Genomic DNA, 72,089 nt, shown 5'->3' with positions numbered 1-72,089 from the left:
CTGTTTGCTTGAGCTGTTTCCATGTCTTCAAGTAATGCACCCTGGTGTCAGGTTACACTGGTCTTTGGTCTACTGGTGGTCATAACAAGCACTCTGCTAATCATAACCATCTTGGTATTAGATTGTGGGCTTGATCACTGGTCCTCTTAGCCAACCCTGTAACCAGTATACTGTAGCCTTAAAAAAGAGAATATCTTCAAAGTGATCCTTTACAGTGAGACCATCTCTCTGTTTCTTGTGATGTCCCTCTCTGGAGTGTAAAAACGCATAATTCAAATTCCTGGTAACCAAAAGATTCGTGTGTCAACTGTGGTAGCTTCCATGTTGGCTGGAGATAGCATCACCCTGGACACAGATACTCAACCCAAAGAAACAAACTTAATCTGGTAGAAATCTTTCGACATTAGACATTCAAACCAAATCAGAAGGGAGGAGGAAGCAGTAGCTGCCAAGTCTGGAACTGCAACATGAACAGGAATATCAAAGAGGGACAGCCACCGTCATCATCATCCTCAACATGAACATTTTTACCTTGGACATTCCCTATATGGGATTACACATAGACAAACAGCAACAGTAACGAGTGATACTGTACCAGAACCACGAAATTTTATATCATTACAAACAGGAACACTGAACGCAGCTGCTATAACTGGCAAAACTGTGGCCTGAGCAATAGCATGGGCTAAGATGGCTTGCATAGCCTTGTATGACAACTAATAATTTGTAACATCAGTGACAGGACTAAGTAAAAGATCCACGTTTATATGGGTCTGGTTAGCTAGACCTAGGATAGGGATACATGTCTCCTCAATATGTCTGCAGTACTGTAATAGGATATAACCTCCTCTTGGAAAGAAACAGGGTACAGTACAGTAAGACTAAGACTACACAAAAAATGAAGACTACAAAGCCATGTACAATAATAGCTAAGAGAATACGAACATAGTAGAGGTAGGATAAATTACCAGGTAATGTGAATACGTTGCACATACCTGTAATTAGAAACAACTGTGAGGAGATAACATAGCCAACTCTACCAGTTAAACTCATTTTGTGACAATGATACACAATGATACAAGGACAAACTGGATACCGAGAAATTATTTTAAAGACATTCATAACAATAAAAAAATGGTAGCACAGCAGAATGTGTTGTATTTTGTAAATTTCACTTACCAACTAGACTTGTAACTATTACTTCAACTAGGGTCATCCCAACTCATTGATGGTTTACTTGTTTTATCACACAATGGCATGTATCTGGGACGGAACTAGAATCAGCTACAAGTGACCAGAAGCGTTACCAACATGTTTTCCCATGCTATATTCATGCTTCTTAAATGACTGCTGCATTAACACACTTAAAAACACCTAGAAGTTCTCTCCCATTTCTCGCTCTAAGCCTTACCATAGACCCAAAATATGAGGGCACACAAGTTATAATACGAAATATATATAGAATTTAGGCAAAAGGCCAAGCACTCAGACCTAAGAGGTCATTCAGCGCTGAAAGGGAAATTGAGATTAGAAAGGTCTGAAAGGCGTAATGGGGAAAACCTCATACTGTAGTTGCATTATGAAACAACTGTTAGGAGAGGGTGGATAGTAAGATGGAAGAAAGAGAAATGAATGGAGGAGATGCAGTAAAAGGAATGAAATGGGTTGCAGCTAGGGGCTGAAGGGATGTTGCAAATTACCGTAAGTAATGCCTACAGTGCACCGCATGAGGTACACTGATGGCACTACCCCCTATGGGGACACACAAGTTGCACAACTTTTTCAAAATCAAGCAAGTTGCCATATACACATACAGAGAACCAGTACTCTTACTTTCCTTTCTAAATCTGGCACTTACTTTGTGAAAGAGTATGTTCAAAATGTCTTGATCAGCAAGCTTTATTATCTTCTTATACCGATCAAAAACTGCCATGTTTGCTGGAATCCAGCCACCATTGGGGAAAGTGCTCAGTCTTGTCAGGTTCAAGTGCATGATGCCTGCATTAAGTCCAGAAGTACCATAAAATGGAACCTGTAAATACAACAGACTGTAGTAGATATCATGGAGGGAATACACTCTAGCCATGGTAAATGTACATGAGAAAGTCGCACAAAACAAAGATATTGTTTATTAACCATATTTTGGCTAAACAACATAGAAAAGAATGTACAGGCTATCACTGAAGTACAGGCAAGGTAATCTGAGAAATCTACCAAGATAATGAAAAATTTACTCTCTTTTGTTAATGTTTTTCAATTCATCCCCAAGGGGCTGGTACTAAACATGGCAGAAGTTGTGTGGGACATCATGTTCAGTGCCAGCCCCTTGAGGATGAAAGTAACATGACCAAAACACAGTAAATGTCTCATTATCTCAGTTTCTCAAATTAACTCACCCTTTCTGCATTTAATAGGCTACAACCTTTTCTGTACTCTCCTGTCAAAAAATTATACTAGCCTAATGCGACATCTTTGTGCAGCCTTCTTTACATTTACCCTAACCAGGTCTACCTTGACCTAGCCTAACCTCAGCCGCCATGCCCTGACCTTCCACACCCTAGCACCCTCCCATCAAGTCGTGATCCCTCTGTCTACACAGGATACTACTCATTTTGGCTTCCCCAACCCCAACAGAAAATAGTTTCTAGTTAGGCTGCCCACTGTTAGAAATGTGGGGACCACAGTTTGTAATGGAATATGGAAATACTTCAAAGTAAACCAAAACAAACTTTACATAAAAACAGACCTACTACACTATTTCACGCTGAATTAAATCTAAGTCTATTGCTTTTAAATCTTACCACTTACCAGGCAATTTTCTGTACACCAAACTGCACAACTTCCATGTAATTTTCTGTACACCAAACTGCACAACTTCCATGCAAACTCCCATGTTGGCTTATGTTCAGCTTAATAAACAGCATAAGTTTCAGGAGTATAGTCCCACATTATGACATCTGGCTTAATTGGTAATAAAACACTCAATGTACTTCATCGCTGCACTCCTAGTGTCAAACTACAGGGTAACTCCCCGCACGGACCATTTGCCTACCTAGGACTCAATTCCTACACTGTTGTCTTGCTGATGAAGGAGGTCCATGGTGTTATGTACTGTCGGTTAATTATTATTAACCCCATATCTACCCAACATGGTTGGCGACCCTTTGGGAAGGCAGGGTTTTGGGTGGGGGAAATCGTCGGGAGAAAAAACGGACTGCTAATACTTAGTTCTACCATGAACTCTACTAACCTCACCTAACCTACCAGGCAGTGTTCTGCTGAAGGAAACCAGTTTTTACCAAAGTTCCCTAACATAACACTGCGCTTGCGCGATAACATTCCAGGACGGCCAGCGTACAAAAACACCCAAAACCTATGCTCTGATGTTAATTACAGTAGTCCGACATAAAAAGGCGGTAAATTGTTAATAAGCAACCATAATACTGTTGGAAAAGTCAATTTCCAAGGTAATACCCGATGGAGCAACCTCATAGTTCTGCCCTTCAAGTAAATCCACCTATATCGGTGATGCTTGCCCAAACTTGAAAATTCTATTTCCCCTTATTTCATAAGCGATGTACGTACGTGGAACAGCTACAAGCTGCAAAGTATAATATGATTTTCCTGCACTGACGTTTAACGGCCTGCTAGATTCAGCAGAACTGCAGTACATATAGCTTCAGAATCCTTGTTTATTGTACGCCCTTCTTACACTGACCTGAGTCTAAACGAAAAAATGAATTGAAAACCAACCACTTTTCAGATTTGGACAGTTTGGAATATACGTCGGTAAAGTATAATCATGATCAATTTTATCACTTTTACTAATGCGGCAGTGAAAACAAAGATGTTTCATTGTAATAAATACACTGCATAACCCTAAGTGTGATTACGGGTAAAAAAAAAGAAAGCTGCATCTGTTCCCTTTGGTGAAGGATGGCTCAGAAGGGTAAGTCTGATTTCTCAGGAAATCTTTAGGGATGCTGTTGCTAGCCCTACAATCCTTTTCTTGACCTCAGCAGACGCTGATGTCTATATCCAGATGGGAGTAAGCCACAAACATGCGTATCGAGAAGGCACCACTCGTCTACAGCACCCACTGCCCTGGGTGACTTTATCTTCCACAGGGTCTCCACATCCCTATGCTAAACATACATATACATATGAAATGAACAGCGTGTGTGCAAGATAGAGAATGGCGTAGTGTGCATAGGAGGTTGAAAAGCTTCTGATGAGCCTTCTGTGTAGGTGCATGTAGTTAGAGACTGAAATTTTCAGGGTAAGGGTTTTAATCTGCAAACTTATCTGGTCAAGTTGGTAACATTTTGGCTAGACTAAACCCGCAAAGTAATATTAAGAGCTTATTGCTTTATAAGCAGTGTGATGGGACGTAGTCACGTAGTTTCATAGTCAATGTAAATGTGCTCCTCTAGATAAAAGATCCGAAGTAAAGGGCATTTTAATTAGAATACAGGACATAATCAGTATAGCATCACTCCATCAAAATCAGTATAGCATCACTCCATCAAAGTTAGTTTTGAACTGATTATTCCTAAAATTTCCCATCTCAGGGAATATAGATTAATTTTCTCTTGAATTATTATTTTTAAAGTAAATATAAGAATTGCAAGTCATACCTCCACATTAATTAACCAATAATTATAGACTAATCTTCTGGGATTCCTGATGACACTCACCTTATTCCTCTTGGTGCCGTAGTGGTATAAGCAAGGCGCCATCGCTGCGACTTGTCTGTCGTTGAATCTGTCGAACTCATTCCAAAGGTCATCCGGCGGCCTCGCGAAGATGAGATCGGTGTCGATATAGATGGCGGCATCCAGCTCGGGGAACATCTCCGGAAGGAAGAGCCTCTCGGTTGCGCAGACGCGGAACATGTTGCGCATATCCAGTCTCTCGGGAGGGTACCAGATGTAGCGGTACTCCATCGAGATCTTCCGCTGGTAGTCCTCTGGCCAATGCGACGGGATCTCGGCAAATTTATGGTATAATTTCTTCGGAGTCGGCTATGACTAGGAACCTGTTGACGAATGATCTTCGTGGAAATGCCTGGTTTAGGTTTTTAAAGGAAAACAGAAGAAAAAAAAACACGGATGGGAGAAATCTTACCTAAGTTTTTTCGTAGTGAGGGCTACAGCAGATTTGAGCATTACAGCAGCTTGTCTCAGTTGTCGGGAAATATCAGCTGCAAGCTTCCCACCTTGGCCTTCACCAGCTTCCCCTATGACATGGGATTTATTGGATGATATCTAGACTTATAATAAAAGGATGTAAATGAGAAAATCTCTCTTTCTCTTTTAAAACATAGAATATCAACAAGGCCGTTTTACCCATGAGGCAGACCAGGAGCTTGCTCGGTGTCTATTCAATAGGCAAAACAAATACTATTGAATTGAATTGAATATAGAATTTAGGCCAATTTATTGAAGTAAATTTAGGTATAACATGATTAGGACTCATGAAAATCGTCATAAAATAGCTGTATTCGTACCAAACAATATTCTTTTAATTCTTGGAAAATATTGATACAGCTGCTAGATTATAATCTGCAATAGGGAGAAAATAGTTACTTTAAAATTCGTCAAGCATTTTTATTTTCATCAAGTAAAAGAGAAAAAGAGTATAGAAGCTTTATTTAAGTGACCAGCAGTGACTGATAAGTCACAGAGCAATACGAATAACATAGCTCAAAAGCTTCCTCCTTACCTTCACACAATATAAGGAAAAGACGATTTCCTGCTCTGCTTTTTCTGGCTTGCACCTGCAAGATTGTGTACAAACATTAGCGTATAAATTGTTAGACCGAAGCTCTTACTGTCAGTCTTCAGCGAGATATGTCAACTTAAAAAAATATTTATTTGTGCACGTAATTTATCCCTAAAACTGACTGACATGTTAAAAGTGCACTTTTTTTAAGTCCAGAAGATAAACCACCAATGAGTAACAACTATTAGTCATAGAAATACTGTTTAGGCAAAGTGCATATATATATATATATATAAATATATATATAATATATATATATATATATATATATATATATATGTATATATGTATGTAATATATAATAATATGTATATATATATATACATATTATATATATATATATATATACTGTATATATATATATATATATATATATATATATATATATATATATATATATATACTGTATAGCTTTCTTAGAACGAAGTCGACCACCATAGACGTTGCAACCCATTACGCCTAAAAGTACCATACAGTCCTAACACAGGATTTTTTTTTCTTTTTATATGCATTTGACAAGATTAATTTACCATCAGATTGGTCAAGACAACACTAAAATGACTGCTGTTTCACCCTACGGAAATATTTAATTAAAACCTGTTTTTTTAAAGACTTGCCGTTAATCCTATTGGCATCGGTTTGCTCTCGACCACCAGCGACTTCGGTTTCTTGTCCAGCATCATCTAATGTGGCGTTTTCTTCAGCATATCGGAAGTTGTGCTTTGCGAAGAGGAAAATGACCCCGGTGTAGAAAACGACACTGAGAAGCACCACTGGACGACTTCTTGCGTGACCCCTCCACTGAAAGTAGCAAGGATACATTTAAATCGAGTTGGGAGTGCCCCCTCTCTCTCTCTCTCTCTCTCTCTCTCTCTCTCTCTCTCTCTATATATATATATATATATATATATATATATATATATATATATATATATATATATATATATATATATATATACATACACACACACACACATATATATATATATATATATGTATATATATATATATATATATATATATATATATATATATTGCTAAAAGGACCTAATTCAAACTGGATGGTATCTAATTGAGTATTTATTCAGAAAACTTGTAATTTTTTCTGAATAAATACTCCATTAGATACCATCCATTTTGAACGAGGTCCTTTTAGTAGTTCTACTAATGCATAGAAAAACTGTGTATGTGATAAAGTTTATATATATATAATATATATATATAAACTTTTATCACATACACAGTTTTTCAAATGCATTAGTAGAACTACTAAAAGGACCTCATTCAAAATGGATGGTATCTAATGGAGTATTTATTCAGAAAAAAAATTACAAGTTTTCTGAATAAATACTCAATTATATATTATATATATATATATATATATATATATATATATATATATATATATATATATATGATGTATGTGTGTATATATACATATATACATACAAACATATACACATATATAAACTCTAAGCTGCTTCTCATAATAAGGGTTGGCTCCAGCTAATAACAAATAGAACGATCACTACAACATTTAAACGCTAACTACTGAATCAAACTAGATTTGTAATAAACCTTCCGCAACATCAATTTCATCATACAATTACATAAAAGGCTCATCAGCAGTGTCAAACTCCCCACACATTCCAATAGTAGTATTATCTTCCAGATAATACTACTATGCTACGGAAGAAACAGACTTACCGTCCTCAAGTGTGAGCCGAAATTCATCTTGATGCAATTAATAAATAGTTCCTTCTTGTGGTGATAACCTCGGAGAGTTTAAATTATTTCATAAATAACACCAAGTTTCGGTTTCTTCGGCTACTTTCCATGTTTTCGGTGCTTTCGTTATATTATAGGTCACTATGGCCAAAGGGTTTTTTCCACGTGAATTTTATCGAAACCACTATTGCCGTTAGATTGCCGAAACACAACGGGCTATGCGTTAAAACAACACAACTTACTGCCGGACCGTTATACACTGAGCTGTGAGGACCGGTTAAGGGTTAGTGGCTTCTCCAAATCCCGATCCTTCGCGGTGAAAATAAGTAGCCAGATGAACTCCTTATTCGCTATATTTTCAACAAATGGCGCCATATCAAGCAAGCCATCACTGTGGCAAACTTAATTGCCCTGCGTTTGTATTACTCATTTTAACTAAATATAACAAAGGAAATATTTATCAAACGAACACGTATTTTAGAAAATTACTGTTATGAATATTTTTGTTTTGTTCATGCATGTTATCAGACAAACTGCCAAGGGGTGGACTATTTTCTTGGAAAGGTAGATGAATGATCGAAAGAAGTTTCAAGCTATTTCTCTGCTTCGATGAAACAGAGTAAGTTAAGTAATTTTTCTCCCCACCTATCTCTCTCTCTCTTAAAAGGCAACCAAATTAAAACTCAGTGAACCTGGCCGCTTATATCGCGCCAAACCTCGCCTATATTCCGCCTTGGTAACACTGCCCTGACAATAACCTACACTCCATTCTTTCTTTCCGTAACAGGTTTGTCATTTTGTGTCACACACTCTGGTTGACAAAGCAGCTCATGGGTGTACATTTGTGCAAGATGAAAACCCTTATTGTAATGGAAAATAACCTACTGCAAACTGATTCGGAATCTGTAGGTCAGTGACCTCAGACTGCCCTAGTACCCCATTTTCTTCACAGATGCTCGTGAAACTGGTGCTCATTTTCCGAGCTCATTTTAATTACGTGTCATTGATCATGATTATGTTTGTACCCGATGAATACGATAATTGGTTTTGTAATGAAGTGTACATTTTTGAACGAGCAGACACTATGGTCTATTTTAATGCTAAGAAATTCTACTAAGCCGATAAATCTCTTGAGAGTTCATTCTATAACGCTAAAAGGTAAAGGATCTTACTCAGCGGAAATGGATATTCCACGAGAATATGTCTTGGTTCTCTTCGACAGAGAGAGAGAAAAAAAATACCAAAGTCAAGGTACAGCGGAGGGGTTATGTGTCCGACAGACAGACAGGTAATCTAACGGGACCACCTACGTCATCAACATATCCACCATCCGCAACTCTGCTGAAGTTGCCACATACTTCCAGGAGGCTTTAATTTTGATTTTCCGCGGTAGTTTTGATCGCGATTAAACCGAAGAAAACCATTCAAAGAAATTATAACAATCTTAGTTGTTTAGAAAGTTTTACTGTTTATTCGGAAGAACAGGATGAGTAAAAGACGAGATATTTTTGGATGCCTTAAGTAAGAAATATTTGCGGGATGTGGTCATGAAAAAGATGATGATAAAAGCAACAAAAACGATCTGATTGTATAAGCATGCAAGTCATGATAGCGCCGTTGGTTAATATCTGGCAAGTCATTAGGCGGATGTTCGATAAAATTTCTCTCTCTGAGACCAAAAAAATTGCTAGAGCCGATTAGAGCGAGATATTAAGCAACAGTCTATAGGACTAAGTACAATTAATACCATTTAACTTGATATACAATGCTATGCTCTGGACAGGCAATTGCCATTTTGGTTGACCAAAAATACATTTTAAAAATAAACCATTATATATTTCGCCCTTTGAACCATTCTCTTTTTTTTGTTTTACTTTAAAAATTTTTTTTGAAATAATTATGTCCATTTGAGTTTGCTATCAAGCCGATGAAATTGCAATTTCCACCATCACTACTTGAACTGACGTTTGATCTCTATGAAAAAATACACAGCAAATTTGTCAAAAGTAATGTAAAAAGATAACAAAACTTATTTTTTAAATTCGATTTTCAAGAGCAAGAGCCCGTGTTGGCATAAGGCCAGCTGAAGCTAGTAAAAGAAGGAATATCCTGAATCAGTAATGAAAAGCAATTAATTTCTCAACAGACTTAAAAACTTTCATGGCAAAAGGAATTTATAGTAAATGCCTTTTCCCTTTTATAGCCATTGTTTGCTGGGATGAAATTACTAGCCCTGCACCTTGCAACCCAGATTGTGAAGCTGCTGCAGTCAACCAACTGGCAGCTAATGATCTGCTCACATACACACATTATATAATATACACACACACACACACACACATATATATATATATATATATATATATATATATATATATATATATATATATATATATAATGTGTATACAAACATTATTATTATTCAGATGAACCTCCCATTCATACGGAACATACATACATACACATATGTAATATATATGCATTAAAGATATGCAGTCCGGAATTCTTAGACTCTGAGTTTTTAAAAATTTTTGACGTCGGAATTATGTTAAAATACCCAAAGATTTTAATCGATACATCAGAGAAACATTTTTTATTCCTATAACAATAGGGAGCCTTTTGTGAGAGAGAATATTTTGACACTGCCATATAGTGCAAATCTGTTTCATTCAAAAATTACTGAAAATTTTCAAGATAGATGTTGTTTACAAGAATTCAGGGACACTTCAGAGTATTATTGTTCGTAAAACAAATTAGTGGCTGCATTTACACGATTCCTTGTGCTGGGTGTAGTAATAAATACCTATCAAACTGGCAATGAACTAGATTACCGTCTAAACAGCATCGTTATGCAGTTCGAACAGGTCAATTGACAAATTAATGATTTATACATATGAATAATTTTAACCATTGTATAGAATGGAAAAATTTATCTGAGATCATTTTGTAAACACATTGTTAAAAAGGAATATAATTGAATCTGCCTTTATTAAGCATTTTAACAATCAACTTTTGAATCTGAGTTCAGGTCTTTTTAAATTAGATAATTACATTGTTCATAAAATTGTAGGAAAGTATAATGTCACCTTTTAGCGACAGCTTGTTCTAACTGCAGTTTCAGTTCTTAAGCATTTTTAAAGTATTTTTACTTATTGTTTGGTAGTGACAATTTATTTTCTTCAAACTAGTGATTACATACTGTAATGATGTTTTGCTTGTTTATGTCTCTATTTATTTATTTTGCTTTGTACCCCGAAGAAGTGTACACGCAGTACACTGAAAAAGCTAATTACCTGGTCTTTAATTTTCACCTTTCATGTAGTTGTCTATATATATATATGTATGTACATATATATATATATATATATATATATATATATATATATATATATATATATATATATATATATATATATATATATTTTATAAATATTTACGCTGTTCGCCCTCAAACATTTAGGATAGAAATATCAGCCTGACTGAGACAGGGAAATTGCTTTGTCCCACGCCAGTACGTCTTCAGTTCAAACCTTAACGTCCGTTGGAGAACAGGATAGGTAAGTTAGGCTTACCCTATAAGGAAAATTTCCCTATCAGCCTTAAGAATAGGTGGTCTGAGGTCCCTTTTTTCCTTCCTACCTGTCTCTTGGCGAATGTTTTTACCACAATAACGTGGACGCCTGGGGTGACTTTTTGACCTAGGCTCGGTCAGAAGCAGAGAACCAAGCTTTCGGAGATAACACCCAGTTGGACCTCTTCCCCTTTCTTTGTCTATTATTCTATTAGTGAAGTGAAGAAACAATTGCAGAACTCCCGTCGGTCGTTGATGCGCATAACGTTCGTCCTAAGGTAAAGTCGCTTTTTGTTCAAAACTTCGCCCATTCTTTTATCCTTTGTTTCTGTATTTCAAATTTCCTTTGTTCCCCCCTTCAGCCACCATACGGTATATGTGTTCACGAAGTCTAGATTAAGTCAAATTATTGCGTTGTTAGCTTCAACCCCGTTATTCCAGTAAACTACCTAGATTTGGGTAAGCAAAAATCAGGTTAAATCTCGATGCTTTGTATGCCTCGCGTCCGAATGTTTGGAAGAACCGTTGCGTTTTAAAATCAAATTCATCTCAAATATTCTTTGTTAAGGTTAATAACCCTTAACTGGCGACCTTGGCTAATTAACGTCTGTCTTTGAGGTTAACTTTTTTCAAGTGACGGGTTACGTGTAATCTTGGTTTGCAGGGCCGTAAAAATTACGTAAATTGAATAATACATGATCACCAAGACTCTCACACGTAACATTGGCGACCTGCGTAGAATCTAAAGTACATTTTAGAGAAAGAATCTGAGAAAAGGAAATTAAAATTACATTAATTCCAAAAAATAAAAAGTCAGATATCGAACTCCATTTCATTCTTCCAAACAAAGGAGCGAGGCATAATAATAAGCAGTAAAGAGGATAGTTATAATAACAAGTGTAGCGAGAATTAGCGTAGGAAAGGTGCGTTGAGCAGAGTCATAATTTGTAACAGTTAAGACAAGGGCATTTTACCGTGTTCGGACCGTGAGAGAAGTCGTTCAATGTAACGTATCTTAAGGCGCCAAAAAGCGGAGCCTGTTTCATGTACAAAGTAATTTAGAAATCGCGTCGGCAATTCCGATCGTTATTGTTTGCATATAGCGGGAATCATTAAAAAAAACCGTGTCAGTGAAGTGGCGAACGAACGGAAGTAGTAATTGTATCATAAAATACATTTTCAGTAAAGTAAATTTGGTCCGTTCCAAATCACGCAAACCTATTCCATTGTTTGCCGAGGATGTTTCACCGCGAGAGAACGATAACAAAAGACACAAAGTTGTTTGGTAATTTAGTTTTCCATCCGTAACGTAAAACGCTATGCATGATTGGTATATTTAAAGTAAAATCTGGATACCTGCATTTGTTTCGTTCGTTGTTTGAATTTGTGCTAAAAAGAAAATACCCGCCGCGCGGTTGTTTTGAAATTGTTTGAACTAGAGTAACCGCCATTTGATGTTGTCGCGCCGCGAGGTTGTCTTTGAAATTTAGGCCTAACGGGATTTGGCCGCCATCTCAACGACCTTGTTATTGTGACCAGACTCTGCCCGAGCCACTCTTGGGTCATATATTTTTTTTCGTGGCGAACCCACCTCCTAATATCTTAGCTAGAAAAACCAAAAGATAATTTAGGGTGGAAAGTTAGGCCTTAGTTAGGAGTAATAACAAGTTCTATACGAATACCTACTATAAAATCATATAAAAGAAAATTTAAAAATTTTACGATAAACTTTTGTGACGTCGGCCCGGAAAATTAAGATAATAAAGTAATCCCTAAGGAAGCCAAGACACGCATCTATATCATTTATTAAGATCCATGCCATTGTGCATGTATAAAATCTTGTTTACATGTTCTCAAGCAGCAAGAAATTCGCTGATTGAAAATCTCTCTCTCTCTCTCTCTCTCTCTCTCTCTCTGTCATTCAAGTAAGCATTCCTAACCTAAGTGTACGTGACCCTCTTCAAAAGAAAAAGAACGGGCCGACACTAGGCTAATTAATTGAATACTTTAACCAAATAAAAGAAACACCTCTGTCCCACAATAGATGAGGACAAGTTAAAGTACTTCGATACAGTGATAAACTATCGGGTCACGCAGTGAGGCCTGCTATCCAGACCGAAGCAAACAGTAGTTTTCACCCTCTGAAAAAAAAGGGGCCAGCACTGGGGCGGTACTGGGACCAGCCACTCACGAGGATCTTTAAGAAAAAAAAAAAAAAAAAAAAAAAACCAAATTCAGCCGGTTTATTCCACAGTGCCAATAATTTGCAGCACTCATCACTGGAATAAGCTTACTTCTCTATCTCTCTCTCTCTCTCTCTCTCTTTACCTTCTTCCCTTTCTCTCTCATTCGATTGTTGCACTCTGCAGGTGTAGAGTGCCTTTCCTCCATATAGCCTAGTTGGACTCAGTGGAGGGTCCCTAGGAACACATTGGCACCATAAGTGCCACCAAGCAAGAATCAGAAAAATAAATAAAACAAAAACCAAAGGGAACACAGAAGAGAAAGTTTCTTCTGAACCTAACCTGCACCAGTGCCTAGGGATACTGAGTGCCACCAGTGTGACCTGTACACGGCACACCCAAAACTACAGTGCCACCTTTTGAAAGGGTGCCACGTCATTGAAGAGACACTTCCCTCGCTGCCCAAGTCGCCCACGACCCGGTTAGACGCCCTTCCCCACAGAACCATGGCAGCAGGCATTATAAAACCTTCCTGGGGCTGGGGACGGCGGCAGGTCTCACCGCCCGAACTTACTACCTGGGTTAAGGAGCAAGTGGACGACTTGGCCAAGCGGGAGAAGGAAGAAAGATCTCGAGCAGAGGAAGTATGAAGCCGAGCAAAGGCAGTATGAAGAGGAAAGAGAAGAAGAAGGAGACAGCATGCGAGTTAGCCTGCAAGGAAACTGAGTTAGCCCTAAAGGAGAAGGAGCTCGAGCTTTGAGAGAGCGAAAATGGAGAATGCCCGGGCTATGGCTAGCCATCAAGCCTCCAGTCCTACACCTGCTGCATCAAACGCTCCAATTTCGAGCCATCAATTCTCTAGTCCCCAAAGTGGACTGAGGATTGAGCCAGAAGCATGGCTGGAGGAGATCGAGGCTCTTTTCGATAACTACAGCACCACGGAGACGGAGAGCCTTAATACTCAGCCAAGCATATGGAGAGGAGGAAAAGCAAGGCAGCGCCGCTCACTGGAGAAGAGCAGAGAGGCAACATGGGCGGAAGTTCGAGAGTCATTACCAAGGCCCTCTGAGATAACCCCAGAAAAATGGAGACAACGGGTTCGAGGTCTTGCCAAGGAAGTCGGCTGGTCTTGGACAGAATGGGCATGTCACAAAACCCAGTCCGGCACGCTGGTTCGACTCCTTGGCCTGCGACGGCGTTTGAGGATCTCTTCAATCGGACCATGCTAAGAAGACCTTTCCCAATGTGTGCCCAGGGCCCCTTGCGGTATATCTTAACGATAAACAGCCCTCCACACTTATGGAAGCTTGTCGCATGGCTGATTAAGGAAACCTTCAATCAGTCATAGCACCTCTCAAGCGAAATCATCCCTCCCGCCTACCTCTCTAACTCCACTCCGCCCCAGAATGGACTGCCCTAGCAAGACCCTGTGCAACTATTGCAAGAAGGGGGCCATGCTGAAGCTGAGTGCCCGATACAAACTCGGCACTAATAAAGCAGCTAACCCTACCAGCCAGGACTCCGCCCCGATTCATCCACTCAGCCTCTCCTCCAGCAGTTACTGCAGGCCACCGAGCCCATCCAAAGGCCCTGCAGATCCTGTGGGGCTGCTAGCCACTACAATGCTGGATCTCCGGCCTGTCCACATCATGTCCCCACCCACCAAATTTGTCAACCTAATCAGCACTTCATTTTTCTGCTGCTGGTCGCACCGGATCCTTTACCCGAGAGACTGGAAACCCAGTTTATCTCGGTGGCCCCTCTTCAGAGCACTAGCCTGCCCCGTGACCCTTCGGTCACAGTAGACACTGCGGCAGAGCATTAGCCTGATCACTAGGGCCCAAGTGCCAGCCGGTGCCATGGTTGACAGAAGAAACCAGTGAAATGAAGTGGATAGAGGGCCACACCATCACCCGTGCCCTACTGTCCAACTCCAGGTTATGACACCAGGGCACGAGCCCCACCGCCTCGGCGTGGTAGGTGGAATTCGGCCCGGTGGCCTTCTTGTTGGGTCGGGATCTTCTGAAGCCCGTCACCAACGCCCTCCGCAGCCACGTTACCTCCTCACGGAGGCCCCATCTAAAACTCTCAAAATGACAAACCTCCACCTTCCGCCCACCAAAGTGGTCCGCGGAAGGGGCGCCACTCCAACCTATTTCAGGCCTAGCCCTCCAATCGCAAGGGCTGGCCCACCAAGAGGTCCTCCCTCCGCGAAGAGATTCAGGAGGAGCAGTACCGCTGCAGGGCGTGCAAGCGGGCAGACCACTCCACAAATTGGGAGGGCTGCCCAAGCAAGCAACGCCCAGCGGACGCCCCGAACAAAACTCTGGGAGAGGCTATGATCTCCTGCTGGGGCATAGGGATCTCTGCCGCAGCCAAACCCAAGTCGCCCGAGAGGTATTGCACCTCCGGACCCCTTATCGGCATGCCTGACCCTCAACTGCTGCCAGTGTACTTGCGAGCACTGAGCAGTGCCAGACTCCGTCCGCCACGGACGTTGAGCTACAATGGAAAAAGCCCCTATGCCGGGTCTAAATCATGAGGTGAATCCTCCTCCGAGATTTAAGATTCCCCATGCAGTTGATCATCGCGACTGGAAGCCTCCAGCACAAAACTTCTTCTTTGCAAGATTCTTCTTTGCAAAATTTGAATCAGGGATGAACCCCTGGAGGATCGTAAATGGTGCCCCTCCCTTGGAAGACCAGGAACTGGCATCCTCGGACGCAGAAGTCGAGATCGCTCTCGCTCCGGTTGTCGCAGCAGCCGGAGTAGGAGTCCTCCCGCAGCTTTTTGCAGTTGCCCTGACTGCGCCCGCTAGCCTTCTGGGCCTGTCCCCGGAGTCGGTGCTCTCCTCACCTGCTAGGCCAGCTACTGATAGGCCTTGGAAACCGAAGAAGAAGAAGAAGGGCGGAAGAGAGCCCAGTAGTTGCGGCTATAAGCTCATCCTGGCACTAGTGCCCTCTCGGCACAGTGCCCTAACATCTAAGAGTGATCCTGGCCCCTGCCCAGAGAAGGTAGCCAGTGTGATCTCTTCCTTCTATTTGTACCTAGCCTAGGCCACCTTGAAGTACAGTACATCAATTTAGTAGCCTTGTTCTTTCCACTTACCACCGAGCCGCAGTAATCATGTAAGTAGCCTAACTAATTTCAGTAATCTTAACTATTGTGAAACGAGCCACGATTTCGTGACACGCATGGCCTAAGACCTCAGTGAGGCACTCCATTTATCATATGAGGCAACCTCATGAATTAACTAGTAAATTTTAATTGTATTAAACATAAACCATGTTGTAATTTAGTTAGAATATTAACTCTTATGTTGGTGCTACGGTCGGGTTAGGATAAGGTTAGGCTAGGGAATATCATAGAACGTACCACCAGGGCTACAGGTCTAAAACACATCATGATTGTAGGAGGTAGCCTATAATAACGTGAGCACCTTCTAGTACTATTAGAATTAGGTTAAGTAGTAATTATAGCTCATATCCTCTCTAGGTTAGGTAGTTCTGTAGCTAGGTAGGCTAACCAGGACTAATCTGCTCAGGGAAGGAGAGTAACCCACGAGAGGCGAAACAGCTTGCTTAGTATAGACCTTCACGCCTGAGAAGGGAGTGAAGGCCCTCTTAAAGGGGGAGCTTTTATAAATATTTACGCTGTTAGCCTCGAACATTTAGGGATAGAAATATCAGCCCTGACTGAGACAGGAAATTGCTTTGTCCCACGCTAGTGCGTCTTCAGTTCAAACCTTAACGTCCGTTGGAGAACGGATAGGTAAGTTAGGCCTTTACCCTATAGGAAAATTTCCTATCAGCCTTAAGAATAGGTGGTCCTAAGGTCCCTTTTTCCTTCCTACCTGTCTCTTGGCTTTAATGTTTTTACAAGAACGTGGACGCCTGGGGTGACTTTTGACCTAGGCTCGGTCAGAGAACTTCAGAGAGAACCAAGCTTTGGAGAGATAACACGTCCAGTTGGACCTCTTCCCCCTTTCTTTGTCTATTATTCTATTAGTGAAGTGAAGAAACAATTGCAAGAACTCCCGCCGGTCGCTGATCGCACAACGTTTCGCCCCAAGGTAAAGTCGCTTTTTGTTCAAAAACTTCGCCCATTCTTTATCCTTTGTTTCTGTATTTCAAATTTCCTTTGTTCCCTTCAGCCACCACTTACGGTATATGTGTTCAAAGTCTAGATTAAGTCAAATTATTATGTTGTTAGCTTCAACCCCGTTATTCCAGTAAACTACCTAGGATTTAGGGTAAGCAAAATCAGGTTAAATCTCGATGCTTTTGTATGCCTCGCGTCCAATGTTTGGAAGAACCGTTGCGTTTAAAATCAAATTCATCTCAAATATTCTTTGTTAAGGTTAATAACCCTTAACTGGCGACCTTGGCTAATTAACGTCTGTCTTTGAGGTTAACTTTTGGCTTCAAGTGACAGGTTACGTAATCTTGGTTTGCAGGGCCGTAAAAATTACGTAAATTGAATAATACATGATCAACCAAGACTACACGTAACAATATATATATATATATATATATATATATATATATATATATATATATATATATATATATATATATATATATATAATATACATATACAGTATATATCCCACAGTTATCCCTACGTTAAAAGAAGTCGGTTGCCCTGATGTGCCTTCTATCAAAGGCATCGTCCTCCACGGAGCCTCTTTACTCCATATCTTCCTTCAGTTTATCTCGCCATCTAATTCTCTGTCTCCCTCTCGATCTTCTTCCTCTAACAGGTTCTTCCCAAGCCCTCTTCCCTCCCTCCTCATCATCCATCACATACATATATATATATTATATATATTAGTGTCACGAGGGAAGTGGCCATATACTATTTATATTTTATATCGCGTTTCATTTCCCGTGATAGAAGTTACACACACATGCACTCACACACGGGGTAATAATTACGATAATTATATTCATATACAAATTTATTTGTCAAAGAATGATCCTTAATTATGTATATATGAGATTATATATTATATACTCTTTATAACAATCTGTTTCATACCTAAAACTTATACTGAGAAAATATCCTTTAGGTTAAAAATTAGAATCGTCCCGCATGGAGGATTCTTATGACAATCCAGTGCTCAGTCTTCCTTTACTAAAGTCATCCTTAAAAATTCCCCATCTTCTGTTAAACTTCCGTTTTCTTTCATGTAACTGATGAGGTCATCGGGTGATGGTGTGGCACTCATATTTTTCGAACGGCAGCCCGGCACGAAGAGCAAATTAAACAGATTTTTGTAATTATGGACCTTCATCGTTGCTTGGTCGTAGTTCGAATCCTTCAGGAACTCCAGGAAAGCCTTACTCCATTCCTCCATGTCGGGAGACGGAGACGAATCGCTCATATTTCTGTGAGAATGGAGAAATTTTTAAGGTCTGATTTAACGTTTAAACGTGAGTTTTCAGTGAGCGCATCATCTATCATTCTCGCAAAATGCATCAGTCAAACATAATGGATATTACTGCTGGTAAATAGAGACTTCATAACAGCGTTTCATCTTTCATCAAAACTGAGAAATGTGAGTAAGGCGTGTTTTATGATAAACTTGTCATCATGCCACATATCTAAAAAAATGTAACATTACCGTTTACAAACCAATCTACTATATAAATAGACAATGCGTTTTGAATGTCTGTTATCGTTTATGTTTTTCGTGAGGAATATGAATGATTATATATAATAATGTCAAACATAATGAATGATGATATATAATTCTTGTCAATCTGCAGAAAAAGATACAAAATTGGCGTGCACGGTGCAAGCCTCCAAGGGTGCAAGTCGTTCAGCCCCTGCGCGTGTAAACAAACTTCAACGGAACGTAGGCAGCGGAAGTGTTAACACGGTAACATAAATAACATGAAACGTACAAATATAACTTCTGATCTAAAAGACTGACAGATGTCTATCTTGTAAATGAGCATGTGCTCTTACCTCTTTTCTGTATGAAGAGAAGAAACTACAAATATTAGATATACAACAAAGCAACGAGCCGTTATCACCTTTCGCATAACAAGCCGCCGGTAAACTAAATTACTAATGCTTCGGGAAGTACGATAACGTCAATTCGAACACGCCCACTGATCTATGTGCTTTTTTCGGGATAGGGTACACAGATCAGTGAACAAGTTTCATTTGATCGCCATCTTAAATAAAGAATAATTGTACGGCAGTTATTTTTAAGTGTGAGACCGTTTGTTGAGTGATTCATGTATTGACTTCTTAAAACATATGTATTTTCAACGTCATACAGATATCTTATGCACGAAATAGGCCCCATCAAACCGTGATGAAGTGTGGGTTTGAGTTGTATCTGATGTGGGACTGAGTAATTTGATATTCTTAATAGAAATTCTAAAGAAGCTAGATGATTATCTCTTAAAGTCCTTCACTTTTTCGCTTCATATTCTACTTGTTTATTTCTGGCCTGGGGCAGTGGGATACGAGATGCAAACATATTCAAAATGAACCTTTTGAAATTATGTGTGTCAACAACAGCTACTGTATGGTCACTCGTGTTACCGTGTTACTGCAACAAGGAATACGTCGTAACATGTCATGCGTGTCTGTGTAAGTGCAAGATATGTTGCGTAATACCGGGAAATTCTCGTACGGTGAACGTGTTCAGTTCATAGGTATTGCACAATATTGCACTGTATAAGTACAAGAATGTTATTCTCATGCTTAGTATTGAATCCTATATGAACTACCTCACAGACTTCGATTCTGTAAGTTCTACCTCATGTAATAGGATATGAGTCATTGTACAGTATGTTTAGCATCGATGCTCATGTATTTTGTATTGTATCAATTATACGCTTATATACTTTGTCTCTTCTTCGTGTCTCGCTGCGATGTACACCTCCCAATAAACAGCAGCAGAAGATTGCTTTTATATCATCCTACACCCAGGATATTCAGCGACGAGAATGGAATAAATACTAACAACCGATCATTTCATCCAAACAGGTAATCACAGTAACAAATGAACATGACAACATATATTATTCCCTCCCCAACGTTCCCTTCATTTAGGACCAGGCTAAGGGCCAACCCTACAATTTAGTTTTAGGTTTATTTCCGACAGAAAAACTATGGTTTTAACTTTATATATACAAATTTAGGTTTATTTCCGACAGAAAAATTATGGTTTTAAGTTTATATAGATTTGACAGAAAAACCGGTTTTAAGCTTATTTTTGGCACAATATCTGGTTTAAAGTTAAATTTTGACAGAAAAACTTTAGTTTCACGTTCGTTTTTGAGAGAAAACTCTGGTTTTAAGTAATTTTTTTAGAGAAACGCTCTGGTTTTAAGTTTTCATTTGACAGAAAAACTCTGGTTTCAAGTTTAATTTTTAGAAAAAAAAAAAGTTGTAAGTTTATTTTTTAGAGAAAAACTGTAGTTTTAAGTTATTTTTGACATAAGTAAACTTTTGATTTCGCGCTTATTTTTGACAGAATAACTGGTGTTAAGTTTATTTTTGACAAAAACCTTAGTTTTAAGTTTGGTTTTGAAAAAAAATCTGGCTTTAAGTTTATTTTTGACAGAAAAACTTTAGTTTCAAATTTGTTTTTGACAGAAAAACACTGGTTGTATGTTTATTTTTGACAGAAAAACTCTGTAAGTTTATTTTTGACAGAAAACTCTAGTTATAAGTTTACTTTTTTTTTAGAGAGAAAACTGACTGTAAGTTTAATTTTTAGAGAAAAACTCTGATTGTAAGTTTATTTTTGTAGAGAAAGCTTCGGTTTTAAGTTTATTTTTAAAAACTTAGGTTTTAAGTTTATTTTTGACAGAAAAACTCTGGTTTAAAGTTTATTTTTCACGGAAAAACTCTGGTTTTAAGTTTATTTTTGACAAAAACTTTGGTTTTAAGTATATTTTTTACAGAAAAGAGGCCATATTTCAAGAGTGGCAGTGGTATACAAACACACATCCCATTTGGTTTGACGTATCTAAAATAGTCTCTTGTATTCCATTATTTTATAACCAGTTAAACCTGGTTCAACCTGGTAGTGCCGTCAGTACACCTCACGGGGTGCACTGTAGGCATTATTAAAGGATCTTTGCAGCGTCCCTTCGGCCCCAAGCTGCAACCCTTTTCATTCCTTTTACTGTACCTCCATTCATACCTTTCTTCCATCTTGCTATCCACTCTCTCCTAGCAATTATTTCATAGTGCAACTGCGAGGTTTTCCTCCTGTTATACATTTCAAACCTACCTACTCTCAATTTCCTTTCCAGTGCTGAATGACTTCATAGGTCCCAGTGCTTGGCCTTTGGCCTAGACTCTATATTGCATTCCCAGCTTTCTTACTTAATTAGCGCGTCTCTTTAGTAATGACGCTAATAGATCATAAAGGTCGAAGGCCCTATGACTTGGGGAAAATTTGTAAGCCCATGGAGGGTATCTACTGATCCAGTATTCGGGGGTATATTGGAACACTGGAAGCACCGGAGGGGGCGGAGGGTGATACAAAGGCGTTTCAGGCTCAAAAAGATAGCTCAGGCGGCTGATTTGTCTTCTGATATGTTGTTTGAGTTTTCTTCTGAGCTTTGCTCCCCGTCCCTCTTTTGCCCTCTTTCTGCGCTATGAGAACCAGAACGAAATTAATAGCCTGTCTTTGCTACGTAACTTTTGACATCGCTTAGGAATATATTTACACAAGATGGTTATTAAATACTTAGTTTATAATGGAAACGTGACTTAAATTAGTATATGTATATGTATATATATGTGTGTGTGTGTGTGTAATGGAATCGAGTCTGTAATCGAATAAACTAAATATCTTAATAAACGCAAATGGTCATAACAGAAAATACCGATAAATCCAAGACATACAGAAAAACAGAGAAAAACCACAAGGAACCTTATAGATTGATATAAACCAGGTTCTTTACTCCGACCCTCGTCGCCCATAAAGTTGAGTATCTCGTACGTAAAAAGTGCGATCAGAGCTTTTAGTGAATTAATTAACCGAGGTCAGAATTTAATTGAAGTAAGAACGTCTGAGGGTTACTTGATGCAGGTGGTCTGTGAACGTTTTGGCGCCATTGAAGTTTGTAACGATCTAACAGTAAACAAATGGCCATGAGAAGAGAGAGTTTGGTATATATGGAAACTTTACAAAGGAGAAGTTAGTTGGAAGGAAGGCACGGAGCACGAGAGTGTGGAGAGTGACAGCAGAGGCCCAAGTGATTTGTGAATTTATAAAAATTTCTATGTACCCCAAGACCGAGTGAGAATTCGAAGTCCAAGTAGTAGACTTATAGAATATTCACTGTGCCTAAGATAAAGTCTCAGCCGTTACTACTACCCAAGGTAACAGGTGGAAATATTATAACCTTTTTAAGACACTAAATAAACGTATAATGGGAAACACATAATTTAATTTAGAAACCAAGATTTCAAAAATATTTATTTCCAAGATAGCTGACATCTAAGCACGATAGGATGAGAGCAAAGATAGGGCACGTCAAGCAACTTGTTCTACTGGAAGTGAATCCTTCTGGTACTGCACACACACACACACACACACACACACACACACACACACACACACATATATATATATATATATATATATATATATTATATACATTTATAAAGTTTCTTTGTTTAAAAAATACACTTACGCAAGTTTACATTAATCAACATTGTTTTAGGGTAATTTTGGTTCAGACGCAGGATAAAGCAACTTTGCTTGTGGAAGCCCTAAGTGGTAAGGGGAGATAAAAGTGGAACTTTGTAAGACTAGGGGAAAACGAAAGCGGGATGGGAGTACCGAAGCTTTGCATTGCGGGTCTCACTGACCCTTTTTTTGTGGTCTGGAGTTTGTATAGTTTTGCATAGTTCTCTTTGAAACACACTTTCAAATTTCATTCTCTTTTTCTGTAAGGTTTCTGATGTGAGATTCAAGACGATAGGTCTGGGTGTGACTGATTTATTTTTCGGAAGCCAGGTATACATTGAGGAATGCGGACGGAAAGGTGGTCAGCGACCTGCGGATCCCACGTCACGCATTTGGACAAGAATTTGTGTTTGTTAGATGACATATAAATGAGAATAGTTTGCGTTACAATAAACGCACAAAAGTGGTTACATACATCGGCGGAAAGGCCGGACAATAATACGTATGGAGAGATATATAAAAATATGAAATAATAGGAGGTAATATACATGACGTGATTAATGCAGAAATGAAGAGGCGCTTGACGCCTTTACACTGAATCATTCTCACAGTGTGAGGGTCACCCATCCAGAGAGTGAACAAACCCAGGATTCAGTAATATCAAGGATTTCGCTCATGACTTGATAAAGATCAACAGCAGATTTTCCCTTAAAGTTCAAAAATGAAAAGGTACCTTTAATAAATTGCCTTTGTGCGCCATTAAAATGTGTGATATAGGAAACAATATGATTTCTGTTTTAAAAAGAACAATTTAAAAATGCCTTTAAACGACACGTAATTCTTCATATCTTGATGAAGGAAAGAAGATAGCTAATTGTGTCGTATCATGAAAACTAATTATGTCATTTACCCGTATACCATACAATCGAGTACGAGAATCATTAAACCTGCCGGGGCGTATGCAAAGCTGGAGGTAATGAGAATGTCAGTCGTTACTGGATAGATAATACCAACAGAAAATAAAGACGAACGGACAGGCACGCTATTCGTATCGTCTTTTCTTTCTTCTTTTGTCTAACATCCCCGTACGAATGGCGCGCGCCTAGACCTATCGCCAGCAGTCATAGCTAGTTGTTAGTAGGCTGCAATGCAAGAGTGACGCCTGGGGAGCTCTCCAGTCTCCGTCGTGGAGGTATTGTCTTCGAGTTCACTTTTGATGATCTTTGCAACTTTGCAAATGCGATATCAACATTTTTGCCGCTCTGCCACTTCAGTAATCAGGTTTGAGTGGTGTGTCTAAGGCATGCACTCACGTAGAGTCTTAGTGAGGTAAGAATGTTTTTTTTTTATTTTTTTGCATAGACATAAATGCATGATGCCTCAGATAGCCCAGGGGCTCAAGATTGTGCATAAAGGAGTAAATACAGACATTTTGATTTTATTGACTCATAACACCTTACATCGCATTATTGATGTTAGATGTAAGGTGCAGATGTAAACGTTACGTCTCTATAACTCGTAAGGGTTGCATGACAGACTTTTACCAATACACGCATATTCTTCATTAAAGTAATAACAATGTGTACTCTGTTATTACTGTCGTGGTTTTGTTTTGAATTATGCAGTAGCATTTTTGCAATCCAAAGTTTTCGTGAGGTAGCAGAAAAAATAAAAAAACCTTTGTCAGAAACTGCTTGAAAAGGCAGTGGAAGAAATAATTATGTTTTTTTTTTCTACTTTTCATCGTCTCAGTAATGATTTTTGTTTTAATTATATAATAGCATTTCAGTCTTCCTCTTTTGTGCATGAGTAGAATCAGAAGAAAAATGTGTGTACATAAGGCAACTGAAGGAGTGATGGGTAAACGAAGGTAACTTTTCTGACTTGTTCTAGAGAGTGCGTGAGTGTGTGTTTTAGATACTTAGGCCGTTACAAGTTACCGGAAGAAAGCAAGATTAAACTAATTCATTTGCTTGGCGACGGTATATCGTCTGTTATCAGTTCAATATATATAAAAAAGTGAAATCTGTAAGAAATACTTGAAAATCTAAGAAGAATTGTGCACAAGAAACCACTAAGCCACTTTTTATTTTTATTTTTTTAAACTAAATTGGAGACTCAAGGACACTTGGTTGTGGAAGCATTTTCTGTTACTTTATGGCATTTTGAAGTCTCTTCGTCGCTCACCTGTCACTGAAACATACGCTACATGTAATGGTCAGCTTTCACAAAAGCTAAAATTACTCTGTTTTGAACATTTTAGGTGTTCATGTCTACTGGATCTTACAAAGGTAAACAAGCTTTTACAGAAAGGAGGAATAAAACCAGAATCATTCAGAAATCTGGTCAAGCAAGTAATGAGCTCACTCTCAGTCAATCAGCCGAAAGATAAAAAATTATTACAAAAGTCCACAAGAGTGAACAGAAATTACATTTAGAAATCGAGACTTCTAAAGTATTGCCTTATGGTGGCCATATCACTGGTGAGAGAGAGAGAGAGAGAGAGAGAGAGAGAGAGAGAGAGAGAGAGAGAGAGAGACTCAAACCTTAGAGAAGAATTATAGTCTTGAATAGTTTTGTTTTAGTATGAGTTAATAAACCGGAAGGTAGGTACAGTAATTAATAAGACTGGAAGGGGTCACCATTCTTCAGAACAAGCTAAGTCAAGGGAGTCACAAGTATGAAGACAGAATGAATGAATGACAGAGCACCATGGTTTGCTCATAACCCATTTTTGATGACGTTTTGCCAGTTTATCCTCTTCGTATCATGTTTACATTAGCAAGGTATCTTACGTGAAATGCCTTAATCCAGAACAGAATTCTACAGATTGTTATTAGCAGTTTTTCAGAAAATATTTTAAGATGAAAAAATTTTTTTTAAGAAGATCCGTACTGGATAATAGTTACACCTGGAAAAAGATACAATAGTTCTTTTTTTTTTCTACTGTAAGATGTATTGTAAATCATTAAGATTAGCGAACATTTCATCAATTATTCTGGTCTATCTTTATGGCAGCAAAAAGATATTGTCTGTGATGAAGCCGTTATCTACTGCTTCAAGAATACTGCATGTTTATTTTAGATAACTGTCCATTTGCACTCCAAATTTCTGTCCATAAAATTCTTATTTGAATTTAATCTATTGTCGGATGTATTTATCTCTATGAGTGATTTTGTCATTCACAGTTGGATAAAAAAAGCAATATTCAGTGGCTACAGAAAACAACGGCCACTGTTCAGTGGTCACATTAAACAGTGGCCTTAATGGCTATCAAAAAGGGTTATTAGTGGCCACAAATAGGTGTTAAACAAAGACCTTAACTGGCTGTTTAACAAAGTCTTGAGTGGCCATTACTCAAAGACTTTAGCACCCATTAAACAAAGACCTTAACTGGTTATTTAACAAAGACTTGAGTAGCCATTAAACAAAGACCTTAACTGGCTTTTTAACAAAGACTTGAGTGGCCATTAAAAAAAAACTTTAGCAGCCATTAAACAAAGACCTTAACTGGCTATTTAACAAAGATTTGAGTTGTAATTAAGCAAAGACTTTAACAATCCATTAAACAAAGACTTTAAATGCCTGTTTAGCAAAGACTTTAGCATCCATTAAACAAAGACCTTAAGAGGCTATTAAACAGACTTGAGTTGCCATTAAATAATCTTAGCAGTCATTAGACCAAAGTTTGGAGGCAGCAATTAAACAAGGACTCAAGTAATAATAATAGTAATGGTAATAGTAATAATTCAGGCGCCTAGTTTTTTCTTCCCTAATTCCATAGGCAAAAACAAAAAACTTATACCTAGAACAAAGCCATTAAAGAAACGACTTGTAGAAATTCCTCGAGAAGAATTCTCGTTACGCAAATTGAAAAGTACTAAAGTTCCCAGGGTTGTCATGACTAGTTTATTCCTAGGCTTGTCGTGACTTGCCTTCTCGTCAACAGAACGAAGTACGATCGAGTTGGATTACTTATTCACAACCTATTTTCTTTTCCCATCTGAATGTTTTCTTCAGCAAGTCTTCATTCGCTACTACAAGAACTTGCGGAAGTTGGTGGGGTGCAGAAAGGATGGGGGATCGACGTAGTGGGTGGTTGTCTAGGTGTGGCTGGGGGTCGAAAATATCTCGGGGTTTTCAAGTTATTGAAGACTTTTGGTGAAGATTATAAAACTCACACGCATACACGCTCAGCCTTAGAAGTAGGGCAGATTCAAAAGTGGTTAAAACATTAATATATAGGTTCATAATATAAACTGATCAAGTAAAAAACAAAAAAAGCAACGAAAGCATAGTCATACAAAAAATAAAATAAATGAAATCATGAAAAAATTAAAATCTGGATGAACATCTCGGTTTGGAGCCATATCAAAGTGTTACCAACTCCCACCTCGCCGCCACACCCTGGCCCATATTGACAGACAGAGAAAACAATAGCACATGAATACATAACGGCCCATTGTCGTTAGCAAAGTTAATAAACAAACCAATCCTTTACTTTACATTCCTTAAACACCACATCCATCAGTCTGCAGAGAAACCAGGGCTATATGAGAGAGAGAGAGAGAGAGAGAGAGAGAGAGAGAGAGAGAGAGAGAGAGCATGATAACACATCATTAAATAACGATGGTAGTTCTTCATATTTTACCCATGATATAACTACGCTTCTCATTCACGAACGAGTCTGCTTACTTATAGTTTCTTACGCTGAATTACTTTGTGCACTCTTCATTATTAACTTACGCAGACTTCCCATGTATTTAATGCACTGAAATTGTATTCAGCATTTATTTACATGGGTGCGTTGTTTACCTTCAACACTTAAAGGTTTTAAACCTTTTTAAGTTCAAGTTATTGGAAAGTTATATATATATATATATATTATATATATATATATATATATATATATATATATATATATATATATATACTGTATATACATTCGTCATCTTTTCAGGATTCCTTCTACAATTCGATATTGAAATTTCGTTATAAAATGGAACCAGTCACTATGCAAGAATAACGACGAAGTCTTATTAAACCTTCTAAAATGAATCTGACGTATTTTATAAGCGCGCTTTTTTTGTGACCGATGTAACGCGGGGGAGTAATGAACACGTCGAAACTCTATCGGGAAAGTGGCGTTGAATTCTTATGGAATGGAGTCAAACACCACAAACTTGCCGGAGAAGTTGGCGAACAAAAGAGCATTGTCAATAAAGCCGATGAAAGTTTGGGAATGCTTAACCCTGCAAGTAATGAAGGCTGTGAGAGAAGCAGCACGTTCTCCTTTGGAAATACGACTACGGAGGAACCGAAGCACCGCGAGTGTCCGCAAAGGGAAGGAAAACGTCTGCCAAGAAGCCCGCACCATGTTGACAAATCTCGTATGGAAGTGAGGCGGTATTACACTCACCTGGGGACTTTGATTTCTGATTTTGCCAACAGCATGGAAGCAAAGGCTCTCACCATCTACACCAATCATGCAACAAGTATGGTTTAGTCACTTTAAGAGACCTTTTTTCTTCCTGATACTGCAGCACCTGTTTAGTCACTGTAAGATACACTTTTGCTTTCTGGTACTGCAACACCTCTTTCTCCCAGTTGGAGCACTTTTCTTCTTCTTCCTATGACGACTCCCCGTTTGTTTTCTCTCACTTCTAGGTGATTTTCACCAGTAATTTCAGATACCTAACTTCTCCCGTAAAGAGAATTGCTCATAAATCGTTATCTTTTTTTACTATGCAGAAACATGTTTAATAATAATAATAATAATAATAATAATAATAATAATAATAAAATAACCCGAACATTTCAGATCTTTGGCTTCTCAAATCCATCTCACGGAATAACCCCATGACTTGGAGTATTCATTCCTGTCCCAAGTCGAGGAATGACCCAAGGTCATTCCAAGGAAATTCCCAGAATAGGAATGAGTCAGTTGAAGCTACCACCGACCGAGCGTCTCCCAGGCCCAGACACGCTGGCGAGAAACACAGCCTTATTGTGACCCTTTGCCACAGAGACGAGACTGAGGCAACGATGCTGAAAGTAAGAGAGAGATTTAGCGTCGTATAAGAACGAAACTCATTAATACATATGTATTTATGATTCAATTTCTTCTTGATTGAAAATAATTCACAGCACTATGGTCATACTGATCCAGATTGAGAGAGAGAGAGAGAGAGAGAGAGAGAGATTTTGTGTGGATTTAGAACAACAGTAAAAGTGTATTTATGGTATAATTTCTCATTAACTGAAATTTATTCACAAGAATGTGATCATATAGTTCTACAGAGAGAGAGAGAGAGAGAGAGAGTTTCACATTTATATCTTGATATTAGAACAGCTTATACATAATATATATATACAGTATATATATGTATGTATGTATATATATATATATATATATATATATATATAAATTATATATGTACATACATATACATATATATATGTGACACATACATATACATGAAATGAGAATTTGAAAATGACCAAACCAACGAAATCATACATATATTTAAAATGTCTGAAATGCTCCTCCACAAATGAAAAAAACTGACAAGAATGGTTTTTTCTCAGATGGGTGACCATCTCTCAGAGTACGTGTGGTTGATTGCTGGTCACGACTATCAAGGCAACTGGTCACCAGATGTTTACATTCCTATAGATTCTATGGTGAGTTTACATTAAGATTCTTTTTTTTGTAAGGATGATTTTATATGTGAATGAACTGATCGTTCTAGACAATATGTTCACTATTTTAGGTCAATGATACTAAAGAAATATGTTTAGTGGCATCTGTTCCTTGGAGATCATGGTTGTGGAAAGAAGGTGAGATTATTATAGGCTGAACATGTAGTAACGTAGTTGAAGGAATGAACGAATATTCTTTATGGCACCATTTATTCTTCACTGGATGGAGGAACAGTGTTATTTAACTTTGTCTACTACATCAACACGCTATTTTGACTATAAAATGACACATTTTGGTTGAAGCTGGAGTCACAGAATGAGAGAAAATGCCACTATTTAAATTTGTTGGTACTACAGCCAGCTTCTTCTTCTTCTTATTCTTCTTCTTATTCTTCTTCTTCTTCTTCTTTTCTTCTTCTTCTTATTTATTATTATTATTATTCTTCTTCCTTATTATTATTATTATTATTACTTTTATTATTATTATTATTATTATTTTTCTTCCATCTTCAGAAGAAAAACTGAAAGAAGTTTTTTATTATTATTATTACTATTAGATTTACACAAAAGGGAGATTCCTCCAGGTCATATCATTGAAGGAGATGACCCCTGGCGTATTCCTCTTGGTGGAGATGTGGTTCGCCGCCAGGTACCTGGAAATGAAACAGAGCCATCTGGGTACTTGGTACGCCAACTCTGCTGACGAAGGAGAGATTGAGGAGGGCTTCTTAGGAGGAAATACAGAATTCCTCAACAGGACCTCCTCACACACGTCCAAGGGCTCGAATAGATTGTCCTTCACGATGCCGGTGAAGTACGATCGACGGAAGGACCTGTCAGGTGTCCACTTCGTGGTGACCTTCGTCAGGGTAAGTGACATCTGGTTTAGACTCAAGATGGTGTAACAGATATAAGGAGCTTGCCTAATGCTCTCTCTCTCTCTCTCTTGCACGATGGCGTAACTGACATGGAAGGAGCCTTCGAAGGCTCTCTCTCTCTCTCTTCTCTCTCTCTCTCTCTCTCTCTCTCTCTCACGATGGTATGAAGGATGGTATGAAGGAGCTTCTCTCTCTCTCTCTCTCTCTCTCTCTCTCACACACACACACGCACTCTGTCACGATGGTATAATTGACATGGAAGAGTTTTCAAAGCTTTCTCTCTCTCTCTCTCTCTCTCTCTCTCTCTCTGAGATCTCTCTCTCTCCCTCAGAGATCACAGTCAATGAATAAACTTCTTTATTGAAGCTGGGGAAACACATCAAGCGATAATATTTAATAGAATTACATCTCACTGGATTGCACTCTTCTGGCTAATGTCTCACGGAGCACGAACAAGAATGTTTTAACATGTTTGTTTTGGGGAAGTCATTCAGATATATCATCTATAACTTCAAAGAATGTCTAGTTTACATTGGTTAGTTTGTCAACTATAGTCTTCTGTATTTCAATATGCAAATATCTAGTACGTCATATGTGACAGAAAGCTCAGATAATTTATAGCATATTTATGTGATATATTTTAGTATTACAGTGGCACAGATGCTTAATGCTGTTCCTCTCATTGATAATATGGTCGCAGTATCAACTGAACTGAGGAAGATTTCCATGACGGCAATCTATGTGGGTTTGTTTGAGTTAGCTGTCAAAGAAAGGAGTTGTTAGTCATACCGTTTGCCAAACCACCAAGTGTATCGCAGGCAACGCCTTCTCCAGCGTCTGATTAATGACGAGGAACCGAACAGAGTCGCAGAAATTGGTCGAAAAGTCTAAATAATGGATGATTACTTATTCGTGTTATGTTGATTTTGACGAGTATATCGTGCGCGCTCTTAGGGCATGAAGAAGTATTGGGAAACTGTCTGAATCGTTTGGTTATGGTCTATTAACCTAAAGACAAGACAAACAAAAATGATACCTGTCTGTTCTCTTATGCTGAAGAGACAAACATTACCAATCAGAAAACTTTCTTTGTAACTCCATGACCTCACGATGAGTTTGGGCAATCCTTGGACTGGCGATTAGCAATGATTGGCCAGACCGTAAGTTGTCAGACTCATGGTTGATATCTCCGTCAGTCAGTACATTTGTGCAGCACTGGGTGTGTTCTTGGATGGGTGACCATATGTTCAGGCATAATCTTGGGGTTGGCAAACTCACTTCAAAATGAGCGATAATGGGTTACAGTGGGGCCTGAGAAAGCGCCAGACTGAGTGAGCGAGTACTTTAGAAAAACAGAGAAGAATTTTTCAATAATTGTTTGATCAACTGAGCTAAAATGAGAATAGATTTAGAAAAATATACATTGTATGTGTTAAGAGTTTTCTTTTTTAACAAAAGATAACCTGTATTTGTATAGAAAAAGATAAAGGATATATATATATATATATATATATATATATATATATATATATATATATATATATATATATATATATATATATATTCATATGTATATATATATATATAGTTCGTCAGGAAGTTGTTTATTAAGGAATGTCGAGTTAGTTGAACGGAAAATGCACAATACACCAGATACTATTTTTGTGGTTTAATTATCCCAATTCCTTCTAGACTCAAATCTACTGCCTGCTGAGCAAATATCACTTTCAGGTAAACACTTCCAGGCTTCTATCTGAATCCTGTTCTCTCCAGACCTAATTTTATATCTCCAACGCCAGATATCAAATGCCAGAAAGATTGGCTACCCAGATATAAAAAATAACATTTCATTTAAATCTAATTCCTTCTGTCTGCCTTCCAGGATGGTCATGCACACTTTAAAACGTTTGACAGCGCTCAAAACAAACATATTTTATCAGGGTTCTACGGCGAAGTTTGGGAAACGCTCAAGGATCGCCTCAATTTCACGTAAGTCTTTTGTTTTTGTCTTTTTTTATTTTTCAATTTTGACCCGAGTATGAGACGAATAAGACTAACCATCCAGAAACCATCCCAATGTCTCAAGCGTTTCATTAGATTATATTCATTAATTGATTTATTTTTGTTATTTTTCTTCTCGTCTTTTGGATATACTGTACTGTAATTGGGACAGATGAGAAACTAGCCCGGGGCCGTCTTTTGTCAAAGGATCATATTTCCTTTTTTTTATATGCAAGCACTTGCTTTAATTAAGGCTCATCGATCGGTGTGGGATGCTCGCACATAATATTATTATTATTCAGAAAATGAACCCTGTATTTATGAAACAAGCCCACAGGTGCCATTGACTTGAAATTCAAGTTTCCGAAGAATATGGTGTTCATTAGAAAGAAGCAACAGAAGGTAAAGGGAAATACAGAAAGAAGAGACCACTTATTCAAAAGAAAAATAAATTCACAAATTAATGAATAAACAACTAAAAATGTAGGAAAATTATTAAAATGCAAGGAAAATGAAAATGATCCTAGGTTAATAATGCACTGCACCTTCGCTTGAACTTCTGAGGTTCCAGTTGCACAACCTCCTCAAGGAGGCTGTTCCACAGGCCAACGGTGTGAGGAATTGTGTAAGATATTGAGGCTTGCGGTTCGCGGAGATAAACTGAGTAGGTAAATCACAAGCTTAACTGATTGATACTCGAATGAAATTCGTATAAGAATCCATACTTTTAGCTCTTATTTTTCATTTACTGAACTTCTAATTTGTTGGACATTATATTTCTTATGGTTTACTAACTTTAAGATCTTTGGTGAATGATACACAGACTGTCTGCAGTTCATTGAGTGTGTAAATTCTATGAATATACAATATTTGAAGAGTAAATGTTTTTTAAGAAACGTTTTCTTTTCCCTTTATCAAATTAAAGAAATATATTCTTTTAACAAGAAGGAAAAACATTCTTCCTTCATTATTGAGAGGAATTTTGTCCTTCTCTCATAATTAAAAATAATCCCTTTCCAGCACTTCAGTAACCCAGATATTGTAAGGCTAGTTTTAGTAACCATAATCAGTCAATCCATATTTGAACATCAATTTGGTATCAATCCTCTGATTAGCCAATCATTTCCATTGTATTCCTCCTGTTGCCTCATCTGTTCCTGGATACAAAGAAATACGTACAAAAGTTACTAGCCAGGTTTATAATTTCACTTTAATGCATATTCTAGGTACACCATTCGGTCACCAGAGGATGGAGAATATGGCCGCCTGCGGAACGGATCCTGGACAGGTTTGATATCTGATGTCTTGAACAAGAGAGCTGACGTCATCGTAGCTTTCCTCTCCCAGACGTACGAAAGAGCGCAAGTTATTGACTATTCTTCTGTACTTCTCAAATTCAGGTTCGTATGCCTAGAGAGAGAGAGAGAGAGAGAGAGAGAGAGAGAGAGAGAGAGATTGATTTAACATACAATGAAAGCTGATTGCAAATTAGGAGTGAAAAACAAGTGGTGTAATATTGAAAAGTAATGAGATTGGATAAATCAAGTAAGACTAAGATTTGTTGAATTTTGATGATTATGAGGTCAATCTTGCAGTTAAGTAAGAACTTGACACTGATGAAACAGGAGAATTTTATTTTATTTATTCTTTTTTAATATTTTGAACTTAAGAGAAAAAATACCTTCAGAATTTAACCTTTTTTCCATATCTTTTGGTGAAAAATCATTTAGCATGCTAAGAGCATCCACGCAAGCTTCTTAGCAATATGAATCAGCAATGTTCATTTACGTCATAAATATGTTTATTTATTCATTTATTGACTAATTTATTTTTTATTTGTAGACTGATTTATTTATTTAAACATTTCCATGTTTATATATTCATTTATTTACTAATTTATTCATTGGCTGATTTATTTATTTATTTATTTATTTATTTATTTATTTATTTATTTAAACATTTCCATGTTTATTTATTAATTTATGAACTGATTTATTCATTGGCTGATTTATTTACGTATTTATTTATTTATTTATTTAAACATTTTCATGTTTATTTATTCGTTTATTGACTAATTTATTTTTTATTCATTGGCTTATTTATTTATTTATATGTTTATTTATCTATTTAATCAAATATTTCCATGTTCATTTATTAATTCATTGACTGATTTATTCATTGGCTGATTTATTTATGTATTTATTTATTTATTTATTTAAACATTTTCATGTTTATTTATTCGTTTATTGACTAATTTATTTTTTATTCATTGGCTTATTTATTTATTTATATGTTTATTTATCTATTTAATAAAACATTTCCATGTTCATTTATTAATTCATTGACTGATTTATCTATTTATTCATCGGCTGGTTTTTTCTAGTTTTTATTTATTTATCAATTGAAAAATTGATTCATTAATTTATTTATTTATTCATTTATTTATTCGTTTTACAGTTATCGCATCTTCGCCCGCCCTTCAACCAGTGGCCTTCTTTCCTGGACTTCGTACACGCAGCCTTTTACTTCGGAGCTTTGGGCATCCATAGTCGCTGTATTGCTTCTCCTAGCGGCTGCTTTCTGGAGTCTCTCTCACTACTACCAAGTGAGTGTCGGAAACACAGGGGACGAGAGAGAAGGAAATCCTAAAACGAAAACTTTGGCAGAAGACGGGAAGTTGGAACTGGAATCCAACTTAGTACAATGCAAGAGAGACTCTTTACTCCTGCCCTGGGCGGCTCTCACACAGCAAGGTTAGTAAAGTTATTATTATTATTATTATTATTATTATTATTATTATTATTATTATTATTGGAGAAATAAGACGCATTGTTTTTCTGGAAGTATGATGCAATAATTTAAAACTCTAAGAGCCCTCGCAAACCGCCAACTTCATATTTAAAATGCTCCATCCTCATTTTAATCTGTTGTAATAAAACAATAAAGTCATTGTAGATTTTGTTCTTTCAAAAAGTTTCAACGCCATTAAGATATAATTATTTCATCCTACCAACCATCCAGCGGGCGCACGCATGGAGAACAAGTTAAAAAGACTTGTTGATGCTCAGCCTTCCACAGGATAGGGGAAAAGAAATGAACACCTTAGACATTTACGTAAGATCCTTATCTAAGACTATCTATCATTACCCTTTCCCAGGCTGGCCCTACACACCTGACATAACCGGACTTAGAATAGTGTTTTGGACTGCTTACGTGTTTGGCGTGATGATCTTGACTTCGTATTCGGCCAAACTCGTGTCCTTCTTGACTGTCACGGGGAATGGACTCCTTTTCGACTCCCTGGAAGACCTCAGGGCTCTTGGGAATTACCGTCTGGGAATCCTCAAGGGCTCTGTGTTGGAGGATTTCTTCAGGGTCAGGACTGGCGTTCGTATAAGTAAAGCGTAGGATTAGACAATGTTTCTATTATGTGCTTTGATGTGCTCTTATGATGTTGACGATCATAGAACTGATGTTTATTCGATGTTTATTTCAGGAGACGTGAAAGTACGTAAATCTACACCATTAGATATTACTGATTTTAATGTTTGGTTTTTACCTAGACCAACGAATAAAATAAATTGCCATTGAGCTAGTTTTTCCACCCAGAATTTAGTGGGACATGAAAAATGGTCTAGGATACGCACGATATCTTTCCTTCCGATTTTAAACTTGTGCAGGTATTCTTATTTGTTTATTTATTTTTTTGCTTATTTATTTTGCCCGTGTGTATGGATGGTAACAATTAGGGAAGAAGCTGTAGTATACTAAGTTCTCTGGTATGGTGAAAACCACTCCTAATATCGCAATTAGCACATTTTATCAAGAAATCAGTAACTTTTACATATCACGGAGTGACGTCACCAGTTCCCGCAGGGTGAATTTTAAGATGTCGCTGTTAGACCCATTTTTTTTTTACATTTTCAATTATCATTTAAAGTTAATAGATCTATGTAAATCACATTTAGACAATTGATTCTGTTTCCTCATATACATTTAAGTTATTGGACTTTACTTTCAGAAGCCCACCTTCAGAGTGTACTGGAATTCGCTAATAGCACCTTACGAGGACACCCTCCCTCTCACGTACGAAGAACTGCGGGGCAGCGCCCTTGCCAGTCCGAAATACGGATACGTAGGATCCTATGAGGTCCAGAGACTGGATCCTATAGGAGCTTGCACCTTCCGCTCCGCGAGGCAGCATCTGCTCTTCAACGATGGGTCCTTGGCGTGGGGAAAAGGATTCCCATACGGACCTGTGCTGAACCATTAGTAAGTTTCTAATTGAAAGAGGTGATCTGCACGGTATGTAACGTCCTTAGGATCTAGATTTGCTCTCTCGACCCTCTCTTGTACTACCTCATGCTTAACGGCAAGTTTTCACAAAAATATATATATAGAATTTTGTTTCCGAAGAAGTTACTTTATAATGTAACACAAATTTAACAAAAGACATTTTTTTTACTCTCTAGATAACAGCAATCCTAGAGCTACCCAATTTTGTCACTTTCCTCCCCTCTCCCCTTCTACCGCCAGACTTTGGATTTCACTTCCTGCATCTGTTCCCTCTCTTATAATATACCATCCGTTAAGAAGCTGGACAGTTGTCCCCTAACGGTAAACGCCATTATTTCTTTCTTTCCCTTTTCCTTTTCTTGCTCATACCGGGCCTGGTCTAAATAAGAACATGAGGCTGCTCGTCATATAAGGCTCAGCATTAAGATAAGGACATATTCGCAGCCATCGAGTCTGGCGGCAACCTACCAGTCGATTTCTTAACGGTAGGTTGCCAGAGGACGATAACGAAGCCTTCAAACTCGCTGGCCGTGATAACATTTTGAATTTTTATACAGAAAGTATTCTGGTCATTTCTAGCCTAATATAATTGAAGTCAGTCACTCCTGTAAAGAATTCTTTATCTTTTTTAATGTTTTCAAGCATTAACAAAATGAGGGAGACGGGCATACTCCACAAACTCAAGCTGAAATGGTATCCGGAGCCTTACAGTTGTCCCGCCCCTACGGTGATCGCCTTGGATTTGAAAACGGTGGGTCCTGTCCATTCGTATTGTTTTAACATCCGTTGTCGGAGATTTTGCATATTATCTGACACGTCTGATTAGGCCTACAACGTCTTTGAATATCTATAACAGTCACTTCAAGTTCTAGCTTAAGATACTATTTCGATCTTAATATTTCTCATGATGACAACGTTACAATCTTCATACTCTAAAAAAAATCATCGCACGGAGATGTACTGTATATCTGACACGTATTTTTAAGCCTATAAAGTTTATAAAAATCTATAAACACACATTTCAAGTTCTAGTTTCTGATACTATTTCGATCATAATATTTCCATGATGACAAAGTTACAATCTGCATACTCTATGAAAATTCATCATACAGATTTGTATAATTGTCACGTATCTTTAGGCCTATAAAATTCATAAACATCTATAAATATAATTGATGACAGGTATCTTTAGCCTATAAAATTTATAAACATCTAAAAACACTCACTTCAAGTTCTAGTTTATGACACTATTTTAGTATCGATATGTTTCTCATAAATGACCGCGTTACAGTCTTCACACTATAAACCCATAACATTTATAGACTGTAAACATTCATTTCAAGTTCCAGTTTATGATAATATTTTAGTGTCAATATATTTTTCTAGTTTCTGATAATATTTTAGTATCAATATATTTCTCTAGTTCCTAATACTATTTTAGTATCAATATATTTTTCTAGTTTCTAATACTATTTTAGTATCAATATATTTTCCTAGTTTCTGATACTGTTTAGTGTCAATGCATTTTTCTAGTTTCTAGTACTATTTCAGTATCAATATATTTTTCTAGTTTCTAGTACTATTTCAGTATCAATATATTTTTCTAGTTTCTGATACTATTTTAGTATAAATGACAAAGTTACAGTCTACATCACTGTTTCTCAATTTTTTTAGTGATGGCACCCTAACTAATGTAATGATTACCGTGGCACCCCTTCTTCACCATCCCACCATATCTCATGAATTAACTTCTTATTTAATGGGTAAAATTATTATCCATGCTCAAACCAAAACAGCACACCGTACATGCAGAAATATACTCTACAAAGAAAGAGCATATCAGAAGAATTAGATAAACTTGAGCGTTATGAATGAAGACTAACAGGGAAAAAACATGATAAACCACTTTTAAGCATATATATATATATATATATATATATATATATATATATATATATATATATATATATATATATATATATATATATATATATATATATATATATATATATGAATGAATTTTTATCACCTCACCGTGATTCATATACAAGCATTAATCTACAAACGTCCTTTAACATCCAATGCGCTTTAATTGAAATAATATGTTTTTAGTTGATAATCAAAGTTCTCGTCGTCTCATATATGAACTTATTGTCAACTAAAAAATTTGTAGTTTAATGGGTAATATATATGAAAATATATTTCTATATGTAGAGCGAATTGATATTAAAGGACGTTTATATAATGTTTATATATATATATATATATATATATATATATATATATATATATATATATATATATATATATATATATATATATATATATATATAAATATATATATATATATATATATATATATATATATATATATATATGTATATATGTATATACAGATACATATGTTAAAATATGAGAGTAGCCACACTGATAATAATCATATGAAGATCTGCAAACTTTTTTTTTTTTTTACAAATGTTCACTGAGATGATGTAGCCAAAACAAAATTCATGACCAACTTGCGGCACCCCTAGGCAATATGTCCGTGGCACTCCAGGGTGTCGCGGCACCCAGTTTGAGAATCACTGGTCTACATAATCTATTAAAAATACGTCGCACTGAGTGTGAATATATGTTGTAAAGCCACACCTGGCCAGGGTATTAATCAGTCTTGATAAATGACAGGTGTTCACTGCCTTCGTCCTTCTCGCCCTTGGGACGGGACTCAGTGTCTTCATCCTACTTGGGGAGATCTTGTATGCGCATTATAATCAAAAGACAAGAGTGATTGGTAAGCATTTTTATTCATATTAAGAGTGATTTATAATTCATTTCAGTGTTTCCGATTTTTTTGAATTTTATCAGTTCATTTCTTTTGTTTTCGTTCTGTTTTTAAATGGATGTCTTTAAAATTCTCATTCATATCTTGAATTTTGCAGTGCTGATTTTTTCTTTTAGCTAACTTTTTTCTTCATTATTAATTATTCATTTTCAAGGATAGATATATCATTTTTATAAAATCTCCCTTTGCCTTTTTTTTTAGGTTATATCGTAAGGTATATTTAAATTTGTTTTTTCTTTCAGATATCAGTGGCACATCAATGCATTCGGAGCAACGTTGACAATTGCAAAGATAAATTGTTTTTTTTTCGACGATTTATTAAAAAAAAAAGGAATAGTTTATTATTTTGTATTAGTGAAGAAGGATTGCCTTTGTCACAAAATATAGCTTGATTAAGGATTGAATTGGCGTCTTGATTTTGCTGATATCAAAATTCTCCAGTCGTATAAATTAAAAAAAAAACATGCTTGAAGTGATTTGTTCGCAAAATTTCCCACAGTTAGCCAACATATGGGATAGACTTCAAGATAAATAGCTAATGCATTATAAAATAAAATTTATATTCTGCTCTTTTATTTATTTATTTTTTTAGCTGACTGTAAATATCCGCAGCCGATATCATTGTAACCAATGAAGGGTGCTGCGCAGAATGGACAGCCAAATGATATCGGCTGAGGACATTCACCGTCAGTTAAAAAAGGCTGCAATTGCAGCACCTCGGTTTAACCAGTGTTAGAAAAAAAAAACTTTAGGAAATTAAAATTTTCTTTACCTGAAGGTCCAGGGAAGACTTATTAATATTTCCCCAAAATGTCGCTTCCTAAGTTACAGTAGTTGTGGATTTCAAGGCCAGCCAATCTCTATAGGCAGTGTTGCCATATGGTTCAAGTCACATAGTCAGACAAACCTTTAGTAATCGTCCTTGAATATTAAATTCTAGTTTAAAGAAGAAATATGCCTTGTCATGTCTCCCGACACGGTATGCTTTCAGAGGTCATTTTATTATGTTTAGGTCTCATTCATGTTCTTGAAAAAAAATCTTTATTCTTTGTAAAGTTTAATTTGTTTACTCATGTTGTGAATGATTTTGTTTTCTGAGAATATCTTGGCCTGTGACTTTCAGTCATAATTCGTTCCTCTTGTTTTTTTTTTTTGGAGGCAGTAGACAAAATATTTTGACGGAGTGGAGCGAAAATGAACTAATATGGTATGATGTACGAGTATTATTTATTTATCTAAAATAAACCACAAATAAGAGTGTTTTTACCACAGTTGCTTCTAAGGACGGTTCTCATTCTGTATAATCTATTGCACTGTCAAATTATCATCGTGCTGAAAGAACAATATAGTATATGAAGTAGAGTCATTTCTGTATTTTTGAACTTTTTTCGTACTTTTGTGAATTTGTACGATTATAAAAGCTGTTATGATGTAAAACATAGAAAAAACTTTACAGATTGTAAATAAGTGTTCGCATATTCACTGTGAGACCATTTCATCTGTCACCAATTTGCTTTCAAGGACAAAACACGGAAAACCTAAGGATTTTATTCAGCCTAATATCCCACACAGAAATAGAATAAAAGAAGTAACCTTGTTTGTTTCTGATAATGAAACGAAAAAGGGTGTACTTAAAAAAAAGTTTCAATGGACTTCTCACATCCTACCGCTTAAGCAGGAGAAGAATAAAGAACCAGGAAACAAAGAAGAAGGTGGAAAAATCCATATCCTGAAAGTGGATGGTATGAAGGACTTATCCAGACTAGACGACACTTTAGTTTACACCACTTTGACTTATAGTATCCAAAAATAAGAATTAGGAGGATGTAGCCAGCGTCAGTTTGTTATGTCTATATATAATGTACATACTGTATGTGTATATACATATATATACATGCATATATGTATGTATATGTATATATATATATATATATATATATATGTGTGTGTGTGTGTGTGTGTATGTGTGTGTGTGTGTGGCAATGATAGTGTGTGTTAGTTACAATGATTACTTTCTCTCTCTCTCTTCTCTTCTCTCTCTCTCTCTCTCTCTCTCTCTCTCTCTCTCTCTCTCTCTCTCTCTCTCTCTCTTAGACGATTTCTTTCCATCTTAAATATTCATAAATATTCATCCATCTCTCACATTTTCTAAAATTTTACACTGAACTAACGGGCTGAGGTAACAGAAAGAAAGAAAATCTAATGACAGCTCGAGTAAGGAAAAGAAGAAGAAGAAGAATAGAGAGAGAGAGTAAAAATCTTCGTTCCTCAAAAAGCCATTTATCTTTTCCTATCTTGCAGCATCTGCTGTTCCTCACAGAAAAACCGAGATAAGAAAAATAAACCTACTACGCTGGTCAGCTGGTTTAGTGGTTAGTGTAGTCGCATGCTACTCAGATGTCGCGGGTTCGCGTCAAGGGCGATGAAAAATCAAGGGCTCTGTACCATGATCAATTACTGCTGCAGTGTGGGGTCTGTGGTGGGAGTTTGAAACCAACATTCTTGGGAAGCTTGAATTTCAAGTCAATGGTCCCTGTGTGCTTGTTCCGTGTGAATAGGTTTCATCTACTGAAATAATAATAAATAGTAATAATATTGTAATCTCTTAAGGTAAAATGAGAAAGAATTTCGAAGACAAGGTTATCTCTCGAAGGAAAAATAAACACGGAGTTAAACCCAGTCCAAAAGCCTAAACTTTTTCTTTAAAAGAGAGAAAAGTCAATGCGAGGAAATTTGTTGAGATCTGAAAAAGGGTAATGAGAAGTTCATGATTCTAAAAGGTAAAATTCCAATGACATTTCATGTGCTCGAGAATCACATAAGGAAGAGGCCAATTTTTTCATTAACTCTTCGGAAAGCCCCATTTTTCACATTACGTCTCGGCAAGCCAACATCAAACTCATTATATACTGGAAAACCTACGTTGGTTACATTTAGTATTGGAAAAGACCCATTGTTCACATTAACTGTTGAGAAAGTCCTATTGTTTGCACTGAATATGAAAAAGGCTTACTGATCACAGTGACTGTCGTGAAACTCCCTTTGCTCACATTAACTATTGGAACCCTTTGTTCTCATAAACTATTAGGACACCCTCCACTTCCCCTTTGTTCACTTAACAATCAGAAAATACCCATTGTTCGCATTAATTATTGGAAAACACCCTTTGTTCACATTAACTATTGGAAAAGACCCATTGTTCACAGTAGCTACTGGTAAACTCTTTGTTCGTAGTAACTATTGAAAAACCCCGTTTCTTCACATTAACAATTGGAAAAGTCCCATTTGGAAAGACTAATAGTTCAGCTTAACTATCAAAATAGCTCATTCTTTTAAAAAGCACAACTTCGCTATTTATATTAATGAAGATGCTCATTCACACCAACTCTTTCCAAAACTCACTTTGACGAAAATGATTTCTTTGAAAAGTCCTTCTCATTCTCACCAGTTATTTCAAATGTTCTAACGCTTCAATAAAAACCTTTAGGGGAATGTTGTATAGAAGGCTGAAAATAGTTGACTCTGAAGATTGATTGATTGATTATGGCTACTAAAACTGGCATCACGACATGAATCTGAAGACACAACTACAACTATTTGTTACTGTAAAGGAGATATAGTTTATATAAAGACCTGCAGTTCATTTACATTAACGTTGTAAAAGATCATTTTTTTCTGAAAAAACTGAATGAAATTTAAACTTGGATATGTCGGGTTATACTCAGTAACTGCAGTTTCTTGAACTCATTTAATTCAAGCACAGTGACGTTTAACCTGTATGTTACAGAGACCAGTTCCCCTGAAGTATTTGAAAGATATATTAGTACAGCAGTAATATAGTAAAGTGTTGGGTTACTGTTTGTGAAAAGATAATACTCAAGCATGCCTTCACCTTTGTGACATGGTGACAGCTTGGGATCAGCACCAGCATCGAGACTTTCTTTTTATTTTAATCGTGAGAAATACCTCAGTGTTACCATCTGCCTATAGTGCACTTTGGCCTGGTAAGAGTTGCTGCTGAAAATAATTTTATTTCTTATTTTTATTTCTATCAATTTATCCAGTGATATGATATGTATGACACTGAACTACTGTATTTTCATTGCAAAACTTCAGAAAATAATCGTTTTCAAAAATTAAAATCGTTTAAATTAACGACGAAAACAAACCAGCTCTCGAAAACGATTAGATAACGAGACTCACCACAGCAACTATATAAACAGACCTCATCTCGGGAAAAGTTCGACTCGGTCTTGTCCCAAATGGCGCGACTGATACCCCTCCTCCTGGGGGCGAGTCTGCTCGCCCCGGGGGTGCCCGAAATGGTCTTCAAGAGAGAGTGTCACGAAGTCGAGGGCGACTTCTACCAGTTCTCCGCCAAGACGCTGAACGGCTCGACCGTCAGCTTCGACGAGTATCGAGGCAAAGTAAGCGGGAGGTCTGACTAGGCCTATGTTGAGGTTTTATGCTTTTGCTCGACTTAAATTTGATTATTTACGTTTGCACCTTTGATCAGGGTTAAGTTTATGTCTTAGCAAACAAACACACACACACACACATACATATACACACATATACATAATACATTTACATATACATACATATGTATATGTGTATGTATATATATATACATAAATACATGTATGTATATACACATACATATTTGTTTACGTGTAAAACCTTTTTCATTTTATACTGGGAGACATGATTAAGTATCTCGTAACTTTTCTTTTAATTTCATATACAAAAGGGGTGCAGTTGCAAGCCCCACAACCCTATCTCCTTGTATCCACACAGAATAATTTGAAGGTAGCTTTTAAGCGCTATCCACTAGGGCACAGTCATATACACTCAACGTGTTTAGATAATTCTTTGGTTACTGCTTTTTCCGAGTTGCTTCTCTTATCAAGGTTTTGATAATTTTTAAAAAAGTTTTCTATGGTCAGTGTAATGCACTTACGATAAAATGTTAATTACATAACCGTTTCTTGTTATAACAACAAAGATCATTATATATATTTCCAGTGTCAGAGTGGTACACTTATCGCGCGGTTGTTTGTCACCATAACTGATGCTATACGAACGTAATCACTAGTCTCACCTGTAATCTAATCTCTCTCTCTCTCTCTCTCACACAGGTAGTGTTGGCGTACAACGTGGCCACCTACTGAGGATTAACCGTATCCTCCTACAAACAAATAAATGCACTTGCCGATTTCTTCGCCGGCCAAGATCTCGTCATTCTGGGCTTCCCTTGCAACCAATTTGGTCTGGTAAGTTCACGAAATATCTTTAAACATGCCAAAGTTGTTACGCAGAGAGTTAATTCAAGCATGCATTCAGATCCTGTTAAATTGTATTCTAAAATGATCTGGTAAGTTTGAGAACGCCTTTAAACGTGAAAAAGTTTTTAAGCAAAGAATTGATTAAATAATGTGTTCAGATCCACCTGAACTGGATTCTGCAATTTCAAGATTTGCTCCATGTACGTGATTCAGACCAAATGCTTTTAGGATTTCTGTGGGGATTAACAGAGCTATTAGGATTTTTTTGTGAAATAAGGCTTAAAATGTTGATTAGACAAAATTATGATTATGTATTTTTCATTCTGCACTCAGCGAAATTGTTTTTCCGTTTTCAGTAGTTTCTTAATATGATGAAGAAACCTAATATTCATTCTTGAGCAATTACCATATAGTGTACATTATTCAAGAGCAATTTAATAAAAACTAGTATGTTTAAAATGCCTTCAGTCTTGAAATTATACTAATGATTTTAAAATCCAAAAGCATATCAGTTCTAGTTTGACAATTCTATTTCGAAAATTCCAAGTCTATTCTACTAAGTCCCTTCCATAAATTTCGAGGTTTTCCCCACCAAGACTACTCTTCGAATTTCAAGGCGAATTCTAAATATTCTAAATAATTAAGTTATTCTACCAGATCTGTTCTATAAATGGCTGTAGTAGCAAGATTCTGCCATTAATCTAAGTCCTTTCTGACAAAGAATATGCATGAATTTCCAAAGGCCCTGCAAATGTTTATTCTAACAAATTTCATCTCTGCTATACCAAAATTCTATTCCACCGAAAGCCTATTCTACCAAAAATCTATTCGACCAGAAGTCTATTCTACCAAACGTCTGTTTTACCAAAAGTCTGTTCTACCAAAATTCTATTCTACCAGAAGTCTATTCTGCCAAGTCTATTCTACCGAAAGTCTCTTCTTACAAAAATCTATTCTACCAAAAGCCTATTCTACCAAAAACCTATTCTACCAAAATTCTTTTCTACCAAAAGTCTATTCTACCAAGTCTATTCTCTGAATATCCCTCAGCAAGAACCTGGAGTTGGTGAGTCGGAGATCATGAACGGTATCCGCCACGTCCGACCTGGTAACGGGTTCGAACCCGAAATGATCTTTTTCGAGAAGACCCAGGTCAACGGGAACAAGGAGAGTGAGATATTCACCTTTTTGAAGGTAGGTCTGAGGTTAGGTTAAAGGTAAATGTTAAGGTAAAGGTCAAGGGTTTGTGGTTTATAATTTCAAAAGTAAAAACTTCAAATAAAAGGTTAAAGTCCTTGTTAAAACTGTATGATTTGGGTGAATTTAGAATCAAGGTTAAGGTTGAAGTTTGCTGTTCAACACCTCTAGTTGCTCATTCTCTGTGGGGTTTCTCTCAGCTCCACCTTTAGATCCTCGTACTATATCCAATTTATTTACGGAATCTTTTTATCTGGCTGTCCAACCACTCCAACTCCCTCTTTTCACAAGTGCTGAATGACTGAAAGTTCCCAGCTCTTAGTTTTTCAGCCTGAATTTCATAAATCAAATCTTCCCCATATCTCCCTCTTATTCTTTTCCTAACTCTCTTTACCTTGCTGTCCAACTACTCAAACTCCCTCTTTTCACAAGTGTTGAATGGCCGAAAGTGCCCAAGCGCTTAGCTTGACAGCCTGAATTTCATAAACTCAAATCTTACTCTTATTACCAGAGTGCCTGTCAGTACACGGACAGCACCTTCGCTTCCGGCCTGGACTACTCTCCCTTGGAAGTGGGCGACGTCCACTGGAACTTCGAGAAGTTCCTGATTGACAAGAGCGGGAAGCCCTACGCCCGTTACCACCCGACCCTCATCACGGAAGACCCGATCAAGACCGATATCATCACTCTGTTAGCCGCTTAGGCCTAGACCGTGGGTCTAAGAACTTGAGAGTGGCTCTCATTCTTGCCCGCTGCGATCTCCTTCTTATCGTGGCGTTCGTCTCCTCTCTCTCTATATGACGACGTAGCCATAAACCTGAGGTGGGCTGTGTCTGAAGGCGAGGGACCATAGTCAGCCGCGGGTTATTTTGTGCATTTTGACCAGGCTGGTGGTTCTCTCTGCGAGGTGACTGATGCTCGATAATAGGGAGCTTTTGGTGGGTGTGTTGTCTTTCTTCAGATGAAATATAAAGAAAAACCGTGAATGTGTTTGTGTTTTTGTTCCTATGAAATACAACCTTCCATTCTAATTATTCCTTCATTGAAATATCAGTCTGCTCTATCTCAAGTATTCCTGAAAAATTCTAATTAACGTTATTCTTTTTAATCGTTATATCTATTAGCAATCAGTTCCCTTTACAGCCACAGATCAACAATATTTCCATTTTTAGAAGTTACCTTAGTACCAAACATTTCTCCCTTTCAGCCACCGAGCACAACTACCCTTTCATGTAACCTATACATTCCTTGTGTGTTCACTATCATTAATCTCTCTACTGCATACACTTATCGTTTTCCCACGGCCCCACATTCGCTCCCTCTGCTTACAATTATAAAAGCATTTGTCTGTCTAACCTGATTAGGAAAGTAAAACAACCTTTGCCAAAAAATAAAAATAATTCTATTCCCTGAAACGCTAATCTATTATTTAATATATCATCTCGGAAGCCTTCTTTTCGAAGATGTATAGAAGAAGCTGAAGACCCATTCCGGTAAATGCGTGGCTATAAACAATTTGACGAAGTAATAATTGGTGATTGGTCTATATCTTGCTCTTGGATATTTTTGCGTCACGGCCTCAGTGATCGATTCTAAGACTGGTCGAATGTCGCTGAGCTGAAAAGAAGCAAAAATGGGTAAAAATAAATAATATTTTACAGTATTTAATGCACTTCAATGTGCATCGGGTTATTATCACTCTTATTAAATCTTTGGCAAAGTAAATTACCACGTTGAAATGGTTGTTTACAGTACACAAGAATAAGTTTTAGCGGGAGTCTTATTGCCTTAGTGTTCTGAAACTCAACTACCCTAGGCGTATATTCTGATTTTTAGAATTTGGTCTAGTAACTTTTAAGACTTCAAACTTTTATAATTCAAGCTGTGGGACTCTGGGAAAGTGAAACACCATTATAACTGACAATTTAAGGATACTGTATGACTATCTCAAATTACCATTCACCACCGACATGGAAAAATCCTGAGCTAATATAATATTTGTGCCAGTGTTATGCCAATAGATTTTATTCTAAGAAAGAAAAAAATATGAAAATATTATCCAGAAAACAGTGAAACAGGACAAAAATTAGCCAGATCCTACTTACACCACTATTGCAATGCATCTTTGCAATATTTACAACGAAATCGAAGTATTCCCGTCCATAGTCTTCCTTGACACAGTCGTCCATATTGCTCCACATGGTATCCCCTTGTCTTAGCACCAGTTCCTCTGTGGTAATCTGGGTTGCTGGGATTGAGAGCAAGAAGCAATTAGTACCATGGTACCCTAGGTATGAATACTTACAAGGGTGTTTTTATTGTTTATTGTGTTTGTTATAGCTAAAGCCTGTTTCTCCTGAGAAGAATAGGTAGAGCAAGATATTCTATAACTGTCAGATTAGAAAGCAAATCTTTCTGTGATGAACTTCTTAATTTGTGCATTGTGTCATATATCAGTTCATAAGCCTCATCGCTAGCATATCTTTCCTTTTTTACTTAGCTTAGACTCTTGTGGTTCCTTGAGACTCAGGACCTTTCTTCCTAATACTTCTGCGCCACACCTAAAAGAGTTCATCCTTAATATCCACAGCTTTTTGTACCAAAGCTTATTATACCGACAGTCTTTTACCAGTTCGGCCTTATAGTCGTTGCATTTTCTGTTAGACCTACGCATGTCTGTTTTGTCTAATCCGTATAAGCTGATCGAGCCCAGATTCAAATCTCTCTCTCTCTCTCTCTCTCTCTCTCTCTCTCTCTCTCTCTCTCTCTCTCTCTCATCCACTATCTGATGTCACTTACGTCAACAGACACGGAGAACAACAAAGCAGTATCTGTTTATTTGCAGAGCAACCACGTATGAGACAGACCTTTCTGGAGGAAAAGATAACGAATTCGTGTCTCTTCGCTATTGTTTTCGTTGGTTCTGTGTTACTTGCAATACGTCTTTGGGATGCTTGTGCTTTCATGTTTATGATTAAGTCATAATAATAATGATAATCTATAGTGCCTCAAATAACAAATATAAATCAGTAAAATTTTGAAATATATATCCGTTTATAAGAATTATATATGTATTATATTATATATAATATATATATATATATATATATATATATATATATATATATTGCCATTTAAATAAAACCATATGCTTATTTTTGCTACAACAAGCCTTTAATCTGAGTGGGGGGAAGAAATGAAGAGGGTGGTCCATCCTTAGTGCGATTCGAATCTAAACAATTGAGGCTGCAGTTTGTATCTAGACCTCATATGCTGTATATGTGTATATTCATACATATACTATATATATATATATATATATATATATATATATATATATATATAATACAAAAACACTGCAAATCCCGATACTTACCAGCCGAATAGTTGCATGGCTCGATTATACACACATCTACACCCCAGGGCTTCATTTCATGCCTGTTGAAAGCAAACAAAAAAAAAAATATATATTGAGCAAACAAAAGAGAAAGGTGAAAAATGCATGCAAACAAAGAAATGAGTCCAGCGCTTCCATTGTTGGTTATATCTGTGTATTGAACAAAGGGAAAATTGAGATTTGCACTGAACGCTACCAGGAAAAACGTATCAATTTTCCACAGTCTATTTGTGGAAGAGAAGTGATGGTTTAATGTCACCGTTTTCTTTATAGTTGCACTTATTTGAATTAATTTCGTTTTCTTCATCGTTAGGATCAATATTTAATTAAATTTACTGTTACAGTGTAACTGTTATTATCATCACTATCAGCTCCATCAATCATAAAGATAATAATTATGACGTTTTCGTTGTAAAAATTCTTACTTTTCATCATATTAGCACTAAATATAAAAATTATAATTCACAACTAACTTTATCATGACACTAATTCAAACCAATGCAGAGCCACGATGTAATTGTTATGAACATCACCACCAACTTCAAAAATCCTAAAGATAATAATTATGACTTTTTCGCCTAAAAACTTCTAACTTTCCATCATGTGGGAGCTAAATGAAGACTAAACTTCGCAACGACTCTTACGTGAGACTAATTCAAACCCACACAGAAAGCTCTTGGGAGCGAGCTCTCAGCCATAGTTACCTTCAACCTCAGCGCCCTTTCCATATCCTACCCGAAGGAGGGTAGAATACCCACCTCCAACAGCGTCAAATGCCCATACGCTTCTCCTCACCTGAGACAGTCGCTGAAGCCCTCCATAGCGAATTTAGAGAGAACATAAGGAGACAGACCAGCTCGCGTGATGTGACCGCAGACGCTGGCTATATTCACGACTCGACCTGTTGATGTGTGAAATGTAGATTCTCTCTCTCTCTCTCTCTCTCTCTCTCTCTCTCTCTCTCTCTCTCTCTCTCTCATTAGATCCGTCAAGCGATTTATTGATACAGGGAACTTTAATATTACACTCTTTCCGCTCGATTGGTAGTTATGAGGGGGATTATATATATATATATATATATATATATATATATATATATATATATATATATATATATATATATTTCTATATACATATATATATAACTATATATTTATATATTTCTTGTAATATATACATATATATATATATATATATATATATATATATATTATATATATATATATTTATATATATATATATTATATATACATAATATATTATATATATAAATATATTTATATATACATATATATATAATGTATATATATATATATACTGTATATATTTATATTTAAAAGTTTAATCATAAATTCAATATTCCCATAAAAGATAAATATCTGCTTCAATAACATCATCAAAGTTTTCCCACAAGAGCAGAAGTCTCAGAAGATGGATATTTTGAGGTGCCAGGAAAACCAAGAAATCAGTCAATTCCCGACTCACCTTGCGACCTCCTGACGAGCGGGAGGAAGGCCTTGGTCACACCTATGAGCCCGAAGAGGTTGATGTCCGTGATTCTTCTGTAGGTGTCCAGGGGCACCCACTCGACCTCCCCGAAGGCCGTGACGCCTGCGTTGTTGACCACCGCCCACAGTCCCTCTGGAATTGGTCCATTTAGGTAAAGGCAAGTCAAGGGAGACATTTTGATAAATATGTATCAGACTCATTCAGTGATAAATATTTATGTCAGAATTGGATTTATATTTGTAAATATGTTACTGAAATATGTATTTTGAAGATATGCATAGATTTACATATATTTATGCAGTGCGTGAAGTCGTTCAAGTGTATATTTAAATAAATAGTTTTTAGAGTCGAGTATGGAAACATCTGTATTTTAATTCTCAGTTATGGATTGCGTTTATTTAATTTTTAATTCTCGATTATGAATTACGTTATACATTTACAAGAAATTTTTTTCTTATTTTTTTACCTCCGTCAGGAATGAGTTTCTTCGTCTGCTGAAGGGCGTCTTCTATCTGCTCCTGCTGGGTGACGTCCATTTGGAGAACGTGTAGGCGACTGGAGCCCAGCCTTCGTAACTGCTGGGCGCCCTCCCCGCCCGTATCTGCCAGCAGACAGCCGGCGAACACTCGGAAGCCCTGTGACACAAGAGGTCAGATCACACGTTAACGAGTAAGACCAGAATTGAGTGGGAAATTAACGTTACTTTGACATTCGGCTTATTTTGGGTGAAGGTAGCTTTTAATTATCATATCAGGCTTTTGTTTTTGGTATTTTTATTTTTATCATTAATCCATCTTTTCCAAATCCATTTCCCCATCCTTTCCCTCTCCCTCCCCCTTTCGTTGACCATTGCTCCTGTGACGCCAGGCTAGTGTTAAAGATATCCTCTTATGTAGTGTTTCTCATATGTAGAAATTCTTCAACTACGGGACAATTTTTGTAAGAAAAAAGAAAGCCTCGGAAAAAAGACTGACTTAATATGTTCATAAGCAAAATACTCACACCACACACAAACACAAACAGTAGAAGCTAAAAAAAAAACAATAGAACCAATATATTAATAAAAAAAAATACTGGAATGCTTACCTGGTCGTGGAGATGAAGAGCCAACGCGTATCCAATCCCAGTGTCACATCCAGTGATGAGGACGCATTTCATCTCCGTCGGCAGCTGAGGAAACAAAAGCGCATCAGTTTACAAAATTCTTGAGTAATTGGCTTCCTTTGTAGTTTTCGTGAATTTACATTCAAAATCCTTAATGCGGTAACCGATTATTATTACTGCTGTTCAGAAGATAAACCCCTATACATATGAAACAAGCCTACAGGGGCCATTGACTTGAAATTCAAGCTTCCGAAGAATGTGGTGTTCTTTTGAAAGAAGTTACAGAAGAATATGTTGGAAATACAGAAATAAGAGGCCAGTTATTAGAAAAGGTAAAAAGATAAATTAGTAAATTAATAGATAAATACACAAAAAGGTAAATAAATTGTTAAAATACTAGGTGAATTATTTTAGAATAGTAATGCAGTGCATCTTCGCTTGAACTTTTGAGGTTCTAATTGTGCAACATCCTCAGGGAGACTGTACCACAGTCCAACGGCGTGATGAATAAAAGTAACATAATTTACTATATTATTGTGGATATTTATTACAAATAAGATCTAATATTTCTTTTACAAGGAGGGATACCTTATAGAGAGAGAGAGACAGAGACTTTTACTTACCGTGAGACTTGAAAAGTACAAGTAAATGCCAGCACTTGAGGCCCAGATGACAGTCAGCAGCAGCCAGAAATTCAGCGGACACTGCAGACCAAGTACGTACGCTAAGAGGCAGCTGACGCCGCCCCAGAAGACGACATCGACGGCTCTGTCACGGGTCCACCGCATCTTAGCTGAAGAGAAGAAGACGAAGAAGAAAATAAACAAAAGCTGGAGTAAATGACCTGGAAAGAGTTCTATATCATTCGTGTGTATTCAAGTCTATACTGTGAGGCTTGCGTACAATTTGTTAACAAGAACTGAACAATGAAAAACAAGGTTTTGGAGTAGGCATTATTTTATGTTCCTAAATTTGCATTATGCTTTGCAAAATATGTAAAATATGGTGAAAAGAAGAGTAAAATATCTTAAACCGTTTTAGGTGTCCTTTTAATCTTTCATAACACGCTTAATATTCCGAGAGGGAATAATAATATTATTAAGTGCGGTTACGGATGAAATGGGAGTGCGCCGGGTTCTCGTTTCATGGTACGAAATTTCATCCTTACTCTCTCTCTCTCTCTGTCTCCCTCCTACCCCCCCTTCCCCTGCCCCCACACCAGTCGATCCAGTTGTGAATGGAAACCCAATAAAGGAAGGAAGAGGCAAATAACTGAATCGTTTTCCCGAAAGAAACAACAGACTTGCTTCTTGAAAGATGGAAGGTTATAGGAATCAGAGAAAACAGAGGCAGGAGAAATTCCAAAGCCAGAGATAAGGAAACAATCACAAGCGTTTTTTCGCTGGTTTATGTCATTTTTCGGCATTATTTTGAATAATTTCTTATTCATTAAATGGCATGTGTACATTCATGTACGCATGAAGGTTTTAGATGTACAGTCATACACATGCACGCACACACACACACACACACACATATATATATATATATATATATATATATATATATATATATATACATATATATATATATATATATATATATATACATATACATATACATATACATATATATATATATATATATATATATATATATATATATATATATATACACATACAAATATAGGCTTGTGTGTTTATAATACGCATAGTTTGTTGAACCAGTATATACAATCTTCAGGCTCATAAAGGACTAAGCTCAGTCACACACGAGATTTCAAAACAAACAAACAACACGAATTACGTAAACATCCCGTAATGGCTTTAATAAACTTCGCCAAACCCTTTTTTGTATTATTATTTTTTTTTTTTCTGACAGCAAAAACTTTTTTTTGTCTCTCTGACAGCGGAAGATTGACGTCTTGCTAAGATGTCTGGCATATAAGGTCTTAAAACGAACACCCGAGTGCTGCAGCCATTTTGTGAGTTAAACTGGCTGAAATAGCAGCAAAATGAACAGATCCCGACCCTTTCCCTCCTCCCTCTTCTGATTAACCCCTCACCTCCCCACCGGGTCTGGCCTCAGAAAGTGGCTAAGTTCAAGACTGGATAATTTCACGCGCAACAAAATTAGCTCTCTCATGCATGCTTAACGAGTCCCGGTGTGAATTTACATTTTTTTTCCCTTAGGGAAAGGAGTTTGTATGTTTTATTTTTTATGTTTATATGCTACACATTTTCATACGCCGACGCATATGAATAATCAGCAATAATTCACTTAACCTTACGAATACTGAACCAATCTCCCCTATCTTGTAATCTTTGCAAAAAATCTTTCTTTATTCAGACTTATACGACCCATTTACCGAGCTATCATCTCCCGATCTCACTGCATGGCCAAACCACCTTACATAGGTAAAGAGCGTGGCGTCAGAAGGATAGAGCCTCACGGTTTTCTGCAAGTCTCTAGGAATGAGGTTGCTAACCCCAATGCCCATTTTCTTGGCCCTAGCTGGCATTAGTACACATTCACAACTAGGTCGGCTAGTTTGAATCACTCTGGGTTCTAGTCACAGGCCTTGCTTGTAAGAGTCCAGTGCAAATATACTGTATATATATATATATATATATATATATATATATATATATATATATATATATATATATATATATATATGGACATGTGTATATATACATATATATATATATATGCATATATATATATATATATATATATATATATATATATATATACCTGTATATCTTTCCCTTCAGAAGATAAAGCAGGTAGCTGAAAGACAATTCATATCTAAGGTAAGCTTTCGTTGACATTTTCCTATGAATGCCCGTATCCATAGGCATATTTGGGTATAGCTGTAGGAGCTAATCATTTTTTGACGCCAAGACCTTAACTGAACACAGGGAAGTGCCGTTAATATAATTTTAATTAGTTCTTGATTAATGTAGTCATGGATAAGTCAATCTGGCTGACAGCAGTGAACCTGTCTTAATTAAACTAGTCATTTGGCAGCCTCTCTCTCTCTCTCTCTCTCTTCAGGTGCCTATTTCTTCACTAGTGAAAGGCATTCTGAACATATTCTTTTAGACCCATTATGCATTCGTTCTCCTAAGCAGTGTATTACATACTTGTGGTAAGTCAACTGCACTGGGTCGCAGCCAATGTGGAGAGCAAGAAGGGAGAGAGAGAGAGAGAGAGAGAGAGAGAGAGAGAGAAAGTCTCATAATCATGAAACAAGAGATCCTCGTCGAGGTAGTATTTATCCCAAAGGAGTATAGATTTCCAACAGAAATCTATCAGCCATTCCTCTCAATTCTCTCTTTTCTCTTGAGAGAAAACTGTTTTTGCTAAACATCAACAATGCACGTTTTGTTTTCCCTGACGGTGAAAGATATCCTTGCTATTTAGCGCCACAAAAATTCTCAGATGAATAAATTAGTCTGGTGACAAGAACAGTACTATTCTTCACCAAACTTTCAACTACTATTTACCTAGTTTTATTTCTTGCTACCAAACGCTTTTTGAACATTTTCAGTGCAGTTTACTTTTCTTTTCTCCGCTAATCACATTTTTGTTCTCTCTCTCTCTCTCTCTCTCTCTCTCTCTCTCTCTCTTTTTCGCTTTATACACACACACACTCACATATATACATATATATATATATATATATATATATATATATATATATATATATATATATATATATATGTATATATATACATATATACATATACATATATCATACATATTTACAGAGAGCCTGCTACCTTCATTAGCATTTACTCACAAATCTCTGCATACGTCAGCCATTTGTTCAGCCTAAAATAAATTATCATATCTCCCAGGCTTCCATTTATCCTCATGACCTTAATTATGCTCCCATTCATTCTAAGTTTTGTCCTTTTTTTAAACCTCTCCACCAGTCTCTGTAGCGTTTCACTATCTCCAGTTTACATCTGTCGTTCCTTGCATCTTCTCATGTAATATCTAAAAATAAAAATAAAATGTTTTTGTTCTTTTGAATTCATTAAGTAACCTAATATACTATATATATATATATATATATATATATATATATATATATATATATATATATATATATATATATATATATATATATATATATATATATATATATATATATGTATGTATGTATGTATGTGTATATATATACATACACACATACTAAATATATATATATGTATATATGTGTATGTATATATACACACACATACACACATAAATATATATATATATATATATATATATATATATATATATATATATATATATATATACAAGTTACGTGGGACAGGACTGAGAGAATTCAGAGCAACGAAAGGAGATACAAGTCCAATAATGAGGAATCAGAAAAGATACAGAAAGAATTATGGATAGTGAAGAGACACTGCAGAGAATGATGAAAGAGATTAATTATACTTGAAAGAGGAGAAACCGTGAGATAAATGGGAGCAAGAGTAAGGTTATGAGGATAAATAGAAGCCTGGAAGGGATAATGATAACAAATAATAAATAAAGGAATAGATAAACAGATAAATAAATAAATGAATAACTAAATATATCTGTGTAGTACGTTTCATCTTTTGAGTACCAGAGGACCGAAGGTCAAGAGTGCCAGGGCATAGGAAGTGGGTTAGTGTGCCACTGTTTGGCACTCTCTTGATTGTTACGGTCACAAGAAATGTAAACAGCTGTTGCTAAAAATGTTAATTGATGAAGTGACATGGCGAACAGAAGACCGGAATGTAACGCTAACTTTACGACACTATTTTTTTTTTTTTTTTGTAGTGCGAGATCGATAATGTTAGGAATCGTGTTGTTTTAACGCCTGTTTCTGGTAGTTCAGAAGACCTGTGATAATTATAAACAGCTACGTTGTTAATGTAAATAACTTTTTTTTCTTTAGCTTACAGTGTGACATTAATAATATCAGGAATCGCTTTGTCTCTAAAATCTACCTCTTTTGGATGAAAAGTCCTGTGGTAAGTTTAAGTAGTTATATTGTTATCATAAATCCTCTTTTTTTATTTTGTTTCTACTTTTGTTTAGCGTATCAGCGTTATGACTGCTTTTTTATTTAAATTGTTTGAATTACTCTGATGATCCTTACAGTTTTTACGAGGCTTCCGAATGCATTATTATTACTATCCTTGTAGTTTAATAATATAACTACATTTTTTTTCTACTTATTTAAGAATTTATTAATTTATTTGTTTCTTTCTTAATAAATTAACAAATTCTTAAATAAGCAGAAAAAAATGTAGTTATATTATTTACCATTACCTTCTGTTACTTCTGTCTAATGGACACCATAATAATAATAATAATAATAATAATAATAATAATAATAATAATAATTATTATTATTATTATTATTATTATTATTATTATTATTATTATTATTATTATTATTATTATTATTATATTATTATTATTATTATTTATTGATGTATATATAGAGTGCATATATGCTTAAAAAGGAAAGAACAGGCTAGAGAAAAAAAATTAAAACCCTTTAAATAAATAGGTAAGTAAATAAAAAAAACAAAAGAAATAAATAATAAATGAAATAAAAAAACAAACCACAGAAAGAACAGATCAAATACTAAATACGAGAATGATGTACATCAGTAACAAGCGATGAAATGTCTGGCATGAACACTACGGTTTCCATAGCGACGCTTTGTTTATTATTAATTGTGTATGATCCTACTTTTGATAACGAAGCTGTGTGTGTGTGTGTTTGTGTGTGTGTTTTATACAGTTTCTTTCCATCTGTGCTTCTATAGATAAGAAGGCAGTTGATTTGTTGTAAGTTATTGTAAATGTAGTTGTATGTATAGTATATATATATATATATATATATATATATATATATATATATATATATATATATAATATATATATAGTATATAGATATACATATATATATATATATATATATATATATATATATATATATATATATATATATATGTTTATGTAAGTATATATATACATATATATGTATATATACTTACATAAACATATATATATATATATATATATATATATAAATATATATATATGCATATATATACACACATATACAGTATATTTATATTTGTGTATATATACATATATATATACTGTATATATGAGAGAGAGAGAGAGAGAGAGAGAGAGAGAGAGAGAGAGAGAGAGAGAGAAATAAGAAATATCGTTGTTTCTTATTGACCCTCGCGGTTGACTGTACTTTCAAGCGTGTCATATGACAACCCTGCCTGCGTATCATCTTGCGCATGCGTAAGGACGTCTACGCGCATGAGCGCGCAAACGCAGCTAATGCATCAGAGACGAAACTGAAAACGGATGACCTCTTCATCTCCTCTTGCGGATTTGTGTGAGCGTGTGTGTGTGTGTGTGTATGTATGATTCAGTCCACACAGCAGAGACTTATCAATTTACAGAAGGGGGATGAGATGTCGAGTAAGATAAGAGAAGGTAGATTTACCGTTTTATCTCCGAGTTTGATCAGTAATTGCATTTGCGCGTTAATTTGCGTTGTTCTTTTGAGTTTGAGGTGGAAAAAATTTAAGTTTGCTTTTTTTCAGTTTCTGGTTTCCTTACGTTCTTAACGGTTTTGCTTTCATCGTCGGTAATCAAAGTGTAGAGCTATTATTATTATTATTATTATTATTATTATTATTATTATTATTATTATTATTTTTGTTTTCTTTTCTATTAATGCTGTTATAGCATGCTAATTAGTACCTAAAATTGTAATAGTAGTAGCCGTTGCTATTCTATTGCAATGATGAAATTAATAGTTGTTGAAACAGTGATAACAGTCTAGTAGTTCTATCATCGTCAATGTAATAAAAATATTAATAGTAGTTATAATATTAGTGGCAGCAGTATTAGTATACAGTATCAGCCTCAGCAGTAGTACAAGTTAAGCCTCACCGTCCTTTAGTTTTAACACGTAATAAAATAGAATATAATATGGAATTTAGGCCAAAAGCCAAGCGCTAGGAGCTATGAGGTCATTCAGCGCTGAAAAAGAAACTGAAAGTAAAAAGGTTTGAAAGGTGTAACAGAAGGTGTAACAGTTGCACTACAAAACAATTGTCAGTAGAGGGTGGAAAAAAAGTTAAGTATACCTTAGCTTGACCAGACCACTGAGCTGATTAACAGCTCTCCTAGGGCTGGCCCGAAGGATTAGACTTATTTTACGTGGCTAAGAACCAATTGGTTATCTAGCAACGGGACCTACAGCTTATTGTGGAACCCGAACCACATTATAGTGAGAAATGAATTTCGATCACCAGAAATAAATTCCTCTAATTCTTCATTGGCCGGCCGGAGATTCGAACGCGGGCCCTGCAGAGTGCTAGCCGAAAATCAGATGGAAGAAAGAGTATATGAACGGAGGCACAGTAAAAATGAATGAAAGGCGTTCCAGTTAGGGGCCGAAGGGACGCTGCAAAGAACCTTAAATAATGTCTGCACGGCACTAGCCAGCCCCGCTCCCCCCACACCCCCAGCGCCACAGGGAGTTATGAAACGTGAGCAGCAAATAACTTCACAATATCTCTTTCTCCCCAATTAACTCATGCGAATTATGAGGTTTTCCTCCCTCTGAGCAAATAAACGAGCGGGTTGCTTAGGAGGTCTTCCTCCTCCGAGGTGATATATGAGGGGCGTTGTCGTATTCTCTCGTCCGCGCCCTTGCAGTGAGGTCGAGATGCCCCTGCTGGAGTAAGGTCAAGATATACCCCACACAGAAATTCTCACATGGACGGGTTGCTAAGAAATGAATCCCTTCTCTTCAGTGTCATAGCCTTGTTTTCTCGCTTTCCTTTACTTTCTTTACTCTCCTTTACTTTCTGTCACTTACCTTTATTCTTTACAGTGGTGTATATATCTCTGTTACTTCACTAAAGAGAATCGAAGGAAAATATTAGGACAGATTATCATTAACGGACTATTTTTGACTCAGCAATGAAAAATCATATTATTATTATTATTATTATTTTTATTATTATTATTATTACTGTGGTTGCAGTAACTGCAATCAACCAATTAGCCCATAGGAATTTAGATTAAAAAAAATATTCGAATCACACTTGTTCGCTCACTGAACTTTACGGGAAAATCTTACATCTATTTTTTTTTATCTTTTCAATTTTAAATCTGCGATAATGAATAGTGATATTGGCCTTTGGTAATCGAAATTCAGGAGGGAGCTTATTTGCAATTGACATTTAAATAATAATAATAATAATAATAATAATAATAATTAATAAACACAATCACATGTGGAACAGAAAAAAATTTCTGACTTACATCGGGATTGAACCCAGGTGTTTCCTTTCAATTGAAAGACCTGGGTTTGACCCTGATGTGAGTCAGAAATTTAATAATAATAATGATAATAATAATAACAATAATAATAATAATAATAATAATGATAATAATAATAATAACAGGAACAGCGAGCATTCCCTTCCTAGAAGCTTTACGTTAAACGGAATCAAATTATGGTAAAACTTCCGCGCTATTTGTAATGACTGAATTGCCGTTGTACAGAAGCACTAACAAGCTCCGAAGAAACTGTCAACCCCTTCCTGATGACTGCTAAAATCACTCCCGCTCGCTCGTTTGGGTCCGGTTACGGGATTCGGGGAATACTGACGGAAATATAGAGTTCCACGCTTCCATTTGTGAATGGGGCCAAGATGTCGTAAGATTGGGCAACTCTTATGGTTGCGATTGCCACCTAATATATCCGGCAATGTCAGGCGTCAATGTCAGGCGTCTGTTCAAATCTAATTGTCAGAAGTTGGCTCTTCGTGGCGTCGATGAACTTCGACAATATCTTTCACGCTCTTTCAAAAGCTCTTGTTTGTCTGTATGTGTTGATATATATATATATATATATATATATATATATATATATATATATATATATATATATATATATATATATATACATATATATATATACTGTATATATATATATATATATTAAATTTTTTCATATATATTTAAATTTTTCTCTGAAATGAAATTTTATTCATATAGAATGGTTCCATTTCTAACTGACGTGAATGGCATTATTTCTTATTTCAGCTTTCAGCTCATTTTAACATTGTACTCTTGTATGACTGTATATATGTGTATGTGTGTATTTATGTTTTGAATACGCACACACATATATATATATATATATATGTAAATATATATGTGTGTGTATGTATATATGTATATGTATGTACATGTATATATTTAAATACAGATAGAGATGCGTGTGTGCATATATATATATATATATGAATATATATATATATATATATACATATATATATATATATATATATATATATATATATATATATATATATATATATATATATATATATATATATATATATATATATATATATATATATATATTAATAATCTTCATGTCTAAAAGATATGAATGAAATTCCTCCCTTCAGCCGACTTCATTATACGACATGCCACATTCCCACGTGCATATCTAAAAAGATACCCGATCCACAGGGGGTCATCCATGGCACTTGTCTACCCCTGCGGGTTTTTTTCTACCAACTGAGTCACACTCGACTTTGACACGATAAGTGTGATTGAGTGTGACACCGAGGATGAAGGCGTGAGGACTCCTTCGCGGTGAACGTTCGGACTTTCTTCCTAACTGGGTGTGTATTTCCCTTCCGAGGACCGGATGACGTCACGAGACCCGCTGTCTTTGATTCCCATTGGGTTTCGACGTCAATGACCCTGAGGGCGGTTGTGACGCCAGAGGACACCTGATCTTCGGGCTCTGAAGACTTCAATTGCCTGAACGAGTTCAGAATCCTCTGAACGTTTGTGTCAGGGAAGAAATTCATTAGTTATTTCTTGACTTCGCAGTTTCCTTTGCTGTGAAGTTGGATTCTATCTGTTCCTTTTGCCCTTTGCTTATTATTGCGGATTGCTTAGACATCTAGATATTTACTTATGCTTCTTTCGGTTAACTTTCCTACTGATTGATACAATTATTACATTTTTCTATTATGCTTTCATATTAATTAATTTAGCTCTCATAGTAATGAATTCATCTCCCATGGTCATGAATGCATCTCTCATATTAATGAATTCATTTCTTATATTAATCCATTTATCCCTCATATTAATAAACTGATTTATGTAAGGGCAGAATTAGAAAGACAATGATTTACTCAGATCTAGTGCCTCCAAAACGAACGCATCTGTGGGTCACACGAGAACGGGCGTTTCTTAGGTAAACAAACAGGAAATCCTCTGCGTTATCCATATTGTTGCCAATTAGCTACGTTCAGCGGTAAGATAACGTCACTTCTCTCCAGATCAGTGATTAGCTGTATCTTGGGATTGGCGCATACAATTGTGACCTAAATACGTAACAGGATATGCTAACTTATTTTTTTTTAATAAAAAACTGGATCAATATTTTCTCACGCTGTGATACTCATCCTTTTGACAATTAAATACTCATGCACCTTTCAGTGAATCATTGGAATGAATCATTTAAATGAGTCATAAAATCCAGTGTCTAAATACAATCCTATCTTGGGACTATAGGAAAAACCGATGACAAGTTTTTAAGGATAACATTTGAAAGCACAGGATACCCATGACCCAGATGTGCTGCTTTAGGACATGTATGTTTATATATAGGAGTGGTCTTCTGTTTCTCCTATATCCTAGGGAGAGGCAGGAAGTACGTCCTTGACGGTCGGGAAGCCCTGTGTGAGAAGTCCTACTCGAGTTTCCTGTGGTTTTATACTCTTCCCACGTCAGCTTCCCACCGACCATCTCGAGAGCAATTTGGTTTGGTCAAAAGCAACGCATTTGATCGGAGAAAAATTTATATTAATTCCGAAATTCAGTCTTTGCAGAGATCATTACAACCCTAATTTACCCAGCTTTTGCCAGTTTTGCCAACATATTCAATTGAAACTGATCCTAGCAAACACTAGACTTGTAAACGAAAGAAGGAAAATTCTCCCCGAACTGAGTATGCGAGGCTCAAGAAAATTAAACATGAGAGGTCGTCTTCTAACACTCTGGGAAAGAAATTACAGAATCAAACCTGTCACTGTCACTTAGGCGTTGAATAAGAGCAGATGTGAGTCAGTCTCTCTCTCGAAAAAAAAAAAATCAATTAATAAATAAAAAACTGTTTGAAAGGTGAGTCATGAGAGTCATAGACTGGAAATGACAATACTAGAATCCGTGAGCCGAATCATCGCCTCTTAAAATACAAAATCTACAGGAAGGGACGATTTTAGGTCTAGGATTTCCCAGGTTTCAAATGTGTAATCTCGTTCACCTTTTATCTACCGCATATTTGCACCGCACCCTTTGAAAGGTCAAATCTTTTGTGAATTCAATCTTGCTGTGAGGACGACTTGAAAATGTGTTAAATATCACGAAAGTCCTCGATACTTCTTTCTTCATTTTTCCTGTGGCCTTGGCTGTATTTATTGTTACATGCTATTAAGTGACATATTAGCATTTATATATATATATATATATATATATATATATATATATATATATATATATATATATATATATATATATATACAATATATATATAAATATATATATATATATATATATACATATATATATATATATATATATATATATATATATATATATATATATATATATATATATATATATATATATATATCACCTGATAAATTCTATACTTACAAATCTAGTCAAGCAATCATTCTACTGTATGTATTCTATTATAATATTTACGAATAAAAAAAACACGTCAGTAAACAGTAACAATACTTAACACCAATTACCTAATGAGGAGTAAACCATCGGTACGGGTGGCCATTGCGCTGACGTCACTGTGACGTCATTAAAACCCTCTCTCAAAGTTTTTATGTACTTTAGGTTATATACAAAGTCTCATATGTCTATCAGTAACTAAGAAAATAGACTTCAGAATATACACTGCACTATAGCCACAGTATTCACTCAACTAAACAGCCAAGATAATGCGCAAAGAAGAGTCTTTTAAAATATACAGGGTTCGCTTCACTTTGACTCGCTTAGCTCAACTGCCAAACCTTGCGAACAAGGCGGCCACAGGATTGAAGTCTCTTCATAAATATTTATCGGTCAAGATGATTAGTTTGCTTTTTTTAGATAAGGACTTCTTGTTACTGGCCAGAGTCAAGATTGTTTAACTCATTGATTTTTCTAGTTATAGTTAATTTTTTTCCTCAGTCTTTTGATGTTAATTTTAGTCGCCTTTAATGTTGTGCTATTATTTTCTTTCCGTAGGAATTTGGATATAGAATGAGTAATAACAACAACAACAACAACAACAACAATAATAATAATAATAATAATAATAATAATAATAATAATAATAATAATATATCTCTCACGACGGACATATATAAAATTTAAACTTCTGTCAGTATCTACAGTAGTCATAATTCCACGGTACAATCATTTACTGCTCGTGGTTTCATTCGGAAGCATCGGGGTACCTTGAGTGAACGTTGACCTGGCTCTCTCTCTCTCTCTCTATTTGTTTATATCTTTGCATGTACGTATAAATTTATAAATGGAGACAAACAAACAAATACACACTCACATATATATTTACAGTATACATATATATATATATATATATATATATATATATATATATATATATATATATATATATATATATAGATATATACATATACATATATATGAATATACGTATATGTATATATCTATATGTATATTACAAAATATATATATACTGTATATATATATGTATGTATTATTGTGAGTGTATGTTTGTTTGCGTCTCCATTTATACATTTATACCTGGATGCGAAGATATAAACAAATAGAGAGAGAGAGAGAGAGAGAGAGAGAGAGAGAGAGAGAGAGAGAGAGAGAGAGAGAGAGAGAGAGAGCCAGGTCAACGTTCATTCAAGGTACGATTAATAGAATACCTGATACACACATACATTACATTGTATATATATATATATATATATATATATATATATATATATATATATATGTATATATATATATATAATGGTGTGTGTGTGTGTATTTCTATGAGTTTAACAATTAATTAACGCTTAATAATGAGCCATCCGTTCTCCTTGTTAAACCTGGAGTTAAAGACCAGAAAAGAATTCTTTCTCCTTCGACGATTTTGCTCATTGTGATCCATTCCCCAACTACGCTGTCTGGGCTGGTCTTCGCCGCCGTCCCAGATAAACTATTAAGGGATTGTGAACTCGAGAATGAACCGCTTTAATGAATTTTTCCTTTTTATCTTTTTCCTCACCAATCATGAGCTGTTTTGCCTTCTAATTATTTTCGAAGTTCAATTATCTTTTTATATTTTTAAAAATTTTTTAAACCCGAGTCTCGTCTAACCGGTGTCTCATGGAAACAAGGAAGAAGAAGAGAGATAAAACAAAACGACAGACTTCTGGAAAGATGAGTTGGAACAAGGCCAAGGAGAGATCAAGGAGCTTGCACTGAAGGAACTACTGTCACTACTCCACTGGATATAGATTTTTACTCCTTTAATTATAATGGCAATTACAGTTCGTTATTTTGTTTATACTAACCGTTCAAAAACGCATTTAGTCATACCTGCAATTTTTTTTTAAATTTTTGTATACCTTCATTAAAGAATACTAATGTCTTGTTTTGATATAAAAATGCGATATAATACAAATACCACCCAAACCCTCATAAAATAGCAACAGGAAAAGATAAAATGTCCATTTGGAATATAAATGTGTTTCTGTAAAAATTATCATCCAAGATGACAGTGATATAACATGCAGGATTTTGGGACCAAATTATTGAAACTGCTTTTAAAAAGTTCCAACACAAACAATGCTATTTTGGAATGGAATATAGAGTTAGGCCAAAGGCCAAGCACTGGGACCCAAGGGGAGGTCATTCAGCGCTGGAAAGGAAAATTGAGAGCAGTAGGGTCGGAAAGGTGTAACAGGAGGAAAACCTCGAAGTACCTGTGAAGCAATTTTAGAGGTGGACAAGATGGCAGAGATAACAGTAAATGGAGGTATAGTAAAAGGAAATGAAAGGGGTTGCAGTTGGAGGCCGAAGGGACGCTGCAAGTAACCTTTATTAATGCCTACAGTGCACCGCGTGAGGTGCACTGACGGGGGAAAACAGTGTTGTTTTAAACAATGTAACCAAAATATTATAGATGATTTTAAACGTTCCAACAATGATGGTGCCATTTTAAACCAAGTGTCAGTTAATAATAGTTTCTTTTCATTGAGCGTCTTGACAGTATGAAAATAGCAACTTCAAACTAGAGATAGCTGACACTTTTTTTTTTAACCGCCAAGACCCATATGATTGCAGGTTGTTTTTTAGTTTATTTGTGTTATAATCTTTTTGTATTTTTTGCTTTCTTTTCATTCACCTTAATATCATCGCCTTTTTTTCATGTTGTACTTTAGGATTAAATAATATATATAGTATATATATATATATATATATATATATATATATATATATATATATATATATATATATATATATATATATATATATATATATATATATATATATATATATATTAATTTGATTCAAGTTTTATGTTTCCTTATGAACTTTTTATTTTGAGCAATTCCTGCAATTCTATAATTATTATTTAATCTTTTACTTCTCCTTCTTCCCTTCCGTGATTCTTTTCATTTTGATTCTTCCCGTCCCCTGTGACTCTATCCCTTCTCCATAACCCCAGAATCTTTCCCTGGAAGGCGACGAGAAACTCCTCCTGGCCAAATATTAAAATCTTGCCGAAAAGCGTCTGTGGGTTTTTCCTTCTCCAAACTGATATTGGTCTAGACCCCTTGGCACCAGGGCCCGCCATCTTGGAGAAATCAGAAGAGACGAGGTTATGTAACGCAGGGAAACAGGCTCTCGAGTTTACAATACTGAGAGAAGAAGAGAGAGACGCATGCGTAGTCAGCTCGTCCATTGTTCCGACTGCAGACGCTTTTTCTTTCCTTTTCTTGTGGTTCTTTCGTTTTGTCTAATATTGGTTTTATTAATTATGTATTTATACGCAAGCACATATATATATATATAATTATAATTATATATATGTATATATTTATATATATGTATATAATCTTTGTGTATATATAAATATGTATGTATATACATATACATACATATATATATATAGAATAAATAAAATATATATAATTAATAGAATAAATAAAAAAGATTATTGGAGTCATAAATCAGAAGAAAAGCCAGAATTGTTTACATACATGTACATACATACATACATACATACATACATACAAATACATATATACATACATGATATAAAGATATATTATATATATATAAATAGATATATATATATTTATACATATATTTATGTAGATATTGTATATATATATATATATATATTATATATATATATATATATATATATATATGCAAACAGTTCTACTTTTTTCTTCTGATTGTCGACTTATTAAATAATATTTTATTTATCTGTTAAATGGGTTTATTCAATTTATCAAAGCCCTAGGTATCATTTTTAAGCATGTATCACATGAACTAATAATAATAATAATAATAATAATCAATAATAATAATAACACACACAATAATAGCTATTAATAATAATAATAATAAACAAGATAGTGTCCAAGATTCTCTGAGCCTCCCGTCACCAATCATATAACTCCAGGGTATAATAATAATAATAATATTAATAATAATAATACATAACAATAATAACACTGTATTAAGGGTAATCGCTCAATAATAATAATACTAATAATATTATAATAATAATAATATTAGTAGCCCACAAAGTCATGGTGTCTAACAAGGCATAACAAACCATTTACCTTCACGTGCTAGACGCACATACCAAGCCGGGAACACAATAATATAAATAATAATAGCACATAAATTCATAGCGTCTAACAAAGGCATAATAAACAATTTACCTTGACATTCTAAACACACATAGCAAGGCAGGAGCACAATACAACTCCAAATGCGTCTAGCAAAAACCGGAACTGAGATTAACAGCCGTAGCAAGAGTTACTGGCACCAGAACTGGCACTCACATAGAGACATCAAAAGCGACTATCTCTTCAAGTATGCAAATTATTCAAGGTCTCCTTACCCTTCCACGCCCCCGGCCCCCCCTTTAGTAAATGCACGGCAAATTCTGGGAAATACGTTTGGTCTCTGCGTGTTGACAGTGTTATTCATCATCTCTCTCTCTCTACTCCCCATCGGTATTTGTGTTTGACTCGAAAATGAACAATGAATAGGTGACTGTTGCTTATTAGTTTCTCACTGAGATTAGGATACTGTTTGGTGTAATGCATTTGATTATCTAATATGTATTGCATGTATATATATATATATATATAAAGAGTATATATATATATATATATATATATATATATATATATATATATATATATATATATATATATATTTATATTTATAATTATATATATATATATATATATATATATATATATATATATGTATTGTTTGTGCCTTTTTACTGGAGTTCCTTTAGTTCCATGATCATAGTTATCATTTTATTAACTGGAACATTTGTATGAAAATCCCCAGTAATGTTAGAAATAAATTTATGAGATACGGTTAATCATTTTTCATTTTGGAATTTTCCAAAAGTTATATTTGATCGCAAAAGGATTCTGAAAATCTGTCACGTCTTGATAAAGGATAACATTTCAAAACTAGCACAATTAAATACTTCATAAATATATCAAAATATCGATCAATGAAAAATATTGTAAACAAAGTACCAACAGACGATATTTGTTTATCACCCCCTCTAATTTATTATTAATACATAAATATAATTTTCAGTTACCCTGACACGAGCAAGACAAGAACACGAAAACTGATTAATGACCAACAAAAATTGAAACATGTCGGTAACATAATATCAGTAACGCCTCTCACACACGATACTGAGCCCTATCCTTTGCCTACTGAAAAACACTGTAATAATGCCCACAATAAAATCTACGTAAACCTTACATTGCTTTCTTCTTCTCCAAAACAGAGGTAAGAAAGGGCGAAGCCTTAGGTAAATCCCAGATGACGATGAATCCACCACCACAGCAACGGTAGGCAGGGGAACCGCACAATGTAGCGTCTGCCAGGACACTGATAGACCGAGGCTCTGACCGACTGTTAAATGCCTTTTGCTTGGTCGAGCCAACAAGAGTGAGGGTAAGGAGAGACGCTACACAGAGAGAGAGAGAGAGAGAGAGAGAGAAGGGTAGGGAGGGATGGGGAAGGAGAGTGGAGTAGAAAGAGTATGCAATGTTTATCAATGTAGAGGTTTTTGACTTCCCTGGCAAACACATTTTCCGGAAGTTATGGAGAGAGAGAAAGAGAGAGAGAGAGGGGGAGAAAGAGAGAGAGAGAGAGAGAGAGAGAGAGAGTACGTGGGTTGTTCTGCCGAAATGCAGAAGCGTCTCTGCGTCAAAAGACAAACCCATTTTCAGAAACTCTATAGAGAGAGAGAGAGAGAGAGTACACCCTTCGTTCTGCAGAATCCTAACCTCTCGCTGCGTCAATAGACGAACCGCTTTTCCGGGGTCCTGTCACGCCCCTGAAGTTATAGAGATATTCGTTTTCCGGTACACTTAGTACCTTGGAAAGCTGTTATTTCATATATATATATATATTATTTATATATATATATATATATATATATATATATATATATATATATATGTGTGTGTGTGTGTGTGTGTGTGTGTGTGTGTGTGTGTGTGTGTGTGTGTGTGTATGTCATATGCTTTTTTAGTTTAATTACACACACAGACACACATATATATACACACACATACACAATCTATATATATATAAAGCTTGCTATGCTTTCTTTGTTAAGACAACACTGAATTTGGTTACATTTAATACGAATCATTATCGTTTATCACCTTTTTCAAATGACTCTCAACAATAGGGGCGATAAAATAACAGAGGTGAATATAGCATAGGCGCTCTCTTTCGGCCTGGGCTACATTCGGGCACCAGGGTGCGCGTAGCGTTGGCCTCTGCATTGAAAATGAAAATGCTGGTAATATTGTGGATTAACTGAAACTTGGCAAAATTTTTCCTTAATGCCAACATACCTTGCAATAATCAAAGCTATCTCTATCTCTCTTAATAGCATATTGGTAATGCTATGGATAGATCTGAATAAAAAGCCAAAACCGCCAAAATGGAGTAAAAACCAGAAAACTGTCTCTAATCAATACACACATACACACACACACATATATATATATATATATATATATATATATATATATATATATATATATATATATATGTGTGTGTGTGTGTGTGTGTGTGTGTGTGTGTGTGTGTGTGTGTGTAGAGACTTCATGTTTTTACAACTGATTCTTTATAAAGAGAGTAACTGAACATTAAGGTAGCAATCGACAAACAACTGCAGTGGGAAAGTATATTTTGGTCAATGGATCGTCAGTATAAACAATAACAGGCTTGCGTATGTTTCACTGAATTCACCTTTAGTACAGTACTAAGAATAGGAGAGCGCTTACCTTTAGTATTAGCAATACGAGAACCCTTACTTTAGTACTAGCAATTGTGAGCGCTTGCCTTCAGTGTTGGAAATATGTGAGCGCTTACGTTTAGTACTAGCAATATGTGGGCACTTACTTACCTTTAGTACTAGCAATAAGAGACGCTTCCCTATAGTAGTAGCAATACGAGAGCAGTTACCTTTTGCAATAGCATTAAGAGAGCGCATACCTTTAGTACTAGCAATACGAGATGATTTTCTTTAAAAGTAATTAAAGGAATTTATCTTACGGTTGAGAGATTTTACACCACAATCATAATATACTTTTGTACAAGTTAGGCAAAAAAAGTGTCTGAAATTTTGCCATATCTGCAATGCGATGAGAATTAAAAAAGTAAGAATAGATTCTGTATCAAAAAATAGTCTTTCCTTGGCCGTTAAGCTCCATATGCACAAAATTTGATTAAAATCCGCCCACCAGCTCTCGATCACGTGGACAAGCAAGCTACGGTATGAACGTATCCAAACCAAACTATAGATACGTAATTCAGTCAAAGGTATTTCGGAAATGAAATATTAAGAAACTAGTGTTGCAACCTGTGCCACCAAACAGGATGAGAGTGGATAGTTTAAAAATAGTTTGAAGGAGTAAATAATTGGCTTCCAAATGATATTCTGAAAATGATTCTGAAGCGAAGTTCTAATTTGCTGACTGAGCGGAAATTTGATACCAGTGTTAGACGGTCGTCAGTGGTACTTCCTTATTCATCTATCTATCTCTTGTCTTTTTCTCCTCTTCTGATTTGTTAAGTTTAATGTTAAATTATTAGCTGCTTAGATTTAAGATGGTAAGAATTATATATATATATATATATATATATATATATATATATATATATATATATATATATATATATATATATATATATCATATCCCCATCGGGGATATTCCGAAGTAGCGCGAACTGGATATTAAACGACATTTTGTAGCTTCATGATTGTACATAAATCACGGTGTGATAAAAATTTCATATACTGTATATATATATATATTATTATGATTAGCAAGAATCACAGCAATTGCCTCTCCTTTATTTGTGGTTGGTTGTTGTTGTGTTTTCATTGCCAGCCGCTGATCGATAGACCATCTGTCTATCGACTTAAAAACAGGGTTTAAAAGATTAAGAGCGCTCCATTTTTGATAAGATCTTTCCTTCGAGGCAAAAAGTAATCTGGCTTGGGCGGCGTTTCTCC

At 35.9% G+C, this 72,089-nt stretch overlaps 3 protein-coding genes, 1 long non-coding RNA gene and 1 pseudogene across 4 annotated transcripts; 2 read left to right on the top strand and 3 right to left on the bottom strand.

The window, feature by feature from the left end:
• LOC136835197 (glucoside xylosyltransferase 1-like) overlaps positions 1 to 7,632 on the bottom strand; it is a 48,470-nt pseudogene extending 40,838 nt beyond the window's left edge.
• A 10,576-nt stretch (positions 7,633 to 18,208) lies between these two features.
• Positions 18,209 to 19,352, bottom strand: LOC136835198 (uncharacterized). Its single transcript, XR_010852016.1, has 2 exons — positions 19,240 to 19,352; positions 18,209 to 18,656 (listed from the first exon to the last, which is right to left on the bottom strand). It is a non-coding gene; the product is annotated as an uncharacterized lncRNA (long non-coding RNA).
• A 10,921-nt stretch (positions 19,353 to 30,273) lies between these two features.
• LOC136835796 (glutamate receptor ionotropic, kainate 2-like) lies at positions 30,274 to 40,157 on the top strand. The gene is made up of 9 exons (XM_067099651.1): positions 30,274 to 30,510; positions 32,402 to 32,508; positions 33,747 to 33,920; positions 34,978 to 35,129; positions 35,187 to 35,273; positions 35,678 to 35,895; positions 36,542 to 36,792; positions 37,459 to 37,567; positions 39,502 to 40,157. The coding sequence occupies exons 1-9, from the start codon at positions 30,274 to 30,276 to the stop codon at positions 39,628 to 39,630; spliced, it is 1,464 nt and encodes a 487-aa protein (XP_066955752.1). The 3' UTR covers positions 39,631 to 40,157.
• Positions 40,158 to 42,029: 1,872 nt separating this feature from the next.
• On the top strand, positions 42,030 to 47,126 carry LOC136835187 (glutathione peroxidase-like). Its single transcript, XM_067098417.1, has 4 exons — positions 42,030 to 44,085; positions 44,797 to 44,931; positions 45,994 to 46,137; positions 46,652 to 47,126. Exons 1-4 carry the CDS (start codon positions 43,921 to 43,923, stop codon positions 46,841 to 46,843), a joined length of 636 nt encoding a protein of 211 aa, XP_066954518.1. The 5' UTR covers positions 42,030 to 43,920; the 3' UTR covers positions 46,844 to 47,126.
• A 393-nt stretch (positions 47,127 to 47,519) lies between these two features.
• On the bottom strand, positions 47,520 to 69,447 carry LOC136835188 (D-beta-hydroxybutyrate dehydrogenase, mitochondrial-like). Its single transcript, XM_067098418.1, has 9 exons — positions 69,311 to 69,447; positions 52,774 to 52,943; positions 52,133 to 52,216; positions 51,513 to 51,681; positions 51,023 to 51,178; positions 50,333 to 50,438; positions 49,517 to 49,578; positions 48,246 to 48,388; positions 47,520 to 47,757 (listed from the first exon to the last, which is right to left on the bottom strand). The coding sequence occupies exons 2-9, from the start codon at positions 52,936 to 52,938 to the stop codon at positions 47,578 to 47,580; spliced, it is 1,065 nt and encodes a 354-aa protein (XP_066954519.1). The 5' UTR covers positions 52,939 to 52,943; positions 69,311 to 69,447; the 3' UTR covers positions 47,520 to 47,577.
• Positions 69,448 to 72,089: the final 2,642 nt, after the last annotated feature.

Source organism: Macrobrachium rosenbergii, chromosome 55 (genome assembly GCF_040412425.1).
Source record: "Macrobrachium rosenbergii isolate ZJJX-2024 chromosome 55, ASM4041242v1, whole genome shotgun sequence".
Lineage (NCBI taxonomy): Eukaryota > Metazoa > Arthropoda > Malacostraca > Decapoda > Palaemonidae > Macrobrachium > Macrobrachium rosenbergii.
Note: the sequence above shows the minus strand (reverse complement) of the source record. Positions and strands in the feature narration are given on the sequence as shown.

Bases quoted from the DNA above. Each gene is read 5' to 3' on its own strand.
- LOC136835796 (XM_067099651.1), top strand. From the start codon at position 30,274: ATGTGGTTCGCCGCCAGGTACCTGGAAATGAAACAGAGCCATCTGGGT. The intron at 35,130-35,186 runs GTGTCGGAAACA...AAACTTTGGCAG, and splicing joins CTCTCACTACTACCAAGTGA to AAGACGGGAAGTTGGAACTG. The intron at 35,274-35,677 runs GTTAGTAAAGTT...ACCCTTTCCCAG, and splicing joins GGCGGCTCTCACACAGCAAG to GCTGGCCCTACACACCTGAC.
- LOC136835188 (XM_067098418.1), bottom strand. From the start codon at position 52,938: ATGCGGTGGACCCGTGACAGAGCCGTCGATGTCGTCTTCTGGGGCGGC. The intron at 52,217-52,773 runs GTAAGTAAAAGT...TTGTTTCCTCAG, and splicing joins TGTACTTTTCAAGTCTCACG to CTGCCGACGGAGATGAAATG. The intron at 51,179-51,512 runs GTAAAAAAATAA...GACCAATTCCAG, and splicing joins GAAACTCATTCCTGACGGAG to AGGGACTGTGGGCGGTGGTC.